The sequence below is a fragment of the Haemaphysalis longicornis genome, unplaced genomic scaffold, assembly GCF_048455015.1.
Source record: "Haemaphysalis longicornis isolate Haplotype H1 unplaced genomic scaffold, Haemaphysalis longicornis Haplotype H1 scaffold_13, whole genome shotgun sequence".
Taxonomy (NCBI): Eukaryota; Metazoa; Arthropoda; class Arachnida; order Ixodida; family Ixodidae; genus Haemaphysalis; species Haemaphysalis longicornis.
The window spans coordinates 91,684,646-91,740,670 of NW_027526233.1; the positions used below are offsets into that span (position 1 = coordinate 91,684,646).

General features: G+C 48.1%; 2 protein-coding genes and 1 long non-coding RNA gene across 4 annotated transcripts; 1 reads left to right on the plus strand and 2 right to left on the minus strand.

The window, feature by feature from the left end:
* Positions 1–12,299: 12,299 nt before the first annotated feature.
* On the minus strand, positions 12,300–29,085 carry LOC144164142 (uncharacterized). 2 transcript variants are annotated; one of them, XM_077694677.1, is made up of 6 exons: positions 28,561–29,085; positions 27,141–27,197; positions 24,513–24,645; positions 20,082–20,313; positions 15,500–15,909; positions 12,300–12,345 (listed from the first exon to the last, which is right to left on the minus strand). In XM_077694677.1, exons 1-6 carry the CDS (start codon positions 28,915–28,917, stop codon positions 12,341–12,343), a joined length of 1,194 nt encoding a protein of 397 aa, XP_077550803.1. In that variant the 5' UTR covers positions 28,918–29,085; the 3' UTR covers positions 12,300–12,340. The 2 variants fall into 2 exon arrangements, with proteins under 2 accessions (XP_077550803.1, XP_077550802.1); XM_077694676.1 differs by lacking the exon at positions 12,300–12,345 and adding an exon at positions 12,809–12,866.
* A 6,155-nt stretch (positions 29,086–35,240) lies between these two features.
* On the plus strand, positions 35,241–52,761 carry LOC144164393 (TNF receptor-associated factor 3-like). The gene is made up of 2 exons (XM_077694916.1): positions 35,241–35,625; positions 50,727–52,761. Exons 1-2 carry the CDS (start codon positions 35,347–35,349, stop codon positions 51,972–51,974), a joined length of 1,527 nt encoding a protein of 508 aa, XP_077551042.1. The 5' UTR covers positions 35,241–35,346; the 3' UTR covers positions 51,975–52,761.
* LOC144164394 (uncharacterized) lies at positions 43,329–45,793 on the minus strand. The gene is made up of 2 exons (XR_013321182.1): positions 45,362–45,793; positions 43,329–43,738 (listed from the first exon to the last, which is right to left on the minus strand). It is a non-coding gene; the product is annotated as an uncharacterized LOC144164394 (long non-coding RNA).
* Positions 52,762–56,025: the final 3,264 nt, after the last annotated feature.

Consider the following 56,025-nt stretch of genomic DNA (forward strand, 5'->3'; position numbering starts at 1 on the left):
TTTCTTGCTACGCAAAGGCAAAATCGGATCATATGTTCAGGAGGAAATTTATAATCTCGCCAAATATGCACTACATGAAATGATTCCCATACATGGGAGGATCGATTGAAACCAACCTTGTTTCCCCTTCCCAAAGCTTTGGGGATTGTTTTTAACATTGTGATTCTGCATTTTATCCAGTGGAGTAGGCAACAGATAAAACCTATTTATCCTAAGTCGTGCGTAAGACAGCAGATAGCTAAATAGAATCAAATTAGAAATAAAACACCGAAGCAACGTTTCTTGTCCTCACTGCTGTATCCTGTCAGATTTGGCTCAGACAGCTAAACAGACGCACTGCTGAATTATGCATAGCAAATGAAACAAGCAATAAGACACTTAAACAGATTTATTTGTTCTCAATGTTCTACAAGAAGACAACTTGGCTCAGCCAGCCACACGGACACACAATGTTCAGTTACATGCTTTCACGTAGGCATTTAATTTGCAACTTTGTTTCTGCATCCAATACACGCATAAGTGTCCAAACAATGTAAAAAACGTGGGGTGAAAACTCGAGCTAGCGTCTTTTCCTGTAGGTGAAACTTGCCTTTATAGCCATTTATATAGTGTCGCACAAGGAGCCGTAGAGCCACACACTGCAGATGATTGAAGTGAATTTGCGAACTCGCTTGACTCTGCTTGCACACACCTCATGCTACACATGCAAATAGCCATCCTCCCTGTGCAGCGAAAACTATCGCATAGTGCAAGCGTGGCCCTGCTTCCAGAAAATAGTTTGGAACAGTGTGGGTTTCCTCTAGCTCGAGATGTACAATTTTCTTTTATGGATACGTCTGCCACGCAGTGTCTTGTCAGGACTGCATTCATTCGGCCTAATTCCTGCACCACACTTGCAACAAATGCAATCAGAAACCAAGCACTGCAACAGCCTTTTCTGATTCTCATAGCTACATATCAAGGCAACCAGTCCTGAGCCAGCACCACACAATACACCGCTCGGTTCACTACAGCAAATGATATCATGCATCGATTGTTGAAATAACTTGTCACCCTCACTGTCATACTGGAAAATCCCTGTCGACTCTACAACACAGCATACAACATTCAGTAATCGCAAATGAAATAAAAACCAAACACTGCAATTCCATCTTCTGATTCTCATAGCTACATATCAAAGCAATCAACCATGAACAAGTTACGCAGCACACACAGGCAGCTCAGTTAACTCCAGAAATAAGTCTTAATAACGCACACAAACAGCATGTCTGGTCTTCTCTGCTGTCTGATGGAGTTTCTTGCTCCTGCAGCTATGGAAACACACCTACTTAAGCTAAATTGCGCACTCCACACTAACTGAAAGGGGCAAAGGCGGCACTGGCGAATAGCTGGCCGCCTTACACATCTTCAAAGGACTCGATACCAGATAGGTCACTGTCGGAGTCCATGTCATCTTCATCCAGATGGATTATGATAGGTTGAACATGCGCACTTGCTCCACCGTCTCCCCTGAACTTTGTTTCAATGCTGATCACATGCTGAACTGCGTTTGCCCAGTGTTGAGCTGTTACCTTGGCAGCTTCTTCCCTCAGGAGCACCTCTACATCTGCCAGCTTAAATGTGGCATTTCTGGCTGCGACACCTCGTTTCATCTGCGCCCATATGAGCTCAATGGGATTGAGCTCACAATGGTAGGGTGGGAGCCTAAGCACAATACATCCTGCCCTTTCAGCTGCACCGTCAACACGATATTTGATGTACCGTGTCTTTACAGAGGTCACAAGGCTGAGGAGCTCCTTTTTAAGCATTTTTTCATCCCAAGCAAGTCCTTTGGACGTCAGCCAGTCCTGAACGACCTGTTTGCACGAAGACGTCGTAGGCACTGCTTCTTCCAGCCGCGAGTGGTACGAGGCATTGTCCATGACAATTACACTACCTTGTGGCAGTTGCGGCAAAACGGCGCCAAACCACCTTTCAAAGCGGGTGCCGTCCATCTCCTCGTGGTAGTCGCCGGTCTTCGTACCCCGAAAGATATCCAGGCAACCACTGACGAAGCCGTCCTCGCTGCCGATGTGCGTTACAATCAGGCGCTGTCCTTTCCCTGACGGCTGCTTCAAACCTGTCGTCAGACCACGCATGAAGGCGTCGTGGTGGGAAGCAACCGTCGTGTCCGTCCAAACAGTCGATAGCGTGTGTCCCGCATTCACCCAGGTTTCATCAAGGTAGAAGATTTTTCGACCTTCCATCCTGTACCTGGCGACGTCGTAGAGGTACTTCTGCTGCCACGCGACAATGTCGTCCCGCTCGATCAGCAGCGAGTTCCGGCCCCTCTTCTCATACCTGAACCCGATGTCATTCAGCAGGCGGCGCACAGTCCATGGCTTGAGAGGAGTAACATCGCCGCTAGCGTTGAAATCCGCAGCAATTGCCTTCACTGTCGGAATCTCATTGCTGCGAAAAAAACGATGCACGGACGACCGCAATGCGCACTTCGTGAAGTCGTCGTACACTTCTGTGCGTCGTCTCTTTCCGGCGCTTCGCGGGCGCTTTCGGGAGGGCGTCGCAACATTTCCGTCGTTATTTTTCATCTCCTTCTTCATGTCCATCACCAAGCTCACGCTGACTCCAAGAAGATCGCTCACGGTCGCGGCCGTTTCTTCAACGCTGCGCTCTGGGTGAAGATGCCGCAAACGAACGTACGCGTTCCGGATCATCTCCCGTCCGCAGCTGCAGATGACACGGCCGCTTTTGTTTTTCTTGTACCATCGGCGTGGCGTAGATGGCAACGCACCACAATTCTCAGTCGAGAACGATGAAGCACATTCAGATGCGACTTAATCGGGATCCATGGCGGGAAATGGGGCCGGCAATGCATAAAACCAGAAGCTGCCAGAAGCAAGCGGCTGAGGGAAAACCCGGAAGAGCAGAAATTCACCATCAGGAATATAATTGAAACTCGCTACTGCAGCTGACGATAAATTCTTTCACGCATTGCATTAAAACGGGCACATAAAAAATTTTAGCTAAGGTTTTTATCTCCGCTCAAAGTGAAGGCGCCCTTACGAACTACTTTTCGGCACGGACGCATTAAGGAAAGCGTGGCTCCGAGTGCTGCCCGCAGGTGCAATGCGGTCGGCCACGACGTCACCTTGATAGAGCGACACTATTGGCTGGAAGGGGGTGGTGGAAGTGGGGGATTAGGCGACGCCCCTTTTTTCTTGACTTGTATCCGAGTATAGTGCAGTTAACGCATTGAAAATTATGTTCTATTGTTGGCCCGTATGACGTCATTTTTGCTCATAACACGTCACTGCGGCGAAAAATTTAAAAGTTTTTTTAAATACTTCTCGCTTTTTTTTCGTTAAAAAAGACATCTTTTGTGGCTCTAATGGAGCTGAGTGAGATACTGAATCCTACTTCTTTCAAATTAAACCAAGTTGTATTTTCTCTTCATGGCTCCTTTAAGTGGGTATGCCTGACTTGGCGAACGCGCGCAGGGGATGCTGGGCGGTTGTCACGAGGCACGCACACACGAGCACTAGGCATTTTCTTTGTTTTTTGACTGCCGGGCAGTCGCCGCAATCTTGGCCAATCTCCCTAGCTGAGTATGCTTGGCTTGACTCCAAACGCATTTATTTATTTATTCATTTATTTTAGTTCACAGACCCTCATGTTTTCGTTCATTCATATGGCGTAGCATGATAAGTGATATTGCTCGGCTAATCGCGCTTTTACCATTAAATGCATTCTCTCTCCCTCTCTCAAACCATAGTGTAAAAATGTCAACTTCAAAAGTCTCGATAAAAGAACAGCGCAAGATAAGACCACACGGGCATCAAAGCCTATTTCTGATGGTCCCTTGCATATCTAACAAGGCTGCCTGGCATTCTCAGCCAGTTTCCAACAGCTTGGGTTTCGTTTCTGCATTGCGAAATTCAGATTTGGCGCTACTACGCAGTTACCCAACTACCGTATAAACCGGAATATAGGTCGAGTTTTTTTCCAAAAAAATCCGCACAAAAGTCACCCCTCGTCTTATATAGCGGTCATTGGCAGAATGTAAATTGTTGTCTGGCAACAATGTGCAAGCGTAGTCTGTCGCCATTGCCCTTTGTGTCGGACTGCCCTCTCGCACTGTCAGGCCTTTAATTGCTTTTCGCTTTTCTCTAGTTTTTCGTCTTTTACTCGTCTATTGTGTGTGTGTGTGTGTGTGCGTACACCCGGCGTCAGAATAAGCCGGGGCACGCGAGCGCGTGGCAAAATGCATTGCCGCGACATCTGACGTTGCACTTCTGGTGTCGAGACATCGATGTGCGTGTGCGCGTCCAATCCCGCTCACCAGCCTGTCTTTTACTTCGCTTCAAACGGTAGCGCTGATCACATTCAGAGCTTAGCGCCAGGGGTCACTTTATTTGCTCAACATGTCTTGCTCGTACACGCTTCAGCGGCCGAGGGTGAGAGTGAAGATTCGTTGCTCGCCCTGCCCTGCCATGACAAATAACTAATCTTGCCCGTCCCGCGGTGACAAAATTGTGTCCCACATATGCTCTCCCACTTCGGTATTTCTAACAGCGACGCTGCTCTTGGGCTGGGCTTGACTACAGTCTGTCCTTGTATTGTTTTACGCTCCCTCCGGAGTTCCCAGCAAAGCGTTTGTGTTTACAGGTAAAGCCGACTTTATGAATATCGGCGAAAGCTTGGTCTTTGTAAGCTGGCCTTCCGACACTGCCTGTTGCGCAGCGAAGCATGGAAATCTACTAATGGAGTATCCTATATATATATATATATGATTAAAGAAAACGGCTTTAACTCATGTCTTATTAAATGTATCCAAAAACAAGTTCTATGAAACTATGCTGATAGAACGATTATACCGCTATGCCGAGTTTCGTTTACTTGTCGTAATTAGGTAGTGAATTTGTAAGCGTTCGAGAATTAGTTTGTTGTCATTATAACACAATCTACGGAGAGAGATTGCCATGTATTGAAGAAAAGGGTCGTAACTGCGGCTCCGCGCTGTTTCAGTAGATATCAATCACAATCGGCGGAACGAGTTTAATATTTTTTTTTTTTTTCGCAAAACATGCAATTGGTTGTTAACTAAGAATGATCACACAAACAGAATACGCACTGAAGCGAGAAATAATCTATTTTATAAAGGCGTGATCAGACTTCACCTCGCACACGTTCTGAAACAATTAAAAGGGGGAAACGGGAGAAGAGTTCGGCGTGGTCCTGGGTTTGACAAAAAATTAACAAAAAATTCAGTGCCCTTCCACTCTGTGAACAAGGATGACCATCAAAGGTGCGGTGCCGAGCCTCAACGTGAGCTTTGACTGGGTCCAAATGGTGCACGAAGCAAAACACGTTTCTATGTAATTTGCGATTCAGCGTAGTTCCTGGTTAATTGACTGAATAACTTTTGATGAACTAGAGTTTTCTTCCGGTGGACAAACATGGGGCTGTCCGTTTCCCTCCCGTAGAATCCCATATGTACTGACAGCGGACGAGAATTACACAATATTTACAATTTCACTGCGAATCATGCAATTTTGAAAAATATAAAACCCGGCTTTGTGTTAGATTCGTCTTGGCGGCTAATTGTCATATAATTTGTTTCGGTATAGTTTCAATGAAACAAGCGCTAGAGCCAGTTTATGTGATGGTATTCCCTCCGAAGATTGACTTGATTCAATGTTCAACAGTCGACGTGGGAAAGCCATTTTACAAAAACCACGCTTACAGCGACCCCCGTAATGTCTGCTTCACCTCCTAACACAAATGAATTGCTGGGAAGGCATTTTAGGGGACAGCCCTTTGGCGCCCTTCTCTGGACTCAGCCGCGTCGGCGTCGTCGTGACCGAGCGAACGTTGGGAAGACCGACGAGTGAAGGAAAGCAAAGGAGGAAAATGTCGCGAAATTGGGAGGGGAGTAGGTTCGCCGTGGTAGGGAAGGTGCGGGAGGGGAAGGGAAGGGGCAGTATGCTGTGCCCGCACGAGGAGCTCGACGCTTGGAGAAAACGTGAGGGGGGCGTTCACGCGAGAATGATGTGCGTTCGCTTAATTCTATGTTCAGACTAAATACGTAACAGCCGTATCGTGTGCTAGGGACGTAAAAAAACGGCGTTTTACACAGTTCAGTGGGCTGAGATGTTATTACTTAAAGATATTACGACAATTGCGACAACACTCTGAACACGGCCTAATACGCAGTTATTGTCTACATCTTGTCTACATTCTTGTCTACATTGCGCTATTACCGGAGACGATCTGCTGGATCCTAGCCATAGACAGCTTTCCTGTAAAAAAAGAATGCAGTATTTAAAATAAGATAGCAGACCCGTTTCCATGTATCATTTGTCAGAGCAGCGCAGAGCGAGAAACGCATCTTCACCCTCGCCCTGGGCCGCTGAAGCGTGTGCGAGCAAGAGGGGTTGCCCAAAGAAAGTGGCCCCTGGCGCCAAGCGCTGAATGTGACAAGCGTTGCCGTTTGAAGCGAGTGAAAAGACAGGCTAGCGAGCGTGGTTGGACGCGCACGCGCACATCGGTGTCTCTACACCAGATGTGCAACGTCAGATGTCGCGGCGATGCATTTTGCCACGCGCTCGCGTGCCCCGGCTTATTTTGACGCCGGGTGTACATTTCTGTACGTGTCTGTTCCAAGATGAGTTGCGGCAGTCGACGCCAGTTCACCGCGGCTGAAGGCGATTGAGTCGCCGAGCAGAATGCGAATATGGCAGCGCAACGCCAGTTTGGCGTTTCGGAAAGAAGCGGCGGTACTGGCGGAGCCAGAAAGCTAAGCTGTGCGCGTGCAACCCCCGGAACAGATCATTCGTGGACATCAAGCGGTGCACCCCGAGTTGGAGAACAAAGTGGCGGACTTCGTCCGGGAACTTCGCTCACGATCGCGCCCGGTTACAGCGGAGGCCATCCGTGGACCAGCTCCGCGAACTGGACAATGAGTGGATAGCCGGCGACAACGAAAAGATCCATACAAGCCGGCTGCGAAGACCATCCCTCGTGACCGTGTCAAGCTGGGTGTCCTCCTCTTGGCAGTCGCTACCCGAAAACATGGTTGCACGAGCGTTTAGGAAGTGCTCCATCAGCAACGCGCCTGATGGCACAGAAGATGACAATGAGAAGCAGTCGTCCTCGAACGACTCTGAGAGCTCGGACGAGTGACTTCGGCAGGCATAGTGAGTGGCAGTGACTGACAGGCGTCGAAAATAAATATAGACGTGTGTGCGTTCTGTGCCGAATTATTTTTTTTGTCAACTTTTCCCACCTCAAGGTAGGGGGTCGACCTATATTCCCACTCGACCTATAATCCGGTTTATACGGTACAAGCTCTTTTGCCGTGGTGCCTCCGTTTCCCGCTACTGTTCCTCGAAACAAGCATGCCACTGGTGCTTCCACTTTATCTATGCCTTACTCCTGCGATAACAGCTTCTGCTGAAAGTCAAAAGATCACACCAAGTCGTCGGGTATTAGTTCAGACGAGGAGAACGCTTCCAGTTGGCCTTGAACATCACCAGCTGTTCACCGGCCAGTTTCAGTTTCATACGAGGGTATTTCCGGAGGTCTAGTTTCGCTGCTTAGTAGAACTGCCTATTCTGACAGTCTCCAACAGCTTTGTATTTCTTTCTTTTCGAAATTGTTAGGTGGCGCTGCAATGTAGTAGGCCTGTAGTGCTGAACTCACTTCATAGCGCAACGGCGGCTTGGTGAAGGTTTGCTGGGCACGATTCTAGCGCATCGTACCTTATTCCTGCAAGCAGGGCTACCATAGCGAGTCAGAAAATGATAATAAACCGCAAATGAAAGTCCTGACTGATAAGTGATCAGAACGTCGACAAGCATCCACTAAAGAGTTTGGTTTTCAACTCCAAGAAGATTTTTTCGCATTGCTTGCTTATCTACAGTATTGTGCCGGTCATAACCATTGACAAGGTGTTTCACATCATGTGGAGGCTAATTGGGGCCTTTAATAATGTCAAACCACCAGATTTCTTCCAGAGAACCATCCAAAATAGCAAAATTCGAAATAGTGATTGGGCTTCACTGCAAGGCATGGGCACCACGCAGAACAACATTTTCTTTTATATCTGACAAATTGTACCGTGCAACTCAATTTTTGTTCTACGACAACTTTTTGAAATGCTTACCTACAAAATGTATATTCTAAATTTTTTCTACTACTGGTGGTTTAGTACACACAACTTACTTTTTCTTTATTTTCTTCGACCCCTGGGCAAAAATTTCGAATTAGATCATTTTTTTGCAATCATTACTTATGAAAACATAATTACAGGGACGGACAACCGATTTTTGTCGCGTATATGTTCTAGTCTAGCTCATACGAAAGCCAAAGTTTCATTAGCCCGGTAACCACAAGCAATTTATAAAAAAAAAATTGGCAGAAATAATTTTCATTTGGCAGCAAACCTTCTGAAATCGGAAGGGTGGCGGTTCGTAGTGCAGAAACTTGACCCAACAATATGTGTCCCCGTCACGTGACCTGCAAACCTAACAGCCACTGTAACTGCTGAAACGTTTATTCACTTATTGAAAACCTTTGAACACAAGTAGGTATTTGTATAATTTTCAATTGTATATGAATTTTTAAACATTATTTCACAAATTTTTAGGACACGCCGCCCGCCGCTGCTGGGTTGCTCTCAGTGTGGCTAACTAGCCCCCATGCCCACAATCAATGGAAGCGTTCTGTAAACAGACCCAGTGAATGGGCTTTGACGATTCTGCCTGACTCACGGGCATTTGTTATGCCAAAATATTCGATTTCAGTTTCCAAATACGGCAACGGCAGCTTAAAAAAAAAAGAACAGGACGTGCCCGGGGAGAATCGAACTGCCAACGTCCACAACGTGAAGCCACATTCTACCTATCGTCCATGCCAACAGATGGCCCCTTCGCGCAAAATAGACTAGGGAATTAAAAAAAACACACAAAGGAATAAGAAAGCCTGCGATTCACACATTTTTTTCGCTGGGGACAAGTCTTTAAATATCACTTTTCATTTCGCATACAGACAAAAGTATGTATGTTGCCGAGCTACTCTATGTCATGGTTGCCAGCATTATTTTTTGGAGGACACATACGGCTCGTAGATGTGAAAATCTCGCTTTAAAATGTTCTAGGGCGTTATAAGCAAAACCATTCCTTGTCAAGGGGCTTTAAGTGATGCCCTTTCATTTGGGATAGAGAATACATACTCGGCGAAAATCGGTTGTCTGTCCCTTTAAAACTGGTGTCGTTGGAAAGCGTGTGGAAACATCTGCATTTAACTCTTTCGCTACCGCGCCTATCAAAATCGATCAATTTGATCGATACTTTTGGGAGCGCCTTTTCATAGCCTTCCAGGCGTTTCTCGAACAAGTAAAGCTGTTCGGAGTTAGATCAGAAAATGGCCTTTCAAAATCAGTTTTGTTTTCATTTTTGCAACGGAAACGTGATTTTTGACACGCTTTTGAATCACCTGGTTGTGGAAAAGGGGCGTGGTCATCGCGCCTCAAGGCTACCAACGAGGAATGCGTGCAACTCGTAATTACTCTGCACCAGCGCTTGTTTTTTGCTATCAGGGCGTGAATGGGGAACTAGCAAACGATTTTCAATCGTCAGGTTCACGCTCTGACAGTAATAATCCCAGAAATCGGCTGAAAATGTCAAGCAGTGCCTGGTTGCAAAGCTACTTTATGATTTTAGGCAGTTTTATTGCCTTTGCGCAAGTTGTCATAAGTACTCTGGTAGTTCTACTTACCCCAGGACCATTCCCAAACAGTTTACAACAGTTTCGGTTTCGTTTCTGCATCGCGAAATTCATATTTAGCGCAACTACGCAGTTACCCAACTTCAAGGCTAACTGCCATGGCGCCTGAAGCGTCCGCGACTGATCCTCGAACAAAGCACGCCGCTCCTCATTTCCCCCCACCCTAACCCGATTTCTGCGATAAGAACTTCAGATGCAAGTCAAAAGGTCACACCCAGTCGCCAGATATCTGTTCCGCCGAGGACAGCGCTTCAAACCGGCCTTACACTGCCAGCTGTTCGCCTTCCAGTTTCGTTTTCATGCGAGGTGTCTAAATCTGGGTGTCTAATGTTGCTGCTTAGTTGAACTGTCTATTCGGACGGAGTCTCTGATAAGTTTTTGTACTGTTTCATTTGAAAAATGTTAGGTGGCGCTGCAATAGAGGAGGCTCGTTGTGCTGATCTTTTTTAGCGCGCGACTGCTACTCGGCCAAAGATCGCAGGGGACGATTCTAGCTCATCGTACCTCATTTTTGCGAGCAAGGCTACAATTGCGAGTAAGAAGATGATAATAAAGCTCAGCTTTATGTTTTGAGAGATAACTGACCGTGAACGACAACAAACATCAGCCACGGCGTTCCGTTTTCAACTTCATGCATGTTTTTTTCTGCATCGCGTGCTTGTCCCAAATATTGTGCTCGCTGTAAATGCAAAGTCAGCCATTGACAAGATGTTTTTACGTTATGTGGGGGCAAATTGGTGCCTCTGATAACGTCAAACCGCCAGATTTATTCCAAGGAACCACCCAAAATTGCACAGTTTGAATTAGAGGTTGGGCTTCACCGCATGACACGAGCACCGTGCGTGCTAACATTTTTTTTTTATATCTGAAAAACTGTTCCGCGCAAGTCGACATTTTTTTTAGGGTGTGTTTTTGAAATGTTTCCCTGCAAAATGTATATTCTAATTTTTTTCTACTACCGGTGGTTTGATATACACAACTCCTTTTTTATCATTTTTTTCGACAACTTGACAAAACTTTTGATTTTGATATTTTTTTCACAACTATGATATATGAAAACCTTTAAAAAACTGGTGTTATTGGAAAGGCCGTTAAATAATCTGCATTTTGTGCTCCTGCAATTAGTGCCTAAATAATTTTTTAGCAGAAAAAAAAAATGTTTTCTTGGACCCCCCAAAATTGGTCAATTTTCTGCGGTAGCGAAAGAGTTAATATCCCTGCAGTGTGTGCCTAACCAATGTGTATAGCACAGAAAAAATGTTTTGTTAGACCCCTCAAAATTGGTCAATTTCCAGCGGTAATGAAGGAGTTAAGTAACAGTGCGATGTGCAGCCACCTCGCTTCTGGCATTATTTCACTTCATGTACATCAATTATTACCATTCGTGTGACCAGTCCTAATATCAAGCGCACATGCCCCGCCACCCCTCGCAGGGATGCAGTGTGCGCCGCACCCTAATTCTAAAGTGTTTGATTCCCGAGGCTAGCGAGCATGCTGTCGAACGAAGCAGTAACTGACCGTCTTATAACACCGCAAGAAGTGCAAAGGTTCACTTCATGAACCCCATGAACAGCATTTTACACTCAAGTACAAGCCACGGCGAAGTTGACCCCACATTGTTTTCAAATGGACTCCTTTCGAGCCGTGCAACTTCCCGTGATCTGGCACACGTTCTCAACATTATCCCCGCCTTAGCGTCACTGTTCAGTACCACAACAGTTAAAATTACCCAATGAGAACCCAACTGACACCTTAACCTGAACCAGAGAAAAGATTGGTGAAGCACACAGAACGCTTGAACTACGCCAAGGCCGCTTCACCCAGCAGCCATGATTTTTGTTGCTATTGCAATACCCAACAACGAAGGCCATTCCGGCGAATGCAGCCGAAGAGCGAATCACGCTTTGGAAGTTACAGTTTGCTTCGTTACGCAGTCTTTCTTTTTCAGTCTTTTGTCTTCGCGAGCGAGCGACGATACTACAGGTGACCGGAAGGCCTAAGACGGGGGTTCAGCTGACCTAGTGATAATCAAGATGAGCAAGCACCTCATCCTTTCAAAAAAAAAAACAGCACCACTTGGGCTGCTTGGAAAACCATGTCATCAACTCGGCCTTTTGCCCCACAGAAACTGGCACAAGTGTCAAAATCCTTGCCTCTCCAGTTGTTTCGAAGCAGTTTGGCGCAATTTTCACATTTTTGGGAAAGCCTGGTGCAGTTGTATCAAAACTGCACAATATGCACAGCTGTCTCACCCCTCAATGCAATGTGATGAAAGCGCTCTCACCATCACACCAGTGCTCCTCCCACAGGGATGAACTTGTGCCAACACTGCCTTGTCGTGGCCAACACCGGATCTGCTGTACTGCTGGGTTGTAGTGCGGAACTTCTGTCGCTGCCGTGCAGGCATGGGTGGAAGCGGCCAGTAAAAAAAGACAAGAAGAAATTCCAGACAGCTGATGGTTGGTGTCTATCGTTACACAAAGAGAAAATACTCATCGAATTGGGCACACGTACCTTTGGCAACAGGTTGGGATCCCGGACTTTCATTTCGACGTCAGCCTGGAATTCAAGGAAGCGTTGAGGTGTCACAACAACAAGAAGACATTTCTCACTTGAAAAGAATAAACATCACACGAAAAGAAACACAAGATAGAGAATACAAATGAACACAGCACTGTCCGTTTCTACTCATTTGCTTTGGCTTTGCTACTCCTGTGCCATTTACTTTGCTCATTCCGATTTTGCGTGTTCAATGCAACGAAGCTAACCTGGGCTAAGACGTGCACCGCAGTGGCGGGCTCCACGGTTAACTCGATGTGCACCCAAATCTCAACACACGGGCGCTTTCGCTTTTCGCCTCCATTAGAAAATCAGCCGCTGCAGCCAGAAATCAAAACCATGTCCTTAGGCTCACCACCAGCCCATGCCTTAGCCACGGAGCCATCACACCGGGTAACTCGCCCAATCCTCAGAATTGGCTAGTTCTCACTGAGTTTGGGCCATTGTCCTTTGCAGATACGTACCTTGGTGGGCCGCTCAACCGCCAGGCTGGGTTCCTGTCTTGCCATTTAAACTCCAGCCTGCAAATGAGGGTGAGGGCCCTTTTACAGCGCAGTAACTTCAAAACAAGTTCTCACAGTGCATGTCCACTGATTGAAACTATGGGTACAAAGTACCATTACCATTCCGCCGTTCGCTTCTTGGTCAGTAGCTTGCAGGTTAGACAGAATGCCTTTGTGACTTCAAACAAAAACAGCGCTCAAGACGGGACACAAAGAAGGAGGCTACACACACATAGCGCTATGTGTGTGTGTATACTCTTTTTTTTGTGCTCCCGTGTTTGAAGTATGAACCAACAAGACCGAACACTTCGATTGCTTTATGACTCAAACTATGAATACAAAATACCATTACCCTGTTGCCATTCGCTTCTTTGGTCAGTAGCTTGCAGGTTAGACAGAATGCCTTTATGATTGAAACTATAGATATAATGTGGGCATCTTATGTACCAAGCTTGATTTCCCAGAGTACATATAACGAGGCACTGAATGAAACACCAATAGCAGCAGCTCATGTCCCTGAACATTTTTCCCCAAGCAATGGCTACCTACACGCTCTCCCACTGGACAAACGCGTCAACCAAAGAATAGTAGGCCTTACAAGTGACTGATTCCACTTTCATTTCCTCACATTACCGCTTTCTAGTCAAACACGAACAAGAATTGAAGCAATGCTTAAATGTAACTAGTATTTTTCTTGCCCCTAATGCAGTGGCTCGGAGCCACAGAGCGGGATTGGCGACGGCTCGATAATGAGTAGTTAAGGCAGCGATGAAACATACGAGTAAATGTACAGAAAAAATGACCAAATACACTCCGCAAACGCGGGGAGACGTGATGAAAAAATGGTTTTAACAAAGGAATCTTTCGTTGGCCGAGATAAAATCACGAAGCGAAGGCTCTTGGCACTGAATAAAACACGCAGCAGTTTTCAGCCGAGGCTCAGGAGTTAACACTTTCGTGACCGTGCCTATTTCCATTGAAAGTATGCTATCGATGAATACAAATTCAAATTTTGGTGCTCTCCGAGTGCTTCTGCACCGCTAACGCCATTCGAATGGTAAAAGAGAAAATATTTTATCAGTTTCGCTTGCAAGTTTCGTTTTTGCGCAGCGAGGGGAATTTTTAAATGTCCTTCGCCGGCGGGCAGACGTGCTCACGTGGTTTCAACTACGGCGTCGCCGCCGCTGGCCGATGCTTTGCGCGAACGGCGGTAACTGAGCTTGAATCTGTGCATGATGGTAGCAGCACAGACACGTAAGACGACTTCGATTCGTCAGACTTTAGTACGGACAGTGAAAGGACGTGAAGTCGTCCCGGACCATCACCAGGTTTCACTTTCTTCTCTGGTCGCCGTATCGCGGGGGCGTGCTGTTGAAACAGATCCAGCCCTGTTATAAAGGCCCCAGCTCTCATCTGCACCGTGTCAACGACGTTCGGGCGAGACCATTTGGTGCTGGCTGCACAGAGAGCAAAGTTCTTTCCACGAAGACGTCCTGTTATTGACCTTGGTGTGGCGCTCCGGAGAAGCACGTCGCTGTTTGTAGATATTTTTGCATGTAAATAACTTTAGTACTTAAAGACCTCTTTTTTTGCAGTATTATTTTATAACAGTCTTATGTTCAAAGTGTATATTTCAAATTGTTTATATGCCTAAGCATTGAGGTTATCATCAATTTTTTTCTTTTTGTTACCTTTTTTGTTGTCACAATTTTTTGATAAATTCGTAATACATCTGCTGTTTCAAATTATTACTGTTGGAAAGCCCCATTCTTCCTCTATCATTTCGTAACAAACTTTAGCATCCATCATTTCCTGTGGCAAGGAAAGAAAATATTTCTTGGACTACCCAAGAACAACCGGTAGGCACCAATGTTTATAAAATTGTATGCATGTAAATAACTTTTGTACTTACAGAGCTCATTTTCGCAGTATTACTTTGTAAGGGTCTTATGCTCACATTGAATATTTCAAATGTATTTAATGCGCACCCTGTGCAAAGTGGCATTGATGTTTCTGTCATTTTTTTATGCTTTTTCTTCTTTTGATAATTTTCTTTAAATGTGTATTAAATATGTTTTTTGATATTATTACCATTAGAAAGCCCTATTCTTTCTCTATCGTTTCGTATCTCACACTTCAGCACCACTCATTTCCTGTGGCAAGAAAAAAATATTTCCTGGAACACCGAAAAACACCCGATTTTTTTCGTGGTCACGGAAGTGTTAAAATGGTACGGCTAGAGAACTTTTTCTCTGTTGAGAGAAGCGGTGAAACTCTAAAAAATAATGCTCTTGGGGTTCCCATTGATTCCAAATAATGTCAATTCACTCGCGACACTTATTTAGAAAGCACACCTTTTTTTTTTTTTTTTTGCCCACCGCGGTGGCTCAGTGGCTAAGGCATTGTGCTGCTGAGCACGAGGTCGCGGGTTCGATTCCCGGCCGCTTTTCTGATGGAGGCGAAAAGCAAAAACGCCCGTGTGCACAAGACTTCGGCGCACATTAAAGATCCTCAGGTGGTCAAAGTTAATCCGGAGTCCTCCACAACGGCGCACCTCATCGCCTGCGTTGCGTCGCCGCGTTAAACCCTGCAATCAATCAATCAATCAATCAATCAATTCTTTTTTTGTGTGTGGAATTGAGAGCACTCACGTGCCGCACTGGTGCTGTCCAACAATCCAGGATGTTTGTGGGGTGTCATGGACGGAACGGCGGTGAGAGAGAGCTTGGGGCGCATGTAGGGAACCCCGAAGGCCTGGCTCAACGTAGGGTCGCGCTGGTAGTCGCTGGGCGCAAAGTGGCGGGAACACACCTTCACCGTCTGCATATCATTTCTCAGGGACAAGGCGTTCAGCCACAGCGCACGGCGAGATTCTTCAGCCGGCAAGTTGTGATAGAAGACTGGCAGGACGTCCTCGCTGACCGACGTCATACGCCGTCCTCTCCGTCCATTCGGGCAGTCTACAACAGTGCACCGTTTTGGCAGCGGAGTTGAACGTGGCTTTGACATGCTGACGGCGCTACGAAGTTGGTGGCTGCAGCCCGTCTGCACCGATGTGGAACTGCGGTTATAAAATTCATTGTGTTCATTGCGAGCATGAACAACGTGAGCATGAACAACGAGCATGAACAACATGTTCACTGCAAGCATGAACAACGCAAAACACAAGGGCAAGGAAACAGAAAGGTCTCTCTCGTTCCCCTAGGACAAGACCTGTGACTAGAGCAGCAAAGCTACTGAGCTACACCCCACAACGCGCGTCACATTGACGAACTGCGCATGCGGAGAGCCTCCTATATACGCAAGGGCCAGCCATGGAGGTGAAAAGAAGCTCGCTTTCTTTCTTCTGTGGAGGCATAGAGTTCCATTATAAGAGGCTCTATTGGGGCCCTAGCATCGCCAAAGCGAAAATGAATAGAGGGGAAACAAAGCAGACGAGACAGGCTTTCTCACACGGGCGACAAGGTGCGTTATATCTCTGGAGAACAATATTTAGCTATTTTTCCGATTTAAGGAGTGCTTTTGAGTATCCTACGTTGATGTTAAAGAATTACTTCAAGTGTACACACTGCCCCAGACGATTTTGCTGCCTATTTAACAGCGTTTTGTCCGAACCAAAACGCCACTTACCTGACATTCCGCCGTCCCTGTACGAGAGCAGCCGTGCTCAGCAATTCTTACCGTTACTATGACACAACTGCTGCATGAGAAACTTACTAGAATAAGAACGCCAACAACAAAGCCACCAACATTGTTTAGTTTTCTAATTAAATTCCTGTCTGATCCAGTTCGGTAAGAAACTGCCATCACGTCCGTGCATGGTTTGCATGCTGGTGCAAAACTTGGTCACCCGCAACCAGGTCGCACCCAGTAGGCGCTAAAGTGGCAGGGCTAAGATACCATCACAGGCTTTTGCAGGCGATATATGCCCCAGTACGCGCGACACTAACCACATCCGCATGAAAAGAGGCTTCGCCAAGTTTGCTGATCGCGTGCGGCTATAGGAGCCACCAAACTGGCCTACCGGCTCTCTCTCTGCCCGCAATTCCTCCACGTGCTGTCGGTCAGGAGAGGGAAACAAAAAATTACCCCACCTTCCCGTGAGGGGAACCCTGTGGAGATGCGACGCATCTTGGGGGTTCACTTGGTGTTTCCGTTGGGTTGATTCTCTAATTGTGTGAAACACGCGGCGTAACATTAATGATGACGGCCTTGTGGTCGCTGAAGTGTACGGGTAATGGATGGTGAAGTAACGGGACCACCGTGCAATTTGCAGCGAAGATCAAGTCTATGCACGTGCCCGAAATCGGAACGCCGGTGCTGGAACGACCACGGCTATGACGCAACACAATCCAACACAATCCACTTTAATCCAATCCAATCCAATCCAATCTAATCCAATGCCCCTCGCGAGAGAGTGTTCGCTATCGGAGAGGAGAGGGGGTGAGCAGCGGCGAGCGCAGCGAGCGCGGCGAGGAGAATGGGGGAGGGGTGTGGACAGACAATAACAACGCCGTATGGAGGGACAAGGCAAGTGAATGAGATGCAGTCGCATCTAAAAGAACCGCGACCTCCAAGATATTTGTGTGTTTGTATTGATTCCGACCGTCAAATAAGCGCAGAGTGCTGGGGAAGGAAAAAAGGGCGGGGCAGCTGGCTTCCCCCTGCCAATCGTTCCCTGCCTCAGAGTCAATTTCTCTTTCTTTGTAGGCATTTTTTTTTAAGTCAGAGCCACGGGTCGCGCGATCGTCTACACTAATGACCGTTGGTGTCGCCATGACTGCTTATGTTCAAAACGTACTGGTTTTTCTCTTGGCATGCTAAGGCTGCGCGGAAGGCGTGCGCTTATCGCCGGTTGAGTTAGCTGGTGTGCAGGGTGCCCATCTCGTCGTTTGTCTTCAATTCCTTGCACTTAGTCCATCATCCATTGAGTTTCTTAGTAAGTCTACGTCATCGCCGAACACGCATCAACTCACCCGTCTTATACGCACTGCTGTCTCTCCCTTTGACGACATCTAATGGCCACTGGATACCGAGTCACACAGCAGAGTGTGTGATACGTGCAGCGCTGCCCATTTTGTGCACACTAAGGCCCATCCACGTGCCGGACTGTGCTCGCAGTCCAATCAGTCATGTGATTCGACGTCACAGTCTGCCGCGGTCACATCTTTCCGTCCAGACCTGTGTGCTGCCATTACCTGTTTTCATGACGCCAATGCCGAAGTCCTTAGTGCGCAAGCCCTCCCACCTTCCCCCCCCCCCCCCCCGCCCCCTTCGCACAAAAATGGCAACCGGCACTGCTGCATTTTTCTTCGAGGGTTGGAGGCTAAAGGGGGATTCTTCAAAGAAACAGGGAATACGAAAGAAAAACCCGTCGCCCCTTTGTAAGCTGTCTCCTTTCTCCCTCTGCTTGAAATGACTCCCTCACTCTCTCAAAGGCGGTATTCACCGTGAAACAGCAGAAACATACTGGTCACTTTTTCCTTGCGCAATTAGTCCTGCGCGCTTTGCCAGAGCACCGCACCCTCACTCTAGTGACGTCAGTGCGGCAACGCTTCTGACTGCGGGCCCCTAGCAGCCCGCCAAGTAGCCTCACAAGATGCAACGTGCACGCAGCTTGTTGGTCTCATCACACAGCCACGTGAACGGTCACCCCTGTGCACTCACTTTTCGGCCCTTCGTGTCAAGCTTGCCTAACGCGCGGTGACCGCTAGTCCTCACGGCTGTGGCAAATGCTGATCCAGACATCGAAGCAATGATCGCTCCTCCTGGAGCTAAGCCTGCTTTTAAAGGCCTAGGAGCCTAATTTAAAGGCCTAGGAGCCCATACCCCGAAACCTAATTCGCCAAGCAAGCTCATTTTGCAACACCATGTGGAGCGGTTCCTTTTAAAGGCCAACTGCACTCAAAATTTCGACCTCTTGAAATTCACCGTATTTTCGTATACAGTCGAATCCCGCTACAACGAAATTGACAGGACGTGCGAAAAATTTCGTTAAAGCGAAAATTCGTTGAGGCGAAATCTGCCGCAACACACCACGGAAAGGCCAGAAAAATAGCGCCGTATGCTTCCACATCATTGGCAGCATAATACAATGTTTAGAAAAAGGAGTGACGCGCAATAACGTCATGTTTATTCGGATAACAAACATACCAATGGTTATCTGTTCTTTCACTGCACGCGAAGAACGCGTTGCGGAGTGGGGTGAAGAAATGCAGGCGCAAAACGTATTGCTGTACAACAAGGCATGTCCACCGAGCTGATTACTTGCAGATAGCTGCTAGGCGTCGGAAGCCCCCCTCTCACTTGTAGCAGGAGCAGTGCCGTTATCTTATCATCTGACACGGCGCGGCAGCTACTGACCTTGGCAGGTTAGACGCGCGCGCTTGCATTTAACACAACTGCGTGCTCATGACTAAGATAGGATGACTTGGCTTCAAGACCAAACACGCAAACATGATTTTTGCTTTTGGCTGTTAAGAATGGTAGAAGGACAGCTGCTCACAACGCATACATGACGGCGCCGCGCCAGCAGCGGAGCACATTTGTGCGATTTCAACCAACTGGATACGGATTGGCTGTAGCTCCGACTTGGCGAACCGGGCCTGCGCCTCATGTAAAGACGGCCAGCCACATCGTTATCACCATCAAACAATGGCGTCCGCCTATGTTTTTTTTTGTTTTTGTTTTTTTTTTTTTTTTTTTTTTTTTTGTGGCGGTGTGGCCGCACCGCGCATGTTTTCGGTGAAACTAAGCGTCCTGAATGTATAAAAAGTTACAGATAGCTGGCGCTATGCTTATTTTATTGTAAAATAATTGTTCAAACCCAGCCCAAATCATCGAAAATTTCGTTGAAGCGAAAGCAAGCCTGACAAATGGTTCGTTGTGGCGAGGACTTTGTTGCATGGACTTCTATGGCTGGCTGACGGGGAATTGGAAATATTTCGTTGAAGCGGAAATTTCGTTGAAGCGGCGTTCGTTGCAGCGTTCGACTGTAGTCTGCTTAAAAAGAAAGCAAAATGCACAATATAACAGCTGAAATACGCGCGTGGACGCCGCTGAGAACCCCATCGTTGAGAACCCCAAACGTCTCCTCATGGGAGTGTGGGAGCATGCACACTAGGCGTGCCCCTGCCATCAGAGGTGTCGTCCCCCCGTTGACAACGCTGGGCTGCTAGGCCTAACGGCACTCCCAAGCACGGCACTGAAGCCTTACAAGTGGGGTGCACTCACTCGTCACCCGGCGTGTCATTCCGTGTCCCCGGTGTGTCGTTTGGTGCGTGGGCGGCGACCGATTTGTCGACTTTCTGGTGGACGGGTGAGCCCTTGGACAACAGCACGTACACGTTGACGATCTCCCACCTCGGCTGTTCCTCTGGCACACGCGGCGGTGGGGCGGCGTCCTCAACACCGGTCTGCACTGCACTGTGGCACTTCTCCCTCGGGGTGACGTCCACCTGCAGGCCTGCGGGACACCATGAATAGCAACAACCGCTTCCTAGGAGGCAGAAGAATCGCAACACCATTTTTTATGACCACGTCACCGTCGGAGGAATATCACAGAGCAGATCTGCCGTAGCACTGTCGAATCCGCATCGCCAGCAGTTTCTGCGAATGCCCCCCCGTACTGATCTCGTGAGCCGCTTAATTAAAAGGTGACCGTGGACGTGACGCAGGCGCTGCGAGTGCAAATGCTACCGCAGCTAAAGAACGACGCGCGACAGGGGGCGGCAAGACGTACGCTGGGAGCAGCCGGTCGGTCTGCCTACAGGTCTGCCTACAGATGTGTTCAGCTTAGCACTGTGGCGGATATTCGATTGCCACTCTCGTAAGCGGTGCAAATGCAACCCGCCATCGCATCATTATCTCCTTTCTTATATAAGCTGCCATGGTTGGGACTTGGGTACAATTTCGTGCAGCGGTAACAAGCTATCACTCGAGCTACCTGCGCCGGCCTGCGCCACTTCGCGGCCGTGGCCACCGCCTGCACAGCGACCGTGCGGCTTGCTCAGTGGGCTTTTCGTGTCTCCGGCGCGTTTTCGCGTCCCATGTAAATAAAAAGTAATAAAAACAGTGCCTGGAATCGCTGTAGAACTTTGGTCGCGGCCAGCTGCCCGATGAGCCGACGAAATCACAGCCAACGATCAGGTCGTTCGTTCTCAAGAGCAGAAGCTCCGCCCTCCGATTAGAGCGGCAAGTCGGCAAAAAACGCCAGCAGAATGGAAGCAGCAAACACAAACTCGTGACGTGTTCGGACGTTGTTTATTTACAAAATATCCACAGGATGTCGATTGCGCGTGGTCCTCTGCTGGCTGGTCGGTTGCGTTTCGCACACTTTAAAAATTTTAAATATGTTCTAGGCTGTATTCGCCGCTGATATTTTGCACATGATGTATGTGTGTTCACACCAATCTACCTCCGAAGTTATCTCGCTTTCAAAATTTTGTGTCAGTACCCCTTTAAGGATAAAGCAAGCAGACGACAGCGCAGATGGACAAAGCATACTTTTCATGTGTGGACCGTCTGCACGCGGCGAAAAGGGCAACAGGTTCGAGCGGTTGAGGGTGATGGCAAAGATGGACGCCGACCGAAAGTGTCATTGCGCAAATATGGCCAGAGCGTTGGCTGCATGAATGAGCCACGTAAAATCACGTATGTACTGGGTGCAGGGTTCGTACAGACTTCAAAAGCAAAAATTCAAGGGTTTTCAAGGACTTTCAAGGACCAGAAAACACATTTTCAAGGTCCCCATCTAATGTTTTATCTGGGATTATTTATAACTTTGCCAACACAATGCAACAGTTTTTTATTGCACAATACCTAAGCATATTAGTGCACATTTAGATAGGTGCTAACGGGTTCGTATATGGTCCCCCAGCTTTATTTTTTTTTATTTCATGGCTGGTATTTGGAGGTTTTTCTTTTTTCTTTGTGTTTTGCTGAGGCTGTTCGATTTCTAAACTTAGTTAATGTTGCCTGCATCTCCTGCTTTGTCAGCAAGAGTATCAGCTGAAATTAAATCGAGCAAGTGTTGCTTCAAAGTAAGATGAACTATGTACATGTCCACCATTTGCACGTAAAAGCAAACGTAGATAGAGCGTATGAGGCACAGCAAACATGCAATGAGCAAGCATCCACAGACTAGACGGAAGATGCATGATAAAGAACAGAAGCTGGCTTTCACTGGATTGTATCGCAATATAGATTAGATTGAGAAGTACCTGCTCCCAATGTTGCCTTGTAAATAATGAAAATCCACCAAACTTGTAATTTCACGCAATACACTAAAACTTGATTGTTACAATGTTTCTTTACATAAGACCTAAAATCCATGACAAACACTTTAAACTCTTGTGAAAAGACAGGGCCATTGAATCTGTCCGGAAAAAATCAAGGGTTTTCAAGGACCATTTAAAAATTCCAGGACATTCAAGGCCTTGAAATTGACACTTCTAAATTCAAGGGTTTTCAAGGTTTTCAAGGACCTCTGCGAACCCTGTGAGTGAGAACGCATACATGCAGGAAAGTAGCGCCCACGCTTTCTTGTTCTGCATTTCATAACTCCTGCTTTCTTTGCAGTCACTTCATGCGCTCTACCTTTCTTGGCTTTCCGACGTAGTTCCGGACGTTGTTGCGGGCTAGCATCGCTTCTCCTTTTGGTATCACCTCTCCCAGCTTTGCCTTCTTGGCATGCATCTCCAAGCCAACAGGAACAGCACAGCCACTATAAATCTCTTGTGCACTCACACCATCCAATGTATCGCATCTAGGAGACATAGACTAACGGAATTAGAATGGCTGCGACTTGTGCCGTGCTTCCTGGTGAGCCGTTTTTGCTATCCCCTCCCGTACGCACAGCTCACCCCCTCTCAACGCACCTCCCTCAATGCCTTACTTCAAAGAGCCTATCACTCCGTGCTGCTACTGCCGCCACACGCACCCACCCAATGACTCCTCGCGCTTGGTATACATAATACCATAGACGAACTAATCGAAGCCCATCGCCTGGCCCAGCTCACTCGCCTTTCCCAGACCCCAACTGGTCGGCCAATCCTCGATAGAATTAGTGCCAATCCCCCGCTTCTACTAGATGCTCCAGCTCGCATCCCCCGCCTTCTCCGCGCACGTCTCCACATTAAGCCGATCCCGCAAAATATGCATCCAGCCTACCACCGCGGACGCCGTCTAGCCCGAGCCCAAGCACATCTCCCCCGCTACCCTCCCTCTGAGCACACGCTCTATGTAGACGCAGCGGCCTACTCCACCCGTCCTGCCTTCGCACTCGCTGTAGTAGGCGCTTCTCCAGCAATCCTTCGGGTTTCAGTTACAGTCGCCACCACCACCTCGGTAACTGTGGAAGAAGAGGCAGCGCTTGCCCTTGCCCTTAATCAATTACCCACTCCCCAGATCATTTTATCTGACTCCCAAACTGCCCTACGAAATTACACAAAGGGCGTCATTTCCGTAGCTGCCCTCGAAATTCTTCGTCAGAATCCCCCTACCCACCCCGTGATGCTGCTGTGGACTCCGGCCCACACCGGCGTAGGTTGTAATGAGACGGCACACCAACACGCCCAGGCTTTGATATCCCGGGCTCCCGTTTCTTTTACGCCTACACACGGCATCCCCGAAGTGTCCCACGCGTACCTACTTACGTACAGGGACATAACTCAACATTACCGCCCCCTCCGCAGGAACCTACCTCCCCCGCACCCTTCATTTACTCCGCCGGCAGCGCACATGTGGCGGATCTTACAAACTTACACTTTCCCACGCAGCACTCTCCTTGTGCACACTCACCCACACCAATTCACCTCCCCTAACTGCCCCTCATGTGGCACGCTGGACACTCTCTTCCACTCCCTCTGTGAGTGTCCGCGCGACCCCTTTCCCCTCCTCTTCTTCTCACTGGGAGCAGGCTCTGGGGAGCTCTGACCACACAGCACAAGAAACCGTCACGGACACAGCCCTGGACGTCACGGGGGCCCATTGGGCCTCCGCCACCCCACTACCCTGAACCCAATGCAAAATAAAGTGGCACTACTACTACTACTACCGCTGGGCAGGCAGCTGGAAAACACTGCGATCAGTGTGTCGCCCACTCATGTTTGCGTCTGACAAGTCAAATGCCCATGGCACAAAAGCCCTGTACCACCGTGTAACCGTGCCAAAACAAGCACGCATCTCGCGGGAAACTTCCCAAGAGCATAAAAATGTCGATAAATAGAGGCGTAGTGGCGATCTCGATATGCCCGCTGCTCCGAGCAGAGAGGCATGGTTGCTAGACTAGGCAGCCTTCCGCGCGACAAAGTGCACTATTTTGCTGTCTTCCCCCGCCAAAATAGCAAACGGCAATGAAGCCTTCCGTTGTCAGCCTGCATCGTCCGCGGTTCGTTTGTTACGGTCACCAGTCAATGACGTATCACGTGGTACACATACCGCTGTCCGAATCAGTGATTTTGTTCTAGCAAGCAAATGTGTAAACTAAACATTCGCACGAGATGCACATGCGCCAATCAATGAGCAAGATTTTCAAACAAAATCCCAACAGGCGTAAGTTGAATAAGCTGAACTGCTGACAGGGGAAACATGCGCTCAATTGTTCAGCCTTTCTTTCCAAACAAAACCTTGGAGGAGATGTGACATAAGTGCTCCCCATCTCACCAATGCTCCTGCCACTGGGACTAACTCCGGCCTGCACTGCCTTGTCGTGGCCAACACCGGATCTGGACGGCTGCACTGCTGGCTTGTTGTGGGGCACTTCTGTCGCTGCCATGCAGGCGTGAGGAGACGCGGCCTGTAAAGAAAAAAAAAAAGAAATTCCAGACAGCTGATGGTTGGCGTCTATCGCTACACGGAGAGAAAATACCACATTGAATTGTGAGCACGTACCCTTGGCAACAGGTTGGGATTCCAGACCTTTAAATGCAGAGCATTTCAGTAACTCACGATGTCACCCGCGTTGACATCTGTACTCCGCATCGCACCCCTCCCTACAATATAAAAAAAAATTCTATCCAGCGCCCGCTTTCGATCCCTCGACCCTGCGGGCGGAACGCAATGTACATGGTGCTCTGCCCACTGCGCCACAAAGCCGACACAGAATGGGACGCTAGAAACACGCCTTATATCGTTGACTCATTCAAATTACTGCTGACGAGCGCTCTCTTGTCAGCAGTTGCCACAAGTGCAACAACATTAACGTAACGCAAACTACTTAACGTCGTGCGCCCCCGGAAATGCTCTGCATTTGATCGTGCCCCTCGCAAGGGGGATGTTTCACTGCGTCTTCTCTCGGTCGCGGGACCCGTGGCGCCATCTTTATTTCAACGTCAGCCTTGAATTCAAGGAAGCATTTTTCGGGGTGTCACAATGACCAGAACACATTACCAGAGCATAAAAGAATGACCTGCATATGAACAAGGAAACCCAAGCCGTCACTTGGGTTTCGAAACAGCGATAGGAAAATAAATACCCGGCACACTTGATTTCGTCGTGTGTCTGCGGTTGTAGGAGACCAGCGCTGTCCGGAATTTCAGAGCAAAACAATGGTAGCTACTTGTTATGACAAGGCATTCGCAAACCCATGAATCACACAGAAAAAAAACACCATCCACATGAACGTCCTTGAGGGCAAGCTGAGGGCCACGCCGCAAACTACATTTCGTGTCGGGAAACGTGCTGCCTGCGCAACGAAGTGCAACCAGCCGTATGGCCCCGTCACCACTGTACGGTCCAGGGCCCAGTGCCATTCATTTTCTTTTAGAAGTACCAACTTGCTCAATCTGATTTTGGGTTTTTAACGCAACGAAGGTAAACGTGTGGCATAGTGGAGGGCTCCGGGGCTAACTCGGACCACCTGGGGATCTTTGATGTGCGCTGAAATCTCGAATAAATGGGCGTTCTTTTTTTTTTTCCGCCTCCACCAAAAACGCAGCTGCGGCCGCCGGAAATCGAACCCATGTTCTCGGGCTCAGCAAGCCATGCCCAAGTGTCGGGCATTTCGACACACTAACTGGTGCGGTCCCTGGGAAGAGCATCGCAGAAATGAAACACACGTGCCGCGCGGCGCCTTGAAACGCCGCGCATTCTGAGAAAGGCCGTGCCTGCTCGCACCGGATGTACTAACGGCCACCACATGGGGATGGACCCCGATGAAGGACTCGCTTTTCCCCCTTCCCCGGCCCCCAGCGGCAGGATGAGGGGAAGATGAACACAAGGAGAGGAGGTCTGAGCGTGGGGGCTCTCGGGCTGTCGTCTGTGGGCTCCGCTCGAGCTCTCTTTCTTAGCCGCCCACTGGGCTGTAAATAAATGTACAGTTTTTGTATCGGAAGCTGAGTTTGTCAGTTGAAGATACCCGGGGTCAGATCCTCAGCGCTGTGGCGGCTTGGAGGAGAAGCCCCGGGGAAAAGAACATCGCGAAGATAACTCCAAGCCAAACCCGCCGCGGTGGCCCAGTGGCTAAGGCATTGTGCTTCTGAGCTTCAAGGAGCACTGACACGAACATTTTATGTTACACTTTTATTGCTTTTATCGATGCTTAATGGCCTGGCGAACCTGGAACAGCACTTCAAATACTTTAGCACGCGATAGTTAATTACATTGAACGGCCTGAAAATCGTTCGTTTCAAACTCCCGCGCTTTCATCCCAAACGGCGCATATGACAGACCCCTGCCTGACCTCACCGCTTTGTGCGGACGTCACCAGCACCCACTTGAGAGGGTGTTGTGCCCGCCCGCCGCGCGCATGAAGTGACGTCACGAGCTTTTGACGAGCACTGCCGCGTCACTTCTTTTGGCTCTCCCCGGATGATGTCACGCTGATGTCCATTTGCTGAGTGGCTGCTCCGTCGGCGCGATAAATGAGATCCAATTAAACTAAGTTCTCCGCGTCGCAGGCCGCTCATATTTCAGCCAGGGTATTCTGTTGAGTGAAGGAAGCAAACTGTGCAATAACATTAACGCCGAAAGTTGGTGTCAGTGCTCCTTTAAGGATGCGGGTTGGATTCTCGGCTGTGGCAGCCACTTTTCTGATGGAGGCGAAAAGCGAAAACAGCCGTGTGGTTGAGATTTCAGCACACATTAAAGATCCCCAGGTGGTCAAAATTAATCTGGAGGACTCCACTAAGGTGCGCCTCATCGCCTGCGTTGTGTCGGCGCGTCAATAAAGCCCCCAATAGTCGTCATGACATGCCATAGCCACTGAGACATCACACCGGTCAACTCACCCAATCTTCAGTATTGGCGAGTTAAATTTCTCACTTTGGGCAACTGTCAACTACACATGCATACCTTGGTGGGCCTGTCAACCGCCAGGCTGGGTTCCTGTACTGCCATTTCAGCACCAGCCTGCAAGTGAGAGTGGGGGTCTTTTTACGGCACAATAACTAACTTCAGCATGTTCTCACAGTGCATGTTCACTTATCGAGACTATGGATACAAACTGCCATTACCACGCCACCCCTCGCTTTTTGGTCAGCAAGTTGCAAGTTAGATGGTATGCCTTTATGATTGAAACTATGGCTAAAATGTGGCCATCTTACCAAGCTTGACCTGCCATAGTACAGGGGGGATTAAAATAAACGCGAACAACGGAGCACACAGCCTCCGACGCATGCTGCACCATCTGACTGCAAAGCCAGTAAAATGCGCGCATGCACACTTCTTCGAGAGCGTTTGAGAGTGTGGCCTACATTTGTGTGAAATGCTAGATCAAGAAGCGATGCCCGTTGTTTATTTTGAGCCGCCTTTTCATGCTGCGTCACCACTGAGCAGGATGATCATTGAAGGGCATGATGCTAGCTGCAATCAGCCTGCTGCGCACTGGGCTCCCGAATGTAGTAGATAACAAGACGCTCAGTGGCGACACAGCATAACAAGACGCCTAAAAATAAATGACCGGCGTCGCTCCTTTGCCAAGCATTTCGCCTAACAGTAGGCCACACTTTCAAACACTTTCGAAGAAGTACGCATGCGTGCAGTTTACTGACAGTGCAGCCAGACAGTGCAACATGCGTTGGAGGCTGTGTGCTTCATTCATATTTCTTTTAATATAACATATAACAAGGCACTTAATGAAACATCAATAGCAGCTCAAGGCACTTGGCATTTTTCCACAAGCAATGACTATCTACACGTTCTCCCATTGGACAAACGCGTCAAAGAAACAGTAGGCCTTACAAGTGACCGATTTCACCTTCATTTCCTCACGTTACAGCTTTTCAGTCAAACACGTGCAAGAATTGAAACAATGCTTAATGTAACTTTTATTTTTCTTACCTCCAATATAGTGGCTCAGACCCAACGTTCGCTCAGACCCACAGAGGGGGGATTGGCCAGGGCTTGACAATGACTAGTTAATGCAGTGATAAACATACGAGTAAATGTACAGACAAAATGCCCACATACAATCCGCAAAGATCGTTTTAACAAATGAGTCTCTAGTTGGCCGAGATAAAATCGAGAAACGAAGAGTAAATTTCCTTTTGTAGAGTGTGTGTGTGTCTCCAAGGCTGCTGCCGCTGAATGAAACACGTACAGTAGTTTACAGCTCGAGAGTTTAGAACTTTTCCTCTGTTTAGAGAAGCGGCGGAACCCTAAAAAACAATGCCCTCGAGGTTCCCGTTGATTCCAAATGATGCAATTCACTCGCGACACTTGTCTAGAAAGCATTTTTCATCTCTTGTTTGTGGAATTGAGAGCACTCACGTACCGCACTGGTGCTGTCCAACAATCCAGGACGCTGCTGTGGTGTCATCGACGGAACGGCGGTGACAGAGAGCTTGGGACGCCTGTAGGGAACCCCGAAGGCCTCGCTCAACGTAGGGTCGCGCTCGTAGTCGCTGGGCGCAAAGTGGCGGGAACACACCTTCATCTGCCCAAGCTTCGCTTTTCTCAGGGGCACGGCGTTCAGCCACAGAACACGGCGAGATTCTTCCGCCGGCAGCTTGTGATAGAAAACTGGCAAGACGTCGTCGCTGACCGACGTCGCGGGCAGCACTCCCCGGCCGTTCGGGCAGTCTACGACGGTGCACAGTTTTGGCAGCGGAGTTGACCGTGGCCGTGACATGCTGACGGCGCTACGAAGCGCGCAGCGGTGTCGGCGGCTGAAGCACGTCCGCACTGACACGGAACCACGGAACTGCGGTTACAAAATTCACGAGCGTGAACAAGGCGAACATGAAGGGCAAGGAAAAAGAAAAGTTCGTTTCTCGAGACCTGCGAGCCGCACTGTCACTGTTCTGTGACGGGGTGTCCTCCCTATTCGCACGTCACGTGGGAACAATTTTTATTTTTACTTCGCACGCCGCGTGGGAACCCTTTTTTTTTTTTTAGTTCGCACGCCGCGTGCCAACAATTTTTATTTCTAACTGCATTCTAGTTCACACGCAACTGAAATGGAAAGGAGAAATGCACGTCTATAAATAGCCATCGTCTTGTGTTGTGGGCACCGTGTTCGGACTGCTACATGGAGAAAAAAAAATGCGCTCCAATCCATTCTGCGAATGTGCTTGCAAAGCGAAGCACCCACAACGATTACCCATTACACGTAGTGAAACCAGAGACAAGTGAAATGCACTTAACCACACCCTTTATTACTTCAAAGAGATATGCATGATGCATGAACGGTGGTTGGTTGAGTTGCATTGGTGTAGCACATGAATGGCAACTCTTGTTATATATATATATATATATATATATATATATATATATATATATATATATATATATATATATATATATATATATATATATATATATATATATATATATATAATAAATCAAGGAAGCTCAGACCCGCTGTATTGGCGGTGAGATCTTTGAGTGGCGCCCCCTGGCTCTGACGTCGGCTTAGGGATTCGCGCCGCTGTCGTCTGCTACACTCCGCTTGTGAGGGGCAACAGTGCCTGGGCTAGAAATCGCCTGCTTCGTTGCTGTAGTGCGTTAAAAAGCGTATTTCTAGCGACTCAGTTGTTTTGCCAGCTTCTGACGCATCTGAATCATTTGAAGCTGTATCCCCCACAAGTTTGCAACACACGAAGAGATAGAGAACAACTTTCTTCAGAGTATCGGTCAGAAGATCGTGTGTAACTCGTCCTTTCTTGCTTATTCGCGAGGATCAGCGATCAGAGCTTCTCGATAAGTATTCAAAATGCGTAGGCTTCCCTGCAGTATTTTTGAGATGCTCCTATGAAGACTCAACAGTCTAATACTACGTACCAAGCAGCGGCCTCTACACGCTCATCGCACAGCAGGAAATAAAGCGGCTTTCTTCTGTTTCTTTCGTTGTTGTCTTGTATCGGATTAATGTTTCTTGCTTTTTTTTCTTCTGCCCAACGCATTATTTTTCTGCGCCGTCACCAACTTCTTATTAAGAGGTTTCGGGATGTTTGGGAGCCTCGCAAAGGTATTTCCTTCATTTTGTATGGCATACATTCCCTCCCCAAATTGGCTTTCATTACGGCTGCGTGCAAGAAGGTGCATATCCGCAGCGTGCTTTGTTTATTCACATGCAAATACAATGAGAAGGTTTGTGCTACGCCACCGCGATCGCGCCCTAAACAACGTGGTCCACAGTACTCGAAGGCGGCTTTTGTGCTCCGAATTTCTATCGTAATTATATCGTTATCATAACGAACTGACTCTCAACTCGAACAATGATGACATGATTACGGTGTTGAAGGCATGATATGCTCGCTAACTAACGTAATAAATAGTATACCTGCATATATTACAAGACTCGAAACCGAAGAAGAATTCCAAGTAGCTCTTTATTGCTTTTCAACCCTTCCAGACGCGAAGAACAAATCCTATTCTACTCGGGATGGCATTCCATGATTTGAAGAAAATTACTTTTAATCTCTTGTCCTGGACTGAGGACCCGGCCCACTAACCAGATCGATTTAATAATTGTTAAACAATGTTTTCCCCTCCTCCCCTTACTCCTCCTCCTCCTCTTGAGTGCAGTTTTCCCATAACGCATATCCGAATATCGGGAAGATATGGCTGTGCGAAATGTTCCGAAATATCCCTCCAGGTCTTAACAAACATATATGTGTTACTATAAATTTAACGAAGACGTTACTCGTTTTGCTCAATAAACCTCCATACTGGTTAGATGCCTGGTATAGAATCAGCACGCGCGTATATTTGGAACTCAACCTACAGTTTTTGCAGTCTATAGTGCATGTCGGCAAACTTTCATGCCTTGACAACGTAAAGTGATGTAATAAAACGCGTTCGAGCGTTCGGCAAGGTTGCAAAAACTGTTTTACCTGACATATAATTACCGGGAATCGTGATGCCTTCTGCCAAAGCCGACAGGCCTGAAGGCCTAGAATTTGTTTTGGTCTTCCATTTTCGCTGATGTCGGTTATTAGCAGCTGACTGTTCCTTTTGTTCGAATGCTTAAATGAGAAGCTGACGCCTAGCTCCGATTCTTCGCGCTCCGCACAGGACCGGCTTCGCAATGGGGTGACGCCGGCAATAAGTTTCCACCGTAGCAGTATCCAAAAATATACTTTAATTGACACCATGAGCTAGTGTATGCGATTTTAAGCGTATTATTGTGATAAAAAGTTACCCACACGCCAATTCTGCTGCGGACAAGCATCAGACGTTGACCGAGCGCAAAGAAACAGCAGGGAGAGCGATCCTGAGTGAAGCAGATGACAAATGCGAGAATCCCTAAGCTGACGTCACGGAGGCGCGCTTCGCAGCGCCGCCTGTGTTCGCGCTCACCGCCAATTGGCTGTATCCCTTCTCCGTCTCCGCCGCCGCAGAGAAAGGCGACGAAATCGGCGAGAGATGGAGGGGGAGGAAAAGCAAATACTTTCATTCAGATTTCTGAAGGGCCCAGAGCGGCCCAGGGGAGTGGTTTCTTCGTCAGTGGAGCCCATATGCATCCCGCGCTGCCTGTGCTCTGTCCACCAGACCAGCTGAAGCTGGGTAGGCAGAGAGCTGGACAGCAGCATCTCCCATTGCTGTTGTTAACGGGAAGAGAGGTGGGTGCTCAGGGACGAATTAAGTAGCACACCTCGATTATGTTGCGGAGTGTTTCTACGTACTTCTGAGCTAAATTCATTCAGCGTCGTAGCGATTCAGGTGCATTGCGTGAAGACGCGTCGGATATGGTACCATGAGCCGTAGGGTAGTTGTTCCGGGGAAGTTCAGGGTGCAATGAGGGTAGGGTCTGTCTCGATCTGAAGGCGCTAATGCCGGGTTATGTCCCTGAACGTGACAAGCGGGTGACTGTACTCGGGCAGGACCGGGGGGGGGGGGGGGTGTAAAAGCGCAGGCCTGTTGGTGGGCCCTCCATGGAAGTGTGAGCAGGCGTCTAGATGAGCTGAATGTAACCGGTTGGGCAGTGTTTTTTTTAGCACACGCAGTGCAGCTGGGGCGCTCACCCTGACTGGTATTTCTGCTAGGCTTGTGAGAATCGGTGACTCCCTCGATACCCATCCTTGAGCGAGAGACAAAGCGAGGGCTACCTGTTCTGCTGCCGTCATGTCTTGGGTCTTGAGTGAGGCACACGCAAGGAGGTTGCTTCTGGTGGTAACCACGATGATGGCGTATTGCTGCCCTCGAGGCGTCTCTGTAGATATATATTTTATAACTGCATGATCCACGAGGTGGTTCTGAGCGCTTGAGCCCGTGCTTGTCGGCGACCCTCGTGGTGTGAGGGGTTCATATTTCTAGGCAGGGCCGTACCCAGAGGGGGGGTTTGGGGGTTCGAACCCCTCCCGAAATCTTTCCCAGCTAGGCAGCACGTAAACAATACTTACTGTTGCTTTCAGCAAAACTAACCCCCCACCCCCGAAAAAAATTTCTGGGTACGGCCCTGTTTCTAGGTAAAGGGGGAGCATCTTAATTCTTGTCGCCAAGAGTCCGGGAGTACATCACGCGGGTGACATTTTGTTCTGCCCAGCCAATCTGGTGAAGGATATGCGGCGACCCAGTACAGTTCTGCTCAATCGCAGCTTCTGGCCCACTATCAGCTCTTCCATCGTGTAGTGGAGCCTCATTCTAAGCAGCCTTTCTGTGGACCACGCACTCATGGGGAGACCAATGGCCCGTTTAACCGCATTTATAATCAATATCAAGCATCTTTATGTCCTCATCGTCGAGAAGAAGATAGGGGTTGACGCATTGAAATACATCAGCGGCTGACCCATAAACAGCCAGTAAAAAAGGTGGGTGAATGAAGAATAATAAAAACTCGAAATACTACAGGGAATAAAATTAAATGTGGTATCCAAAGTACATTACACGAAAAATTAGCCCCCTCCAAACCCAATCTCTGGGACTACTACTGCCTGCAATTTCGTGCAAACAAAATTGGATGTCAGATGTTTACAGTTTTTTTGCCTGGTTCAAAGAGACTGGTATACAAAATTTTGAGAAAGCTGGGGTTGGGCATGTTTTTATTTGTATTAAAGTTTTTTGTGGAAATGTGCCATTTTATTATTAATTTTATAAATTTATTAACTTCTACAGGAGCGTTAAATTGTAGAAGTTTCATGTATTTGGTGTTCTATATGTTTATTTATTCAAGATACTCTTATGGGCCCCACAAGCATTAGTGAGGGGTGTGGTGCCTGAGTAGATTGAATGAAGAATAATAACATCAGAGAATTCTGCCAAGTGTGTACAAGAAAAAAAAAACAAAAAATACAGCAGAAACGTGATTGTCCATACACACTAAAAAACGTACATGCAAGGAACACAATAATAGTATACTGTGTTTAAGCTATTTGGTTATTTGAATTTCCATTGGGAGGCTCCTAAGGAAATATATGTAGTGCTTGACCAGTTTTCAAAATGGTATTTCTTTTTTACTTTTCAGTGACAGAGGTCCCAACGAGCATCTGGATGCACCTACAACGTTTGGTACCTCTGATATCTGTCGCCTTCTATGGCTGTGGAGCTGGGAATGAATAAAACTAAAAACTGTCTCCTTCATTTGGTATATTACGTTGAACGTAATACGTGGAACGAGTAACGTGGAAATAGTGGAAAATAATGTGGAGGACAATACACGAGCACTTACTTGCACGTCATCGTCCCCTGCAGTCTCTTATCTGGTATTTATGCTGCAGTTTAAACAACGAACTGCCAGGTACCCAACATTCACAGCCATTTCAAGTTGTATCTCTCAAGCTGAAAAGTTATAATTTATTTGTCCGAGGAAGGTTTTAAAGGTCTTCACAAGAGCAAATACTTACAGATTGAAATGCTACACTGCAGGCTCACTTACAACAGCAGGTTCTAAATATTTTGCATATTCACATCTGCTCTTGAAGCCTGTAAATTGGCAGCAATCTAATTCTTGCTCTACATCGGTTACTATACAAACGGCTAGTGCCATAAAAATCAAGCATCTTGCAATAACACAAACTTGTTTAGACTGAGAGCCACTAAATAAGCTACGCTACCATCTATCGCCAATAAATGTGCATTTTGGAATGACCAGATCTGGAAACTGATTTGAAGGAACAATATCTCATCCTGCATTTTTTTTTAGTTTAAAAGTGGCACACTGCACGGCCGCTACGCGCGCGCGCTTCTAGGAAATCACGCAGCTCTTTCCGGAATTTTTATTTTATTTTCTCATCGTTCTTTAAAGAAGCAAGAAACTTAAACGCAGAGGTAATTCATTGTCGGAGAAATAATGAAGAAGACGTCCTCCAAGTGGATAATTGGCTGGGGCGGCGCAGCAGTAATATTAGGGCCACACAGAGGAGAAAGAAATGTTACAGTTTTTAAGAATAAAGGAACCAGCGCAGGACAAACTCGGGGCGATACCATGGACACGGTTAGGCAGGCACGTTCCGCACTCGTAAAAAAATATCGTCAAGCAAGCCACCCGTTAAAATTGAAAGGACGCGTCATGCAGTTCCAGCCGTTTCTTGCGTCGTCTGCTGCTAGACGCCGGCACTCACCTTCTTACAGAAAATTCCCTAGGAGGCAACGCGCGAGGCCACAACAAGCCTGCTTGCTGCAGCAACAAATTCCCTGAATGTCCCTAAGTTTTGTCCCCAACTGACAGTGGTTTCAGGAGCCAATCAAAACGTGGAATAATTTCCTCCTTTTAACCGCATGCGTGGTTCGGAAGCAGGCGAAGGTTTGAACAACGTTACTAGATTATTTGTTTGAACAACGTTACTAGATATGTTGGTTTAAAGGCGTGCGAATAATTTTTATTTTTTTTGTTGGCACGCGGCGTGCGAACTAAAAAAACTTTGTTTTAACGTGACGTGTGAACAAAAAATAAAAATTGTTTCCACGTGACGTGCGAATAGGGATACCCCACTTTCTGCATGAGTTCAAGTGGCGGCGCTTAGCGGTGGGGCCATCTTTCCTCCATGTGACAGGCACTAAAAGAAAGGCACTGGCGCAACAGGCATTAGAGTAGCAAAGGTGGTGAATACGGCAGAGCGGCAGTTGGTGCGCTTTGTGAGTGCTGCCGCGCCGCATCATAGTCACATAATCAGCGGCTATGGCGCTAGAGATTGCGCAAAGAGCGTTCGGGTTCGGCTGCGGCCTCGACTGGCGCCCCACCGTTTTCGTGAACGGTATCCCGTCCAACCGCGTCTGCAGTGCGTGCGGCCTCGTCCCCTCCAACATCGCCCTGCTCCCGTGTCGACACTTGCTTTGCCAGTCTTGCTACGACCGCTGCGCGTCCAACGGGAGTCGCTGCTGCCTGGACGGCGAAGCCATCCTGGCCGACGATGTTCTCTGGTCGGCCACCTCCGCCGACAGCATCCTCGCACGCAAGGTATGCACCCGCTCCCGGCGTGTTGTCGAAGCGTGTGTTGAGCAGAAAACGGCTGTCATATCTTGTCACCATCCAACGTCTCTCATTTGCATTCGCCAAGAGCACGAGGGTCTAAACATTACCTCCACACTTGAAAGGCCAAGTTGTACGTACTGAACGGTGAGACGAATCTCGCGCGCCGTGGAGCAAACACGGGCGCCAGCATGTTATTTGGCTCAGAACTAAAATTTACTCGCGCTTCACACATGCACGACGGAGCCGTCCGATGCTGTGCACGACTGGTCGAAAATAATAATAAATTATTTGTACTCGTGGTGGGTGGAACCAGGCGTACAGGGCCGCAAAAGGCAGAATTGCCCATACCAGTCAGGGTTGCGTATGGGCAATTGCCCAATAAAACAACCACGACCGGCTTTATACGCCTCGAGATTCGCGATCGCTGCGCCGCCTGCCGCCGCTTCTCCGCGGCGTTTGCGGGATTAGCGCTGCGTGGCTGATAGGTGGTCATGCAGTGTTTTGGTTCTCTTTCGCTTCTCTTTGCCTTTCCGCGCACTAAACAACTTGTTGGTGACGTCTGTAAGCTAACTGCACGTTTAGGGCACTTAAAAAAAATCGCTGCGTCTTGGTAGAGCGCTCTAACGCCAACAAGAGCTGCCCGGGGAGGCGGTTCTGCGCGCTTCTTGGCCGCTCTTGCGGGCGTCGGCGACGGCAGCAGCATATCACCGCTGTCACCTTCGAACACGTCAGCACAAGTGAATTCTATTTATTGTCGCCTCGTTTAGACCTGATATTGGCACTGTAAGAGGTTGGTTTGTTTTGCAGCGCAGACAACAAATGCGGCTTTGCTTCGAATATGTACGTCGTAGAAAAATATGTTTCGGGGATGTGATAACCCAATAGCTGACAAAAACTTGTGCCTTTTATGGGAGTATAAGCCACGCGAAAATGTTAAGTACACTCAAAGGCTGTGCATTGTCACATATGTGCCCACTTATGCCTTATAGTAAGAACCAAGGTGTATGTTAATGAAACCACGGGAAAATGAGTGGTCTGCAAGTCAGGAATAAATAGAATAGTCGTACGGGAATGAAAAAAAAACCGAGTGCAGCCTCTGAAATGATAAAGACGTTTGTTTGAGCAAGGTAGTATTCACCAGACCAACTAGATCCGAAATGCACTATTTCGCTAGACAAGGAAGGAAGGGGGGGGGGGGGGGGGGTTCAGGAGGAGGACGCTCAACTATCGTTGTTTACAAATGCGGAGCGAAATCAACGAATGGACGTTTTAATAATCACACACACAAGCTGCGTGTTCACTTTTCGACTTTTCGTTTGTTTTTCGCCTTCAACGAACGGCTGATCACTCGGCGGACGCATTTTTTGAAGAATACAGGGTAGGCAGTTCACAAGCGATACGAGGTGTCGTTGGAAGAGTTGATTGATTGATTGCAGGGTTTAATGCGCCGATGAAACGGAGGCCATGAGGCACGCCGTATAGTGGAGGGCTCCGGATTAATTTTGACCACCTGGAGATCCTTAACGTGCGCCGAAATCTCGTACACACGGGATCGTTGGAAGATGGTCGTATCTGATAAGGGTCTCTGATTTTGGTTTATGCTAGATTCTGCAGTCTCCCTGTGTCATATGACGATGTTTCGAAGAAGAGTTTGGTCACGGACGGGATTACTCTATAAGCCCAGCTTTGCGCTTCTGTGGAGGATAAATGTATCAGATGAACCTTTGCGAGCGCTCACCTCGGGACAAGACGACACAGCATTAAATTTGTCATCGTGTGCTGACTCAGTAGTGTAATTTTGCATTATCCATGGTACTTCTTTGGTACAATGTTTGTGAAATTTATGCCGCATTGGCTTGTTCGTGGTCCTGATCAATATCTGATATGGGATACTGGAAGGCATAACTTGCGTGCTGTCAGGTATGAGTGCTCCGCTGGATTTTCTAAGTGCACAAAGTCGATTTACATCATAGTGTGTATGGCCGCTACATGACCATCGGAGGAAACACTGCTTACGGAGACACTGCCACTAAATTTCAGGGCAGCGGAATTGCAATCAGCTGCATGCAAATGCTGGCTTCAAGAAGCCGGCCTGTGACACGCCCGACGCTCATATACATCTCACTAAGATCGCGTCATTAACGTTTATACTCTCGTGAACACACGACGCTTGCAAACTGAGTGCCTGCTCCACGTCATTCGGTATTTAGAACGCGGACAAACGGTAAATCGCTGTCTTGAACGAGCCCCAAAAGCAACGGCGACAGGGGGGAGCGGGTCGGGGATTTCAGTGGCGCCTCTACAGGCCGCGCTCGAGGCGTATATGCCTCAAGCTTCGCGATCGCTGCGCCGCCCGCCGCCGCTTCTCCGCGGCGTTTACGGGATTTGCGCAGCGTGGCTTGATAGGGGCTCGTGCAGTGTTTTGGTTCTGTTTCGCTTCTTTTTGCATTTCCGCGCCCTATAAAACTTGTTATGGTTGCCATAACAATAACCATAACGTCTGTAAGCAAAGAGTACGGTTAGGTCCCTTAAAAAGCAGCTGCGTCGTCGTGGAGTACTCGAACGTCAACAAGAGCTACCCGAGGACTCAGTTCTGCGCGCTTCGTCGCCGCTCTTCCGGGCGTCGGCAGGCAGCGGCACATCACTACTGTAACCTCCGAATATGTCAGGCGCAAGTGAATTTTGCTGTCGCCTCGTTTAGACCTGATACTGGCACAGTCAGAGGTAGGTTTCATTGTGCAGCGCGGACATCGAATGCGGCTTTTTCTCGAATATATACGTCGCAGAAAAATATGTTTCCGGGATGTGATTACCCAATACCGGACAATAACGAATACCTTTTGCAAGAATATAAGCCATGCAAAAATATTAAGTGTATTACAAGGCTGTGCTCCGTTAAAAATGTGCCCACTCACACCTAGCTTACAGCAAGAACCAAGGAAAATTAATGAAATTACGGAAAAATAAACGCTGTGCAAGTCCGGGAGAAACATAATAGCTCTAACGGGAATGAAAAAAAAAACCAGTGCATCTTCTGATACGCTAAAGCCGATCGTCGAAACTTGATCTTGGTAGGGTGCACCATACTAACTAGATGCAAAATGCAGTGATATTTCGCGAGGCATGGGCGGGGGGGAGGGGCAGGGGACGCTGTGTGCAAACGCGGATTGAAATCAAGCTATGAACGTTTTAGTAATCGCACACACACACTTTCCTTTTAAAGACGATAGTCTTTCTTGGGCTACTTAAACCCAGAAATTTTCGTCTGTCTAACTCGATTCAGCCACCCGGCCAAAGTAAAATGCTTACTACGCAATAGTCTTATATACCCACAGCCAAATGTAAATGTCTAAGCTTGGTTTATATGTTCATACTTGTCAACTTTGTTGAACAAGAACAAGACATTACGCAAATATAAGACAGGAAATTAGTACACAAGGGATATTTACAGTGTTCCTTTATTTAAAAATTCATGAATGCTTGGTTTTCCGATAGCAAATGATATTCTACATCTACTGCAGAAAACCGCCGCGTCCTGGCGGCATACAAAAAAATCACGCGGAAACAGCAACGAAAGGTTCCACTAGCTAGGTTCCACGTTCTGCTTGGAACGCACGTGGAGCACGGCCACGCGGTTCTATAAACCTTGTAGTCGGCCGCCTCCATTCACACGCGCCTCCGCCGTACTGCAGCGCTGGCATCGAGGAACCTGGCTTGTAGCAGTGGAACGCGGTAAATTCAAATCGCCTTGCGCAAACCTTTAGTGTGTTTACCTTGGAAGGAGCGCGACGGTACAGGAACAGCATGAGAGGTGAGCGGGAAAGCAAAGGGTAGCATTTCCTTGGCAAATGTCTACAAAGACTATCGTCTTTTGACGACATTTGCAATGAAAGGAGCAGATACGCGGCCAATTTTTGTTTTTCGACTTCAACAAACAGCTTATCGTCAGGCGGACGCATATTTGGAAGTATGCAGGGTAGGCAGTTCACGAGCGATGAAAGGTGTCGTTGAAAGAGTGTGTTATCTGATAAGGCCCTCTGATTTCAGTTTGTGCATGATTCTGCAGGCTCCCGTGCCATATGACGATGTTTTGGAAAAGCGTTTAGTCATGGACGCGGGTTATATTCTACGCCCATCTCTGCGCTGTTTGCGGAGGATATATGTAGCAGACGAATGTTTACGGGTGTGTTTACGAGAGTGCAAATGTTTCTGACGCGATCTTCGAGCGGTACATTACATTTGGCCTACATAAGCGTTCGGTGTGTGTCACAGGCCGGCGTCGCGAAACCGGCATAGCTGATTGTAGTTCCACTGCCCTGAAATTTACTTTGTGTCTCTGTGAGCAGCGTTAGCTCAGATGGTCATGCTACGTCTATACACCACGGTGGAAATCGGTTTTGTGCGCTTACATAATCTAGCGCAGCACTCATACTTGACACCATGCCAATTACGCTTGCCAGTATCATGCCTCGGATATTGATCACTACCCTTGACAAGATATAGTGCGGCATAAATTTCACAAACATTCTGCGAAGGAAGTACGATGGATAATGCAGTATTATACTTGTGGATCCGCACACGACAAAAATTTAATGCTGGGTCGTCTTGTCATGAGGTGAGTGTCGACACACATTCATCTGCTACATATATCTACCACAAAAATAGCGGAGACTGGCTTCTAGAGCAATCCGTGTCTGCGACTAAAGGTTTATTCGAAGCATCGTCATACGGCACATGGAGCCTGCAGAATCTAGCGCAAACTGAAATCAGGGGGCCTTATTAGATAGCCACTCTTCTAATGGCACCTTTTATCACTTGTGAACTTCCTACCCTGTATACTTGAAAAAATTCGCCCGCCGAGTGATCAGGTATTCGTTGAAGTTGCAAACAAAAGTAAAGTGAACGCGTAGCTTGTGTGTGTGATTACTAAAACGTTCATTCTTTGATTGCGCTCCGCATTCGTACACAACACTAGTTAACTATCCCCCCCCCATGTCTCGCGAAAGAGTAGTGCATTTGGCATCTAGTTTGTCTTAAAGGAGCACTGACACCAATTTTCGGCCGTAATATTATTGCACAGTTCACTTCCTTCACTCAACAGAATACCCTGGCTGAAATATGAGCGGCCTGCGACGCGAAGAACATAGTTCAATTGGACCTCATTTATCGCGCCGACACAGCAGTGCGCGGAGCGGCACTCAGCAAATGGACATCAGCGTGACATAACCCCGTGAAGCCAAAAGAAGTGACGCGAGAGTGCTCGTCAAAAACTCGTGACGTAATTTAGGTGCGCGGCCCCACGAGTGGCGAGCAGGCGCAACACCCTCTCAAGCGGGCCCCGGTGACGTCCGCACAAAGTGGTGAGGTCAGGCCAGGATTCTGTCATATGCGCCGTTCGGGATGAAAGCGCGTGAATTTGAAACAAACGATTTTCAGGCCGTTCAACGTAATTAACTATCGCGCGCTGAAGTATTTGAAAGCTGTTTGCTGTTTCAGGTTCGCCAGACCATTAAGCATCGATAAAAGCAATAAAAGTGTAACATAAAATTTTTGTGTCAGTGCTCTTCTAAGTTTAGACGAACGTCTTTAGAATTTCAGAAGCTGCGCTGGGTTTTTTTATTGCTGTACGAGCCATTGTGTTTTTTCCGGGCTTGCAGACCATTTATTTTTCCATGGTTTCATTAACTCATTTTGGTTTTGCTATAAGGCACGAGTGTGCACCTATTTCATGACGCAGAGCTTTGGAATATACTTAACATTATTGCGTGGCTTCAATTCCCATAAAAGGCACAATATTGTCGGGTATGGATAACCGCTTTCCCGAAGCATATTTTTCTACGATGTGTGGCAACTGTGCATAAAAAGGATGAGAAAGAAGGCAATTGGGGACACGCGCAGCATGTGCACGGGGAATGAGACCAGGGGGGATGGTAGTAGTGCGTGCCTAGGCTTCGGAGAAATCGGACGTGTGGAGCCGGGCTTGGGTCTCACTATCCGCACCTGCATGAAGCGGTCGGTCAAGAAGACTCGAATGAAGCGGAGTAGGTGTCCTGTCACCCCCATTTCTTGCAGATGACTCAAAATAGCACTTGGCAAGACAGAGTCGTATGCCTTAGCCACATCAAGAAACACCGCAGCGGTGGACAAGCCATAAGCTCTATTATGTTCCAAGTGGCTGACCAAATCCAATACACTGTCTTGGGCGCTCAGCCGCTGGCGGAAGCCAGTCATGCAGGCAGGAAGCTTTTTCCGATGCTCTAGCCACCACATCAGTCTGGCACAGACTAGCTTTTCCATAAGCTTTGAGACACAAGAAGTAAGCGACACCGGCCTGTATGATGAGAGATCTGCTATATCTTTGTTAGGTTTAGGCACCGGTACCACCCAGGCCAGCTTCCACGATGACGGAATGTCGCCTGTCGTCCAAATATGGTTAAAAAATTCTAGGAGACTATGCTGGATGTTTTTAGTTCAAAAAGAACTGTAGTACGAGGCGTACCACAGGGCAGTGTTCTGTCGCCCATTCTCTTCAATGTAGCCATGTCTGCCCTGCCTTCTACGCTGAAGAGTCATCGGTCAAAAGCTCGTCTGTCAATATATGCGGATGACATCTGCATCTGGCTCACCGGATACCAGACAAAGCGATTGCGTGTATAGCACAATATGCTGTTTCATCTGTTCAAGCGCATCTTTCAACAGTACACTCTAAGAAGACGAGGAGTGCTGGGCACTCTGTCTAGGAGTAAAAACTTTTGTCCCATATTTCACTCCCTTTGGCAGCATTGGGCGACTCTTCCGAGGAGTAGCGCGTGGCGGCCAAACGAGAGGCGAAACACTCCTCGTGGGATTTACTTGCTGCTGTCGAAGCGGAGTACTTGAACCCTGTGTGGGAATTGCTATGCCATGTACAAGGTAGCGTTCCGTCACTCCCTTTAGGCGTGAATAAGCTCTAGTGGTTTCGGCGTTCCCGGATACTGCAGACGGGCACTACTACTCTCTCTTGTAAAGCATCTCGTTACGCCTCAAGAGCGTTCTGCTATTCCCCGCGAGACAGCGTGTTTTCGCTCCGCCTGCTACTAGCCCTCCCCCCCCCCCATCCCCACGATGGTACTATAGGCAGTTACAAGCAAACAAAACAGGACAAGCCATTTTGAAACATGGAAAAGAAAAAACAAGGTCAGACTTTATTTTTCAAAAAAATACAACAATCGGTTCATTCTGCAATTTCACACAAAAAGCAATTTATTTTGAATTAAAATATCACAGCATAAAAACGGTTCTTACTCCACATGCACACAGGAGACGTAACGCCTATTGAGGATACATCCAAGAAAAATTCACAAATAAAAATGCAGCAAAGCAATTGATAACACTGAAATACAAACATTAAATTAAGTCAATAAAAATGACATTAACACCCACAAATAAAAAGGTACTGGCATTAGCACGAAAACGTCAGTAGAAATACAGCAGTGGGAAAATAGTTAACAGCATTAACATAAAACAAAGTGGCCTTAGTACATCAGTGTGCTTCACATGGACTGGAAAGCCAGCTCTTATTTAGGACACATCAAAAACATTTACAAATAAATTTTGCGAAACAAAAATCTTGGACTTATTCAGCGTGGATTACTATTAGCGCATTACAAGGTGCAATCAACACAAAGATACAAAGCCACTGACACGGAAACTTTGCAACAGATATATGTTGGTGGGACAATAGGAAACCACCGGAAACATTCCCACTGGGTTTTTTAGGCGGGTGGTTCTCAAATGAGGATGCGCTAGTAAGATTTAAAAAAAGGCATAACTTGCTATTAAAAACAAACACGTTCTAGCTGAATGCGTCATAATGTTGGTGGCGGCCTTCAGAACAGCACCGACCAGGGCACCGTGCTTGAGCCGAAGTAACGTCTACAGAAGCAAGGTGCGCTTCCCCTTTGAAAACAGACAGCAGCAATGGGAACTCATCCACGATGTCCAAGGATGTGAGCAGAAGTGTCTTGAATGCGACGGCCACTCCTGCTGACGCCTCGGGGATCTCGTTCCCTCTCAGGAAAAAAAAAATCTTCGGGCAAGTACCGTCTTCCCGTGGTTCCTGCATAGGAAGAAAGAGGGGGACAGCAAAGATAAGTTCTACAATGAAAAAAAATTGACGAGTTTGACGACGTGATAGATTAGTTTTTGCGCCGAGAGAACGCATTGAACCCGTATTGGAATGCAATACTGCTTGGCGCAGTCATGCGAATGTGCGGTGACCTTGGATGCAGCCACGCTCATTGTGCCTCTTGGCCAATGTCATGTCAGCCAGCGCGCCCTACAGCTGTCTGCCTACGCAATGCGCCCCAAACCCATTAGTGCTTACGTGTCCGCAGCTTCTATTGTTTACCCCGCTATCGTTCCCGGTATAAAAACATTTAACAAAATTTAAGTAAAGAGAACTCTTTTTGTAACGTTATAATCCCTGATTAATTTGCATAGGATTTTGCCCTCAGCCGACTGCAACGTACGGCCCATTATACGTTCACAAGTACAGCGTGTAAAAGTTGCTATGGGGCATATAGCTACTGTTTTCTTCATTCTCGAGTACGCTTCGTTGCATGCACGCTGCAGATCGCAACACCTGATGAGAACCAATAGGCTCGTTATTGAACGATAAGAACGCTCGAACATTAAACCACACGCAGCGACGGCGACAACCGACGCGAAAAAAGTACCGTAATGGGTTCAACAAACACTATGGGCGACAGCGACAAACGAAAAAAAAAATAATGCATTGCTGCCAATGCCATTCGTCGTCGTTGCTGCCGCTCGCTCGTGGGCTGCTTCTGGCCGGTATAAGCCGGCGATGGCGACGGCCCGTCGCCTGCCGCAGTTGCCGCCGTCAGCGGCCTGTGTAAAAAATTTTTGTCTGTGTCGCCCACAATACCTGTTTGCCGTACCCAATGAGTGAGTTTTCTCGCGTCGCTCATCGGCTTAGACGCATGTAGTTACCCCTTAACAGTCCCATCTCCGGCCAGCCTGCCCTCAAAACGCAAAAAAACTAAAGCCTGTCAGGACAGCATTTCAGTCTGCTGCTGTACGCGCGGCGGTCACTAAAATTATTGTAATTTTAGTGACTGCCACGCGCTAGACGCGCTCCTATCACTCAGCCTATTGGACGAAATTTTTTGGAGCCGCGCAGGCCACAGCTACTGCACGGCAGCCACTCTAACCCTAGCCGCCGAGCTAAGAGTACAAATCAAAACGCAAAAAAACCTGTCTGGACAGGATTTCAGTCTGCTGCAGCACGCGCGGCGGTAACTAAAATCATTGCAACTTTAGTGACTTCTACGCGCTAGACGCGCTCCTATCACTCAGCCTATTGTACGAAATTCTTTGGAGCCGCGCAGGTAGCCACAGCTACTGCACGGCAGCCACTCTAACCCTAGCCGCCGAGTTAAGAATACAGGGTAGCGCTGCGACTACTCGCGCGACCGTGCTTCTTACCTGCGAAAACATTCGGCTAGGATACCAACACTTCACGAATCAAAGGGATTGAAACGGTGCAAGACTCGACGCTGTTTGCACACGGGTACAAAAGCCGCCCTTCAAATCTAAGCAACGGTCAAAATGAGTGACGAAAACATTAGGGTTAGCCGCTTCCGCGGACCGAAGCTAGAGAGCAACTCTCCTTCGCTAAATACACAAGATAAGAATACCAGGTTAACTAATGGCTTACCTCCACTTCCAGCCAGCATTTCTTCGTCCGGTAGATAAATCCATGGTCGTCATCCCAAGATCCCAAGCTTAAGGCGCGAAGCCTGCAAAGGTAGCGACTGCACACCGGCTGGTCCGGCGGCTTGCGCGCGCATTGCTACACAGTGCATATAGTTCCGGTATCGGCCTGTGCGCCGCCGCAGCTGTGATGTCCGTCCGAAATAAAAACTAGTTCCACGCATGCACGCACGCACGAACGAACTAATATACGGCTTGCTTACGTGTTCGTGATCTAACGCTGACGCACAGGCATGCAAGCAGTTAGCGAGCACACGTCACACTGCGTTCAAGCAAGTATGACGATAAGGGCAGGTCAAACTTCCCATGTTGAGCAAGCCGTCTCCGAAGCTTCGGATAATTCTCGCGCCGAGAATGCTGGCGCCGAGAAGGCGAAAACGAAAACAGACACCGGCAGCCTGCCGAGGGGCCAAACCCGGAGCACGGAACACCTGAAACCGCCACCGTCGCAGCGAACGCGGTCGGATGTTTATACCAACGAGTGAGAGCTTTGGAGTCTTGCCTGGGGCGTGTCACGTGTGTGTGCTGTTCGCCGAGGAGAGTCGCCCCACGCCTGCGCACTGCGTGAGACGTTGTCTCCCCGTGCTCTTCTGTCCTGATCCACTGTAACCTCAGTTTTCTCAATAATTATACCTTTAATTCTCAAAACCTAGTTTCTCCTATTCGATGCGAGCACGCGTCGTAGTGTGTTCAAGCTAGCATGACGATAAGGGCAGGTCGAACTTCCCATGTTGGATGAAGCGTCTGTTTGAAAGTCCACTTCGTGCGTAGCACATGGTTTACAAAGCGCAGCCCTGTGTTCCGCGCTGGCGGGACATCACGGTCTGGCGCGATCAGTCGTCGCTCGCCCGGTTCTTGCGGGTGCACCGCCTGTGTCGGTTTTCACCGTAGACGCGAGATCGCGTGGCGGAAAATCCGCCGTGGTAGTACGCCGTATATTCGTCGGGCTGAGCTACGGAGACGCGGCGTCCACCGCCGCGCCGCCGCCGCTGGGATGCCCTCGGTGTAATCGGCGTAATCGCTGAAATCGGCGCGCAGTATTCTTTCCTCCGTGGTGCGCACCTTTTATGATGCATAGTCTGACAACTTTTTAAATGTCGATAACTAAGCCATTACAGAGGAAAAAAACAAAACAAAGAAACGAAACCAAATCGAGACATGCGTTTTTCTAGTTTTGTTAAGCTTGCTCCATTCATGTCACTGAACGCTGCGAGCAATCGTTACATGAATTCATATTCTTGCACGTTTAGAATGTGCGACGGAAGTACTCGGGCGCTTTTTGCACAACTGCTTTATATAATATATACGTATGCAAATAAAACATCGCTGATGAGTTGGTGTGCGTAAATGGTAGGAGTGCCTCTCCATGCTTACTCCCGCACTTGACAAGAATGAAATTGCAATTTTACTCTTCGTACTGGAGAGAGGAGACGATGTGCAGCTTTACTCTTCACTGGTGCGGGAGCGGAACTGGGGCTGCACTCCGCCGCGCACGAGAAGAGTACGCTGTCAGTTTTGCTCTTCCTCCTCATGGGAGCGAACATTACATCCAACTCCCCGCAGCTTTCGAGGGGAGCGCGCCAACGCTTGCAGGAGTACAATGACTGTTGGACTCTTCAACTACTCCCCCGATTTCTTAGAGTGTAGGGCTGACTATATCAGAAGAGAAATCGTGTTTTGTTCTATTTCCTGGTGTACGACGCCGGTCTGCGCGTCTCAGGATAGAACTGAATGGCATCCCCATCCGCCAAGCTAATCATGTTCGATTTCTAGGAATTGTTCTCGACCATAGGTTGAATTGGCGAAAGGCCGTCGACTCTATGGTTTCCTCTGTGGCGCCCAGAGTTAATGTACTGCGGAGAATTGCCGGTGTGACGTGGGGAAATCACCCAGCCTCTATGGTCAAGTTGCACGAAGCCTTGATCTTGAACCGCATGCTTTATCAGCTGCCTCTCATATCGCCTTTAGAGACACAATACGAGCGGTTGGAATCCTTGCACAGGAAAGGGCTTAGGCTGTCTCTTGGCGTCCCTCAAGCAGCTGGAAACAACAAGATCCTCCATGAGGTGCAGTCAACACCCCTTCGTCTTCAGGCGTCTCAACGTTTGCTTATGCAAGTGCTGCGCCTCGGAGAAACAAGTGCTGGCTTAGCATTACTGCGGCATCTACGATTAAGGGTAGAGTCTCGTGCTCATGCAACACTAAACACTCTTGGAGTGCTGTGTCCCAAATGGCCTGGGAAAAGGGCTACTTTGGACCCGCCTTGGTCCCACGAGAGTGTGGATTGTGCATTGACCATCCCTCATATGCGCTCGAAGCGTTGTACACCTATTGCTGAAGCACGATCGCTGGTGCTGGAGCATTTGGAACGGGAATACGGGGACTCTCTGCACATATACACTGATGGATCGGTTGACACAAAAAGTGGGGTGTGCGCGGCGGTAGTTTTTTTTCATACCCAGTTTGAATATTTCGTGGGCTACCAGGGTGACGCCTTTGGTTTCATCTACAGCGAGTGAGTATGTTGCCATAGAAGCTGCGTTGCGCCAATTGTCATCGTTTGAAAGGCAAAAGGTCACAATATTCAGTGATTCAAAGTCAGCCCTTCACCTATTGCAGCGGGGTATACCTGTTGAAAAGACCTGTCAGCGATCCCTACTTCTACTAAAGCGGCTTAAGCATGAAGGCTTCACCGTGCAATTCCAGTGGATCCCGTCGCACGTCGGTGTAGCGGGAAACGAACATGCTGACAGCTTAGCCAAGGACGCCTTATCTTCTACAAGGACGGTGCAAACGCGGTGCGATTTCCAACGCATACAGAAACAGACCGTTCGCGAGCACTTTAGGCAGCTGTGGCGACCAGTACATCAACCAGTCGTGACGAAGGGCCTGAAAAGAGCCGAAGCCTGTCTGCTCCACCGCGTAAGCACAGACTCAGCCCGTACACCAGCTTGGCTACATAAAATCAACATTGTTTCATCCCCTTTGTGCCCCTCGTGCAGTGTGACTGGTGACATTGATCACTTCATTATGAACTGCTCCAAAACCAACCCTGAGCGGACGAACTTTTTTCGTGATCTCCAGAAGTTAGGAGTGCCCCATGCTACATCGGAGGACATTATTTTTCCTAGGGACCACTGGATTGTGCGAAGAGAGGTGTCTCATCTCCTACTCGGATTCTTGCAGTCCACAGGACTAAGTGAGGTGTGGTGACATTGCGTGTCTGTTATTTTAGGACTAAGTGATGTGTTATGACTTTGAGAGATTTGATATGGTATTGGGGACGATTAGGCGGAGCAATTGCCGGCAGCTATGCAAGGCTAAGTCCGCCTTATTCAACAATACTTACTACTACTACTACTCGGTCTCACTAAAGGTGTGGTTTTCTGGGGACACGGTGTCTTTCTTGAGAGCTGCGGCAGGGCCCTAGGACCCCGGCACCACAGACGCATTCGTTGTCCGTGACAGAGACACAGACGAAGCCGTATTCGTTGTTTGAGCTGCAAAACGAAACCATCCTCTCACTGTGCCAGTATCAGGTCTAAACAAGGCAATACAATTTCTTGTGCCTGACGCATTGGGAGGTGACAGGGGTGATATGCTGCTGCCGTCGCCGACGCCTGTAACAGCGGCCTAGAAGCGCGCAGAACTTCATCCCCGGGTAGCTTTTGTTGGCGTTGGAGCACTCCGCCAAGATGCAGCTGCTTTTGAAGTGCCCTAAAAGTACTATTTGCTTACAGATGACACCATAACAAATTTTTTAAGGGCACAGAAAGGCAAAAAGAAGCGAAATAGAATTAAAAACACGGCATGAGCCCCTATCAGCCACACAGCACTCATCTCGTAAATGCCACAGCAAAGTGGCGGCACGCAGTACAGTGATTGCAAAGCTCGAGGCGTGTACGCGTTTGCTGGGCCTGCCATTGTTGTTATTTTGTCTTTCTGTCACTCGGTTGTGCAGTTTTTGCCTAGTCATACTGGGGGAAGTGCACATTTTCTATGGGATTGGCAGTGGGCTGAAATAAGAGGTTTTAAAGCAAAATTGTTACTTGGCTTGGCTGGCGAAAGCACGCACACGGCCTACGTCCACCAAATGCGCACTGTTCACAGCTGCTAACCGTTCTCTAACGCATTCCATGGCACTCCACGCATTTGATAGCATGCGCACATCTGAAAGAAGTAAACAAAAAATATATTCAGCGTGTTTCATTGTTAGCATAAAACAAAAAAAATGAACAGGAAGATGCATTTTGCACACACTATTTAATATAATGCGTCACAATAAAAAAGAAAAAGAGGAAGAAGCACTCGACGCGCAGTCAATTCCCACTGGCTTACGACGCATAGCACGAATATAACAAAAAATAAACTAGCATGCTTCAGAAATTTCCCGTGCGGTCTCGGTTGGCCCTCAGCTGCTGAGGCAGCAGCCTTTGTAGTGATTCTTGAAAAAGTGGCTGCAGTGAGTTTGATGCCAGGGTTGTAGGTTACAGTCGCTCGGTTACAGCAGGATGCTCGGCAACAAACCCAGCCAACAGTTAACAAAACTTGTTGAGCTAGTTGGTTCATGTTTACTGGAAAGAATAAAAGGGGCACTAAACAGACGAAATCAAAGTAGACACAGAGAACACATCGGGATACTAAACAGACGAAGACAATGTAGACTCGCTATGCTGGCCACACAGCGCAGTCGGTACGGCGGCCTCGTCATCTGCAATCTGTGCACTACAGCTGATTTCGCAGCATATCTTCTACTGCCGTTTCCTCTGTTGTCTAATGTTTCTTTAAAGGCAACATCCGATGGTTAATAATTGGCATCATCAATGAGCATAGTTGCTGTTCTCTTGTGGCGATATCTCGTTGATTCCACGCAGGGGCTTGCCATCCTTATTGGTCTGCCGGCGAGGTGCGCTTTGGCAGCTTCGGCAAGTTTTGCGAGGTGCAACCGGCAACCCGGCACGCAACAGTGAGGCACCTTGCAAACCACTGCAGCCACTTATCTATGTGAAGCTTAAGGGAAATTCATCGCAGCTGAGAGGCAGTACACAAAGACCGCTGTGCTGTACGCACCCAAACACTGCTCCCGTCGTCTGCTTTCGCTTTCGCGAGCCGCCCGTCCTGCGAAGCTGTTATCAAACCGGAAACAGCAGAGGAGAATGGGAAAGAGTGCTGGGCTCAGTGGGCTCATCGACATTGTGGGGGCGGCTTCACAAACGTGACGTCAGGGCTTCCTAACCTGTTCTTTCCTCCATGTGAAGAACCTTAACACCGACAAAGTCAGTTTACGCTGCCTTTTACGTCTTCTGCAGATTCGTTGCTGGAATGCCCCCTGGGGCTGTGGAGTCACGGGTCCGGCATCTGAGGTCCTGCAGCACTTCAACAGCGAGTGTGAGCATCACACAGTGGCCTGCCTGCGCTGCAAAGGGAGTGTTGCTCACAAGGACATTGTCAACCATCTGGCATCTGGTGTGTGCGTCCATACCTCTGGGTCTAAGAGTGTCACTGGGGAGGATGTTAGTTCGGGAGCAATGCGCATCGCCAGTGCCCTCAGCAACCTGGACGAAAAGGTATCTCTGCTCCAGAGATCACTTGAAGAAAACCTGAAAAGTATTGTCTCTGGTAGTGGACAAGTGGTGGCCCAAAAAGCGACCGCAGAATCCTCTATTCTAGAGTCAATTCAGTGCCTGGAGAACACCCTGATAGAGAGCACCCGGTTCTACAGAGGTGCTGTGGATCAAATGTCTGATGCACAAGCGGCTCTGCAAAATGACATTGGTGCTGTCATGAGTTCGTTGCAGGGAATCAAAGATGAATTTGGCATGCTCAATGCATCACTGAACCAGACCATTGAAGAAAAGAGCTCCAACATCAAGGAAAGCATTGACAAGCTGGAAACAGCAGGTGCTGGAGAACGTGAGGAAATGAGAGAAAAGCTGGATGCAATAGAAAAGATGATGCAAGACCACTTGGAGAGTGAAGCGGCTAACAGCAAGTGTTTGGAGGAGTGCCCCGATGACGAGGCTGGAAAGACGAGTGCTCCAGAAAGTGTCGCAGACCTTCATTTGGAGGAAAGGCTTAACGTGTCCGAAGCGTTTGAGTGGACCATTCAACCCTGGTCGGAAGCAAAGCTGAAGAGCAATCGGAAAAGACTTGAGTTCATTTATCCCCCAAAGCCAGGCTACTTCTATGGATATCATATCAATCCTTATGCAGTGTTAAAGAGGAGTGGAAAATCCCAGTTGTTTCATCTAGGATTTCAAATAATCACAGGAGAGTGTGACAATTTGCTTGCCTGGCCGATGAAGAAGACCTTGCGTTTGACGTTGCTTCATCCGACTGAATGCGGCAGGGCTCAGTCGATAGTTGCATGTACAGCATGTGAAAATCCTGACTCCGATCCATCTCTTGGCTTGCAAACTTTACCGCAGTTGAGCGCTGTAAACATAGATGCAATGAAGTTGGAGGAATCCGGCTTTATAAAAGATGACAAACTGTCGCTGAGGTTCGAGGTCCTGCAGTGCAGCACACCTAACAGCCATGCCGGACCACAGTTCTGAGTTCATTCAAGACGCGTGCTGGCTTCTTGAACAGCTGTCATTGATTTTATGTCCAAATTGAATGCCGCACATACCTCAAGCTGAGAATCTAATAGCCTTGAAGCACCTCCTGCATTAGATTTGTCCTCTACTAGACAACTGAACTCAAATGCAGCAGGAAAAAGGCTATCCTTTTTTTGGAATGGAAATTCTCTGGCTAGTTTTGGTTAGTACTGGCAGCTAAATGTACTGCTTCACAAGGAAGGGCAAACATGGGCATGTTTTATCCCTGCAATGTGTGTTCAGTTTTGAAACTTGGGCATTTAAACCTGCTTACGCACTGTAAGGCAGAACTAATCTCCCAGTTACACTTATCAAAGACGTTTCTACAGCAAGGTTGTGGTTGCATCTTTTTTACTATCCTTCCTTTGCATCAGTTCTTGCCGCAGATCATTTGGATCTCCTACTGCGCAGCCACAAATCTGTGACTTTAATTTAAGCACTGCAATTTACTGTTGCAGGCAGACTGGTTACACCTCACATCAGAACTTTGCAGGGAACTTCGTGCTTCGTGTCCAGAATGCCACCTTTATCAAGTTCCCCAGAATCTGTGCTTTCCGTGGCTAGGGTGGGCCCTTTTGTTTTCATGTGCTGTCGTGTTCTCCCTACACATTGCACTATGCGGGGCTTGTTTTTTTTTGTTGTTGTTTTTATCGTGGCGTGTGGTACATGGGGTTTGTAACCATGGATGTGATGGCAACACGGGATTTTGTGCCCTATGAAGCACGTAAGCATTTCACCTTATAAACACATGCCAATTTGAATCTCACTAGAAGTACAGTCTAATCCACGTATAGCTTATAACAATAGCCAAGTGCCAAGGAAATCTCATCGCTATAACCGATAATTGTTTAAGCAGGTTGCAAAATAACACAATGAAACAGAGCTCAAAACATGATATTTCCATACAACCAAGGTTGTACTACTAGTTATTTGCCGAAAGGAAATTAATCGGCAAGCTTTATTTGATTCGTGCAAAGCTAGCACACATCTTTTTCAAGACCATCTATAAGTGCTTCACCTATCTGAGCAAAAGGTCATTGGCAGAAAGAAGTACCCGAGGGACTGTACTATGCGTTGGGCCTTCTGCGAAGACTTTATAGGCTGCTCAACCGCTTCGTCCGAGTGTCACAGTCACTGCTGTCCGCAGCACGCATCCACACAACGATCTGCGAACATGCTAGGGATTGGCCGAATGTTTCAGAATTGGCACATTGCTTGAAGCACTAGACATCCCTGATCATTGGGTCTGACTCAAGAAACCAAGCAGCAGAGGGTTGTCCAAGTACAAGTGCCAACAGCCCATCCAATTGTGAACGTCATAGGGACATCCGTGTTTGTGCCGCTGCCAGACCCGAGACGAGTGTCAAGTGGCCCGAGATTGAGGCACAGCAGGGCTTGAGGCCGAACACCTCCAGCCCCTGTGAACCAGTTTTGGCCTGACCCATTGCCTTGCACAACGCTTATATCATTGATGAATAGGGAGCCTCAGACACCATATGACCGGGATGCATAATCGGTCCTGGCATCGTATCAACGCCACCCTGCACTGAGCGTCGGCACTGGGCGCGGTGTCTAGGACTGACAAGTGTCATGCAGTGTCACTCCGATATAAGCTACGTCGATCATCCACTTGACTAACTTTTGAATATTTTGAGCTCTGCCTCGGGTTCCTTTTTTCGTTGCTCCTCCCAATAAATAAGTGTTCTCTCACAACCTGAGTTTCCCGAGTCTTTTCCTTTCGTTGCATGCGCATGCAGGATTAATATCTTGGTTGCTGAGACAGCGGCCAACAAATATTCTTTGCTGGCAACTCTCTTAGCTTGTGACTACCTCTTGTTAAAATTACCTCCACATTGTGACTACCTTCTGTTAAAACTTGGTTCAGTGCATCCAGAATGACACAAGGGCTTGGAACTGTGACCAGGGATGGTGTTCTTTAGGCAGTGTAAGCAAAACGGTTGGAATGCTCGCCGGTGGTTATTATTACCGTGAGGCAAAAATGTTGAACATCATTCTTAACCGCACCCGATGGACCGGTAGGAGCTGCCAGTTCTCTTTCACCAAATGATAACCACTTTCGTTTTGGCGTGACTCGTGTTTTTTGAGTGCAAGTTGTCATTAGCAACGTTTCTTTTGTGGTCCTTATGTAATAAGCAACACGGTTTGTGGGTTTTCCTTTTGAAAATATTTCTTGTGTTGTAGATGGATGTACACAGGGTGTCTAGCGACCGAGAAAACAGGGAAAAGTCATGGAATTTCGCGTCACCGGGAAACGTCAGGAAATTGTCAGGGAATTTTTCAATCAAGTAGTACCAGTCGACGGAAAACCATTTCGGGGCCTGCCCACAGTTTCAGAATAGGGGAAACCAGTGTTGCGGGCCCCCAAGAAGTTACCGAACGCAACACGTTCGCGCGCGACGAAAGCGTGAACCGCATGAAACGTTTTCTGGTTTTTCTGCTTGCGAAAACGTGCCGCGCAAGCCTGAGGCGCGCTGACGCCGCCGCGAAAACCACCCGCACGGTGCGTGCCGAGCGGCAGGCGCCGGCAACATGGCGGCTGCACCGGCCGCGGAGTAGTGCGGTAGCTCCAACGACCGCTTCTAACCGTTCTTTAAAATGCTACTCAAGGCACAAACGCACTTGCTTGTGCAGGAAAGGAGCCACCGCAGGCACGAAATCGTCGACGCGGCCGTGAAAATACCGCGCACGAATCGCGTGCAGAAACTCGCCGTGCGGTTCACAGCTCGCAGCTTGCGCAGAGGGACGGTGTAGATGGTGCCGAAATCGCACGCACAACGCGCTTTTTTTTAAGCGAATTTTAAAAGTCAGCGCTTTTTGGGAGCTAATCTTGAAAGAACGTCTTTATGACATCAGGAGCCAGAATTACCAAATCAAAAAGGAACATGACATGGTGTAGCGTGATCCGCGTGGGGTGTTTTCTGCTCACGAAAATGCGCCACGCACGTCACAGACGCTCTGACGCTGCCGCGGAACCACCTGCACGCTGCGCGCGGTGCTGCAGGCAGCGGAAACATGGCGGCGGCTTCGACCGCGAAGTGGTTCTAGCCACCATAAAGTGGCGACGGGAGCTCGAGCGGCCGCTTCTAAGCGCTCTCTAAAATGCCACACAAGTCACGCACGAAGCTGCTTGTGAGGTAAAGGAGCTTATAAGGTGGGCGAAAACGGTACTATAAAACAACATCCGCGCGGCTAGTGAATGCGCCCATGCAATACCTGCCGGGGTGGTAAGCCTAAACATCTGTGGCGGGGCCATCCGGCTGTCTCGAGAGCTTCGAAACTGCCGCCATGAGGCGTGCGGCTCTCCATTGGCGCAAGTCGGCAGGCTCCTCCCACTGCCTCGCGCGACGCGCGTCATTTTCTGGGCGAGGCAGAATTCTGCTGCGCCCGAATCGCGTGCAAAAACGTTCCATGCGGTTCGCTTTCCATTTCGAGCCAGGACAATAAAAAAAGCAAAAGGCGCTCGCTGAAGTGCAACTTGAAGCTTCTATCTCGCAAGAAGAAATAAAATCTCTGAAGCCGTAACAGAAGGCAAGCAAACCTCAAACTGAACAAACAAACTGAAGTTAAAGTGAATTTTGACAATTAGGGCACTTGCAACAAATGTGTTTTTCCTTATAATATGATTGTATATGCTTTTTATATGCTTCACGGACCATTTCCACAGAATGGCGCCTGTTGTATAGGTCAGGGAATTTCGTTTAAAATGGTCATGGAAAACATGGAAAAGTCAAGGAAATTGAATTAGGCAATTTGCTAGATACCCTGGTACATTTCACCCTTCAGCACTTTTGTTCAGCAGTAAAATTCGCAGCAGTAATTCGGATTATCTTGTACCTACATTTGCGTCTGACTATTTGAAAAGAGCCTTTTCATTGTTGAGCCAGCCCCGTTGCGTAGAACAGTTAAGGAGTTATCCATGCAAGACTTTTCTTTTCATAAAAGAGGGGATACTGATTTGGGTGTAGGATGAGAAGCTTTGGTTCCTTAG

What these genes read in the sequence shown, in the direction of transcription:
- LOC144164142 (XM_077694676.1), bottom strand. Translation starts at nt 28,917, where the DNA reads ATGTCACGGCCACGGTCAACTCCGCTGCCAAAACTGTGCACCGTCGTA. An exon ending in TCCCAGTGGCAGGAGCATTG is followed by an intron (nt 20,314 to 24,512) that starts GTGAGATGGGGA and finishes GGTGTCCCGCAG; the next exon opens with GCCTGCAGGTGGACGTCACC. An exon ending in GGACAGCACCAGTGCGGCAC is followed by an intron (nt 12,867 to 15,499) that starts GTGAGTGCTCTC and finishes CCTCATTTGCAG; the next exon opens with GCTGGAGTTTAAATGGCAAG.
- LOC144164393 (XM_077694916.1), top strand. Translation starts at nt 35,347, where the DNA reads ATGGCGCTAGAGATTGCGCAAAGAGCGTTCGGGTTCGGCTGCGGCCTC. An exon ending in ACAGCATCCTCGCACGCAAG is followed by an intron (nt 35,626 to 50,726) that starts GTATGCACCCGC and finishes CGTCTTCTGCAG; the next exon opens with ATTCGTTGCTGGAATGCCCC.